We start from the raw sequence: 67,971 nt of genomic DNA on the forward strand, positions 1-67,971 counted from the left end.
TTAAAGAGAGAGGTTCCCATTCATCTCTTAGGAACAAAGAAAGTGGGTTGTGCCTAAAGACTGAGAGCTCTTCTAGTGTCACTAGTGTCACTTGACACACATCATTATTCCTATGCGGCTTTTGTCACCATAAATACAATTTAGGAGTTGGAATGCAGTAAGGCATGTGGGAAATAGGTCACTATGACAATTATCAGGCGCATTGTTGTGCTACATTGTTTAATGCTGATGTCATTGGGGACTATTGTTTGGAATCTAACCTTAAATGTTAAAAAGAAATATATCGTTATAATATGTAGATCGTAAGTACAGCCTAAATTGTGCGCATGATGATCGTATGATTGAAAGAAAAAGTAAGTGAACCCTTTGGAAGTACCTGGATTTCTGCCACAGTACAGGGATAAAAAAATAAGCCAACACTTTGGAATTAGCTTGATTTTGGCATTGATTGCTAATATAATATGGTCTAGGGTAGCTTTACACAGAACAACTATCTTGTTGCTCGAAATAATTGCTCAGGCTCCGTTCACACGGGGCAGTTCAGTTGCAATAAATGGAAATAAGGAAGATGGAACAATACCTTTGCAGCACCACCTATTGGATGACAGCATTCCTGCAAATCAATGTAGGACTCTTTAAACAAGTGTTTATAATAACGATTGGGAATAGGAAGCCAAGCCAGAATCCATACACAGACAGCTGTTTCGGGGTGTTTGATCCTCATCAGTGTGGAGTAGGTTTCTGGCTTAGCTGGTGAGAGGCCTGTGATATGATAAAAAAAATCACCAAAAAGTGCATTGTTGAAACCCCACCTCCCATTGCTGGCTGCGGACAAGGGGCGGGTGCTTAGCTCCGCCCCCATCCCACCCACTCCCATTGCAAACAGCAGGAGAGAGGGAGAGAGGAGGTGAGCCGGCGAGGGAGAGGGAAGGGGAGGCAATGGTATTGGGCCCATGCTGTCTGAACAGGCGCACAAAAGTTAGATTTATGTAAACATGTTTTTACAGCGCAGGTGGGCACACGTAAAAACGCCTACAGCCATGTGAGGGAGGCCTTAGAGTACAGTCACAGGTAGTTTCTTCTATTGTTGTGCGGTAACCAAACAACCTCTTTAACCTGAATTACTTTAAGGAATTGTTTCAAAAAGGTAACCCCAGTTCATATGCCCTATAAGGGCAATTGGACGTCATAAAGCGTGACCTGGACCTGAAATAACTGGCAGTTTTGAGCCATACTTGCATGATAAGGATGGATATCCATTTGATTGGCTATCATGTGACGCAGTAGCTGCTGCAGAGAAAATGCCTGCTCCCTGCTAAAGCTTCATGCACACGTGCATTCACGCGTTCTGTTGATTACTAAAGGGGTTGCGCGGCATTAGAAAAAAGTGCCCGCTTTTTTCAAAAACGCTACTGCAACTCTCTATGAGCCGTGGTTGGTATTGTAGTTCAGCTACAGTATATTCACTTGAATGGAAAAGAGCTGTAATACCAGACACAGGCAATAGGCAGATGTGGCATTCGCTCTCCAGCCCTTCGGTCAATAAATTGCCTTCTGTTACAGCCAAATATTTTACATTTTGACTCATCAGTCCAAAGCACTTGCTGCCATTTTTCTGCACCTCAGGTCCTATGTGCTTGTGCATATTTGAGACGTTTGGTCTTGTTTCTACATTGAAGGTGTGGCTTTTTGGCCACAATTCTACTATGAAGACCACTTCTGGCCAGACTTCTCCAAAGTACTTGAGTGTACCTGGGTCCCACTGGTTTCCGTCAGTTCTGAGCTGATGGCACTGCTAGACATCTTCCAACTTCAAAGGAAAGTAACCATGATGTGTCTTTCATTTGCTGTACTAGGTTTCTTTGGCCGACCACTGAGTATATAATCCTCAACGTTGACCTTTTTTGTGTTTCCTCAAAAGCTCTTGAACAACATATCTTGAAACCCCAGTCTGTTTTCAAATCTTTACCTGGGAGAGGCCTTGCTGATGCAGGATAAGTACCTTGTGTCTTGTTGCTGTGCTCAGTCTTGCCATGGTGTATGATTTGTGACATGATACTGTCTTCCAGAACCTCACCTTTCTAGCTGGGTTTGGCTGTTTCTCATCCAGTTATAATCCTCCACCACACCTGTTTCCGTTTAAGTCCATGACTGTGTTTCAACCTGAAAATGATGATCATTGTCACCTGTTTGGTAGAATTGGTTAATCATACACCTGCCTATAACCCTACAAAATCTCTGACATTTTATGCAGGAATTGATGCTGTTTGGAGGCAAAGAGTGGTCACACCAAATATTGATTTGGTTTAGATTTGTCTTTTGTTCATTTACTTCTGCTCAAATTTACGTGGCATATTTTCTAGGTGTATAGGCAAACCTTTAGTCTTGAGAATAATCAGCTTTAAGGTCAGCCACACCCGTCAATTTATTTGAACCTGAAGGCTAATGAGAATGGAGTTGTCCCAACTGTAACCCGACAGCAGACGTTGGGGAAAAGATGGATCAGGCATACTAATGTTGAAGTTAAAGGCTTTTTTTGGACAAATACTGTTGTGGACCTATTCTCAGGATAGGTCATCAATAGGTGTTTGCCGAGGATCTGCAGCTCGGGATTCCCATCAATCAGCTGATCAAAGTTGCCTATTTCACTTCTGGTAGCGCAGTAAGGTTGGAGCTGGAGGTGTAATAGCCGGCTTCGCTGCCATTGATTTCAATGGGAGTAAAGCTGCCTCTGAGACTTTCTGCTCTGCCCCTCATTATGATCCCAAGCAGCTGAACCTCGGCGATCAACTACTGATGACCTATATCCTCAGGATAGGTCCATGACAGTATTTCCTTGGAAAGGTCGTATAAGTAAATGCCAAATGGGTCTGGTACAATTTATTCCCCTTTCTTGGTTGAAAGCATATGAACACTCAGGAGAGTATATATATATATATATATATATATATATATATATATATATATGGAGGAGTCACAAGCGTTCAACCCACAGCTATTTCAATGTTTGGGCAACTTTATTGTGTAATGCTGCTTCTGCTTTCGTTGCATGAGACAGTTGGCACTAACCGTCAGTGTGAACTCAATACAAATGTCTGCATTCGCCTTTAGGACCAATGCCAATGGGTGTCAATAATTCTATGGAGTTCATCAATATACAGCATGTAGTCACCATGAAGCTCTGCATAGAGATACATCATTTATACGCAGGACTGACATCTGTCATTCTTCTGACATCACGGCGAGGATTAGGCTCAGATAAGACGTAAGCTATGTTTATTACCATCAACAGGATTATGCTTATGATAACAGGATGTTTATAACGTTTCAGTGCTTATGGGTCTTAGGTGATTTACAGGACGTAAATGCTTACTGAGAAGACCTACCCAGCACCTCCTGTACATAGTCTCAGGGGCATAGACATCACTATGACCTTCACAATGTGGTATGCCGACTACAGAATGATCTGTTGGTGGCTCCATTATAAAAGAAGTTTTATTGCCCAAGCAAACTTCCAACATGTGCAGCCTGGACCCATTTAAAATTGGTACATTAACCTCTTTGACAACCAGGGTGTTTCGGTCCTGAAGGACCAGACACTTTTTAGGGATTTTTACCCGTGTGGTGGTTTTACTGCCAGATTTTCTTTTTTTTTCAGCTACCAAAATTATTTTTGCTGCATCTTTTTTTTGATTTTTTTGTTTTATTAGGGGTAAAAAGCTAAAAAAAAATGTTAAAATAAAATTTATAGTTGTTTATTTTTAAAATTTGTATATTTACGCCAAGATAAATTAAAGAAATGGGTTCTTCATTTTGTTTTGATATATAATTTGTATAGTCAGGGCGCATCTGGCGACGGTTTTGGTTGGTGTCAGCGGTGGGTCATTTTGTATTTTATATGTATATTTTAATTTTATTCTGTCATTTTTTCAACTTATCTTCGTAACCATTTTTTTTATAACATAACCAGCGGTCATGTGATCGACGGGTCGAATAGCAGAATTAGCGCTACCGCTTTCTCTCTTCACGATATAGTGCTTATTGAGCGCTACGTATCCTTGGTTATGACTAATAGCCAAGGACCCGACCTGATTATGCTACATTACAGGAGCTTTAATACTGCGCCGTATTTTTATTATTAATTAAATTCCGGGATCAAGCGCCAAAAATTCCCTGTGCTTGGTCCATTAGGGGTTAAAAATAATTAACACAAATCCACAGTTCAGAATAGGGGTAGAGGGGTTACTTTCCCCTCACTAGCACCATTAGCCTTTCTCCAATATAGCATTGTATATAATGATATTTCAGAGATAGCTATTGCTTTCAGTACAATTTTCAGGGATATCAGAAATTAAAGCAATTGGGGTTTTTTTTCCCAAAAAAAGCCTTATACATTTGTATATGTGAACCTCGCGTCCCATGAACATAATGGGGTATATTTATTAAAGGGAACCCGTCACCAATTTTTCTGCTAAAAAACCCACCCTACAGCTGTAAAACAAAGAAGTACCGCACATTTCCAAGGATACTTTGTTATACATCCTGGTGAAAGCATACATGTATGCAAATCCCATCGAGCAGTCTGGTCGGCAGACCGCACCGTCTTCCTCTCCTAACTCCGCCCCTCTATGCTATAGTGACCTATCCTCCATGCCATCCATGCTCCATGTGTGGGCTTTTGGACCGGGGAAAATAAGATCTAACCCAAAATCACAGCAAAGTTTCGTGAGAAAATCTAAGTATTGCCGCGAGAAAACGCATAAGAAATGCGGGAACATACCGTGTTTCCCCAAAAATAAGACACTGTCTTACATTAATTTTTGCCCCAAAAGAGGCACAGAATCTTATTTTCAGGGGGGGGGGGGGTTATACTCACCTCGCCCGCGACGTCCCGATGCCTCGCGATGGTCTCTAGTGGTGCTGCGGCAAACTTCAGTGTGCTCCCTGTCTTCCATCTCAGCTTCTTTCTGGTGACGGGGCTTTGAATACCCCGCCCCCAGCAAAGCGAGCGCTGTGATTGGCTGATCGAGCCGCCGCTCGATGAGCCAATCACAGGCATTCAGTGACATCACCAGAAAGAAGCTGAGATGGCAGACGAGGAGGACACTACAGTTTGCCGCAGCGCCGCCAGAGATCATCGGGACGCCGTGGACCAGGTGAGTATTTTTTTTTAATGCAGGTTAGCTAGGTCTTATTTTCAGGGAAGGTCTTATATTTCAAGACTCCTCGAAAACCGGGGTAGGTCTTATTATCGGGTGGGTCCTATTTCTGAGGAAACAGGGTAGCAATGATATCACTGTGATTTTCTCATGGCAAAATCGCTGTCGGCTGTGTGAAATAGGAGTCTAAGGCCATCTGGAGATGACCCGTGCCGCTGCAGTGAGCAGTGCGGCCCACCTTTTTTCGCATCTTCTCCTCTCTGTGATGTGCCAGCTGCTGGCCAGCCGGTGCATGCGCAGAGCAGAGCCGGCACATGCGCAGAGCGGAGCCGGCGTGTCGGGAGTGACATTTCTGTGCGGGGCTCTGCGAGACCCGCACAGAAATAGAACATGCCGCGATTTGTTTTCTGCGTGTGTTTTCATGCGGACAAATCACGGCCGTCTGCATAGGATTGTGTTTTGCAATGCAATCCTATACAGGCGGGCACGAGCGGAAATTCTGCGGGGAATCCCGCCACGGAATTTCCGCCCGTATGCAGGGGGCCTTAAGCATGGCATTTAGAGAGTCTGGTGACTCTGCACAGGTTCGAAGCAAAGATCTATGGACAATAACACCTTCAGGCATTAGGGATAACAGAGGTGAATACTGAACATGCTGGTGTTTCACTACAAAATGATAGCCTAAAGCTACCTGCAATGACCTGAAGAGATGATGATCACCTTGTACAATCCTTTATATAGCTCTTCTAGGACAATGCATTGAGGCGAGAGCTCATGGAACATGCAGACATTTCACTTGCTAATAAGAGCTGTGCAAACGCCAAATTACTGGACACAGCTGTTAGAATGGCCATCAGAGGTCACAGGCCATATTAAACTGGGAAATCGTCAAACCAATTTTAATTTGGCTTTTTTTTGGCAGTGCTCACACCACTTTCATGCATTCCATATACGTATCTCATGATTTATGGAATATTATCTATTAATAAAATCACAAGGAAATGTTGGCAGGTCTATGCAATATAGCCATATACACTGAATAGCCACTTTATCAGAGACACCTGCTCTTTCATGATTGGAGCTTCCCTGTCTAGATATTGGCCACATGACCCAAGAATGCAACATAAAATCAAGGGAACATGTTTTTCACGGATAAGTTTCAGTGTGAATCCACATTAGATTGGGAAAATCAAGTGATGTGAGTGACTTCTAACAAGACATGGTCATCGGTGCTAGACTAGTCTGGACCAGTATTTCAAAAACTGCCAACCTGGTTGAGTTTTCTCGTGCATAGTGTCAAGAGTAAACCGAGATTGGTGTGAATAAGAAAAAACATCCAGCAAAGGGGGATTCTGTGGCTAGTGAAACAACTAGTGAAAAAAGGGGTCAAAAGAGGATGTCAAGAATCATTCTAATGAACAGGCACTGCACAGTCAAGCAAATTGTAGATGTCACACTGGTGATCTAACTAATATATCTGAATGCAGAACTTGTCACTCATTAGCACAGATGAACTATAACAGCTGATGATCAGTTCAAGTAACATTGCCCTCTATGTAAGTGAAGTAATGATGTGGGGAATGGTGGGTATGTTTTCTTGGCACACTTCGAGTGCTCTGATACTTGTAGATAGACAATGCAACAAATTGCTGCAGTTCTGAAGGGCAAAGGACGCCCAACACAATACTAGTTTGGTGTCGCTAATAAAGTGGGTATTTAGTGTATATACACCGATGCGCCAAACGTCATGAGATAGTACCCTTCTAGCAGCTCAACATGACATAAGTGTACAGAAGATATCTGAAGGGGTGTTAAGCCATGCCATCTGGATAGCCACCCACATCTCCGTGTCATTTGTAGATGCAGGATCTTGGGTATAAATGGACATCTCCACTACATCCCATAAATACTTGGGCTCATGTCAGGTGAATATGCAGGCCACGGTATTCGTAGGAATTCTTCAGAATGCTCCTCAGATCAATTCTGGACAACTTAGGCCCGATGGCATGGTGCATTATTCTGCTGCAATATCCCATCATTGTGGGGGTAAATACAGTCTATGAAGGGCTGCAAATGATCACCATGCAGTGAAACATAGCAGCCATCGGTCAATGACATGCTTAGGAAGACCAGTAGACCCAACCCATGCCATGAGAACACACCCCACACTAGTATGGAACCACCACCAGCCTGCACAGTACCTTGTTGACCTCTGGGGTCCATGGCTTCATGGAGTCTGCACCACACACAAACCCTACCATCAGCTCGTAACTCATCGGACCACTCCATATGTAGCCAGTCCTCTAGGGTCCAGTTAGCAACCTCACAAGCCCAGGTGAGGTGCTGTGTCCAGTGTCGTGGTGTTAAGAGAATCACTCTGATGCGTCTTCTACTCCCATAGAAGCTACAGAATGCTGCACTGACCTGTGACACATGCGTATGGGACCTCTTGCATTGAATATGGAAGTAAGTTGTTTGTCCATGCACGTGCACAATTCGAACCAGACACTGCCAGTTGCAATCATAAAGCACCCGTGGGTGGCCACAGTGCTGTCCACTATGGTTGGTCATGCCTTCTTATGACATGACTGTTGATCGAGAAATGTTAAATGTCCGCACAACTTCAGAAATGGAATGTCCAATCCTTCTGTCACTCCTTATCATATCTTGTTTGAATGCCGATAATTCACAACGCCTTGCCATGAGCCCTCTGGCCAGTGTTCAACCTCACTCACAAGATAACGGCTCACAACTTATACAGGTGTAGGCATTTTCAAGCCAAAACCTGAGATAGCGCCACTTTATAATCAATTTGCGTACTGCTATCCCTTTTGGCAAGTGTATATCTTTCCAGCAAAGTTCAGTGGAAACCATTTTGGTCATCATTATCTACTCAAATTTCACCAGACATCTGCATATTATTGCACTGATACTAGGGCTTGTTTAATAAAATAAGGGGACCTGGACAGCAAGCAAAAAGAGCCCTCCCTCCTCCTGCTTGCCATTTTCAGACAGCCTTTGTACTATCAGCTCAAGTTATACTATTCCAATAATACTGCTATATACAGCTCACATAATACCATTATATAGTGCCCTAATAATATGCAGCATTCATTTACTTCCTTATATAGACCACATAATGCTGGCATATACAGTAGTTTCCACATAATACTGCAATCTACTTCCCAAATAATTCCACCATATACTACTAAATACTGTTAAAATGTCAACGCCCTTCAAAATAGGTGGATAGTATGGAGAAAAGTAAATGGAGGAACCCGAATAAGAATAAAAAGACGTAAAACCATATCTTGTGCTAGGACGTGTAGATTGGGTCCTCAATAAGAGAGAGTTCTTTATATAGTAGGTGCAACCAACCCCAACTGACCGTCTCAACCTCCAGGCTGGATGTATAGACAATAGATGTCCAGTGTACACTGGTGTGTACAGTAATGACGCTGGAAACAGCACTGAAAGATGTGCGGCACCTGAGAGCGTTGTGTAGATTTACGGCACTTAAGAGCATGTTTTGTGTGCTCCCTGGTGAAGTGTGCCCCAGCAAATACTGAGGAACAGGCATAATGGCCTCGAAACGTGGATATATGCTGGTTATGTAATACAGAAGTTAAGCAATACGGTGAGGATCTCTAGGAGAGCTGTGTCAGTCGGTGGATCTCCTCCGATCAGTGTTCTTTTGGTAACACTGATTTGCGGAGTGCTGCTGACTGGCAGGGCTGCTCTTATGGCACACAGCACTGGAGTATAGGGGGTGCACAGTAGGTACTTTCTGCCCGCTATTTGAGACCTTTATGGGTATGTGTCTAGTGACAGTGGCCCAAACCACTTTGTCTCTTCCACATCTCAACTTTCAACTAGTGACCACAAACAAGCCAAACTCGGTGCACAGGCACATTGTTTTTCTTCTAGCATCAACATAAAGTTAGGAAACATACCAGAATGATTTATAGGCAGCGTTGGGTTCACACAAGTTCCAAATCTGACATGACATGTTTATATGTAAATGAAATGAATTTCAGCATTTACCCCTCAGATGATGATGACGAATGCAGTCCTCCTTCTGAGCAGCCTTTGGGACAGTAGGGAAATTCCCTGTGACATCTCAAACTGACTGGAAAACGACGTAAAAACCTGGAAAAATGTGCATTTATGGTCACCATTAACATATTGCTATACTTAATGTAAAATGAGGATGTATTTTGCATCAAAGGGGATTTTCCCAATAGAAATATTTAGAGCCGCCACCAATCCCAAAAAGCAAAAGAAAAGACCTTGCATGTGTGTATGTATTGTCTGATGTTCCTTCTGACTTTGCGAACAGCACATGGCACATATGTGTGAATTTGGACTACAAAAGAGTAAATGTGCATTTACACACACAGATGATCGTTAGAAACTGACAGTTTTGAGCAATCATTTTGCATTAGGTACTAATGGGTTAATTAGCTCTTTAGTAGCTAACTAGCTCCATTTGCATGAATTTAGAGAACAGCTGGTGGTCTGTTCTCTAAATACATCGCTATTGTTCTCCAGCAGGACAGTAGCTGTTAAAGAATGTTATCAGCGCTGCCCGTGGAGAACGCAGTGTGCGGTCCCTCTTATCAGGGACGACGGATTTCATGCTGACCTGAAGTCAGCGATGGACAAAAACTGCACAGTAAGTGCCCAATGGGCACACAGTTACACACAACGATTATAGCTCAAAAGCCATCTTTTGAGCGATAATCGTTGTGTGTATAAGGGCCTTAACTCCTACTCTGGTGGCCTGAGATGCTTGGTCTTTTATTTGAATGGATTCCATCTGTGGCCATGTGCAACTTCTCATGGCAATGTCAGCCAATCTGTGTGTCACTTGAAAAGCCAGATGCATGGTAATCAGTAGGCTACTGGTGTGGCTTCCTTTCAAAAAGGGGTGGCTGTATTGAGGCAAGCTCTTTATAGGTTTAGTGTCTACAGCTTCTAGATATACGCCCTGTTAGGGCATATGTATGCTGTAGAGGAGGGTCAGCCCCAGCAAAGACGGGCTCTGACTCAGAACCATTCAGTTCTATGGCTACCATGTCGTGCTTATATCAGGTGAAGGGTAGATGCAAACCTGCCAGCAGTTTCCCTGGAAAATACAGCTGACTGATGGGGAGTCAAGCAAAAAAAAGTGGAGGAATACTTTTTTTTCCTACTTCACTCTGACAGCATCTGCTACCACTTTGCCAAAAATTAACTTTTGTTAAGAGGTGATTCAGCAGGTCTATAGTGCGATCTTAGGCTGTGTAACATGTATAAATAGCCAGGGTCCGGCCAGGACAAAGCCATTTGCGCAGGCCTTGTATAGTGGCACTCGTAGTCCCTATAGGTACTCTGTGTGCCGCTGTATTGTGCCTCCTTGAGGTAACACATTCCCCTCTACAAGCAGTATTTCTATAGGAGAACACCTCACCTTAATGGGATATTGCGGCATTACCATTTGGACTAACGGTATGTTTAACATCAAAAATAGTGCTGCAATGCCCACGGCATCAAAAATGCTTTATTTAACTCTGCCCAGTTATTAAAGGTGTTATTCCACCAAAAACATTTATGACCCATCCATAGGATAGGTGACTCATGTTTGATCTCCAAGTGTCGGGACTACCTGATAGTCATGAGAAAGGCAGAAGACCCATAGAAGTGAACACTGGTCACACCTGTACACCATTACTCACCCCACGGAATTAAGGTGCGTCGTTCTCATAATTGCAAGGGATCCCAGTAGTCAGAACCCCAGCAATCAAACGTTTGTGAGAGAACCCTTTTAATGAAAACCATGCTGTGAACAGTGCCATTGCCTAAGGGCCCCTAATACATTCAGATAATCGTTGGATCGGGCGAAACTAAACGCTATTCATTCCGTGTAAACACGGCCAATGACTGAATGGCAAACGATAAATAGTTTGCTTATCGTTCAGTTTTTTGCAAGCATAATAATCTGTCATCGGCCCATGTGAACAGGCAGTTCTTCTATGAATGACTGCCTGTTTACTCGTGAGGCGGATGGCTGGAAGAGATCTTCGGCGCGCTCTGCCTCTATTCAGTGAGCGATTAGCACTCCAGTATGAAAGCATGGGGGCAATAATCTTTTGGAAACTGTCGGGTGCTTAACCACTCAACAATCGGCGTGTGCAAAAGGACCCATTCACACGAATGTATTTGCATGTGTATTTGCGCACGTGCGCAATATGCAAAAATTTGAACCCACTGATTTTAATAGATTCGTTCACGTGCGCAAATTTGAGGTCTGCGCAGGGAAAGAGAACATTTTGAACTCATGAAACAGGTCATTTCAAAGGCTGAGAGCAAAAGTGTGTTTTTGTGCATGCGCCATTGTGCATAACTTACAAAATGTACAGTAAAATACACAGAAGTGCGTGCAAATACACAACGCCTATTTTACAAAAACGTGTGCAAATACGCTTACGTTCATGTGAATCCGGCCTTAAAGTGACTTTACACAGACAACTATATTCCGAATAGTCCCTCGATAGAGCAAATGTAAGCAACAGATGTTCCGTAAAACATGGCCACCAAAAGGGTCACGAGCAAGAATTTGTTTACTAGCTGCTAGTCATTTCATGATCGCCGCTATTTCTCCCGGCGTGATTTTTCTACGCACTCAAAAATCGTTGATCTAAATGAATACATTAGAATCTAATGCTTCAGATGGTCACGATTTTTGGCCGCAGCTACAATAGCTGCGTAGATACGGTCGTGTGAATGAGGCCCCAGCAATAGTTATCTCATGAAAAGCCCCTCTTTTAAGGCAAGAATTGAAGCATGCTCTCGTTTTGCGCTACACATCTAGTAGCAGTTTATGGATTCGTATAGAGACAGCATAAATGGGACCTTAGAGTACATCCGCACAAGGCGAATTTGCCGCAAATTTTCCATGCGGACTCTCCACATGGAAAATCTGTGGCACAGAACCAGCAAAGTAGAGAGGATTTTCAAAATCACGTCCACATGCTGAGGAAAAAAGCTACTGTGAAAATTGACCGGCGCAGCGAATTTGGGATCCGCAGAATGTCAATTATAACACCAGATTTTCACTGTCGCTTCCAACTCTTCAAATGAGCTGGAGAAAACCAGGTGGTACAGATTTTGGCGCGGATTTTGCGCTACAGACATCTCTCAGCGAATTCTTTCCCGTGTGGACCTACCCTCAGCCTCAATGTCCACGGGCAAATTTGATTTGCGGAATGAACTCGGGACTTCCGCAAATGAAGCTGCCCATAGAGATGCATGGCGCCCGCATTGCGGATTTCATTTGCGGACCTTTTGGTCCGGTAAACAAATCGCAGCATGCTCCATTTCTATGCGGATCCCGCATGGACGGCTTCCATTGAAGTCAATGGAAGCTGTCCGATGCGCAGCACACCCGCAGCTGACACTGCAGACGTGCTGCAGATCGACAGGAAAGCAGGAGATTGAAAAAAAAAAAACGTATTGCGCAAGTCCGACGACGAGATGTGCGGATCATGGGCAGTACAGCAAATCTGAAAGTGGAAGGATCTATTCTACTGCCGGGGAATACAGGTAAGCAGGGCTCACTGCCCAGTGCTTAATTCCGTGCAGGATTCTCTGCACGGAATCCACGTGTCTCGTGGACATGAGGCTTAAGGGTACGTCCATACAGAATGGATTTGCTGCGGAATGTCCACATAAAAAATGCACTATTTCATGCAAGTTTCAAGCTGCTGTTTGACACACAATTTAGCGCAAAATTCACCCCCTCCTTTGCAAGTGCTAAAACGGACATGCTGCGCTTGTAAATTCTGCGTCACATGTCCATTTCTGTTGCAGATTTTTTTTGCAGCGTGTGAGATTTTTAACATTTCATCCACTTTGCTTCGGAAATTCGTGGCAAATCCACCCCTTGTGGACCTAGAGCAGCACAGTGATATTTAAGAAACCCCACAGACCTTGTTAACTGAACTAATCCTGCACGGTGCGCCTCTGCCATGGCATGTGACAAAGGGCTGTCGTATTAGCATTTGCACATGACCTGCACCCCTGACACATACGGAGATGTGAAATAACTGCCCTGGGGAAGAGTGTGACTATAGTGAACACTGGTGCAATTAGTCTGAAATCAGTGACTTGTTCCCAGCCCTCACCCCTCCTGCTTCTCCCTCTCCCAGAAGTCATGGCACAAGTTTGCACTAGCTCAGTGCTATTTCCCTGCCTTGTTGTGACTGGCACCTGGTTTGTCTGCTGCCAGCTAATCCCAACTTCCTACCTGTCTCCCTCACCTACAAGACAGACCCTTCCTATCTGTGGTGGTGGAGGAGGAGAGGGAGGTGCCGTGTGGAGGGGAGGAGGAGCAGGGTGCAGCCTCTGACCACCCAGCATCATGAATATTTAGCTGATCCTTCCTCCTGCTCCTCCTGCACTCTCTGCATAGATGAGCAGTCTCTCTCTCAGCCTGCACTCTGCTCCCAGCTCTCATTGTCTGTCTCATCCAACGCTTGCAGCTGATTTGCAAAAAGAGAAAAGGAGCAGAATCAATAATATTCCTAATAGAGGATCCAGTGATAAAGGGAGGCCATTCAGGACAATAGAGGAGAGTGTTGTCCTCCACTCGTGCATGAGCAAATCAGCCGCCTATATCAGAGCTGTGGAGCGGTCCCGGCTATCAGTGGCTTCAGGGCAGCACTTGCAGGAGAGGCAATGCTTTTACGGAGGAGACCCCTCTTATCTGACACCTCCTTCAGGCTCATCATTGCTGCACTATGCTTCCCATTGAAGGTATGGACCACCAGGCTGGAGGATCTGCTCAACATTGCTACTTTTTTCTGCATGCACCACTGAGTGCACTTATTGCACTTCTACTACTTTTTCTGCATGCACTTAAAGGGACACTACACCTACAGTGCACCATGCTTGATCCCAAAAAAATATGTTTCTGGATGTGATCAGAAGTGGAAATATGTGGGGGAGACAGTTTTCTGGACTTCGTGGAAAATTATTGCATGCTCATAAGACTTTTTTTTTTGCATTTTATTTTTTTTAGGTGTACTGTCCCTTTAAGATGCACCTTGATTGCCTATATTGATTGTGCATTTTTTCTTTTTTGCATTTTTTTTTTGTATAGTGTGCTATAACACTCATCATAGGTGTCTTCTTTTCTTCATTTTTTTTGTAACAGGTGTCTATAGCATCAGGGTACTTCGAATTGGAAATCTTATCTATGCAAAATCCCAATGGAGAATTGCAGAATGGCAATTGCTGCGATGGCACCAGGAACCCCGTTGATAGGAAGTGTACCAGGGATGAGTGTGATACTTATTTTAAAGTTTGCCTAAAGGAGTACCAGTCCAGGGTATCAAATGGGGGCCCTTGCAGTTTCGGTTCTGGATCTACCCCTGTCTTAGGAGGGAATTCCTTCAACATTAAATTCAGCAGGAATACCGAAAGGAACAGGATTGTGCTCCCTTTCAGTTTTGCATGGCCGGTGAGTCACTTGTGAAATGAACTTTTTTTTTCTGTTTCCCCAACATGCAATGTTCTTTTATTTTTGCAATTGCTGCCCTAATGGTCCTGCAAGGCAGTGCGTGCCAACAGTGTCCACAGCACTGTACATCAGGACTTCAGCAAGATGCTGTGGTTTCACAAGATTAAATGCATTGCAGATCCTTTCTGGTAGATGCTTTTTTTTTAAAGTAGGTAATAAAGGATCAAGACATCAGCTGTCAGTGTGCAATTGGTTAATTGAACTACTACAGCCTGAGAGATCCAGAAAACGGATACAATTGGAAGAGGAGGGAGGCTCATGAGTAGAGAAGTGGACTGTGATCTGCAGTATGTGACCCAGGAGAGAGGGAGGAGTGCCTGGGAATAGCATGAGCTGCTCCTAGAAACATGTGTATCCTCTAGTACCGTATATCGCTGCTGTATTGGAATGCTGTGTAAAGTTGCTCATAGACCTAACGATTTGCCTACAATATGACCCATTTTAGGGGCCCTCATTACATCTGATACCTCTAAGACAGATCTTGTCCCATTAGCCTCAGTTACGGTCTCGCAGTAGTGACTGTGATATGTATGGCATGTCAAGAACCATAGATACCTTTTCAGGCACCTAGAACATGCAGATTTCCACATATGTTTGTTTTGACACATTGTCTGTGAGACTTTTGGCTTTTCTTAAGTCTTCTGATGTCCAGAACTATCCCTACTATGGGCATCTTATTGTCCTGACTGTATTAGGAGGTCAGGAGTTCGGTCTGGTGTTCAAGTAGCATTGACGAGCTAGAAGTGGACTAATCTCCTCTAAACCTTTCTAGCAGTGTCCGGCTGGGCTGAGTTTTCCAATTCACCCCTCCCTTCTTGTGGTTTAATATGTTTGTGCATCTACAGCTGTAGAGAAACTCTATTGCCAAGTGTAGTGTAGGGTTCTGAGAGTTGGAAGGGCCACCAGGTGATGTAGCACCTAGAACATTGTATATGGACTACAGGAACTGTAGATACACCTATCGCTTACAGCCAGTGCTGATTCATTGGCACTACTTCATGTTGTGAATGACACATGGGCTTGCATGTGCTCGCTTCAGTACATTTTAGCTAGACAGGGTGGTAATTGCCCTTTTTGCTACCCTGGGGGGGAAAAGGCTTCTTGCTAGTATAAGCGATCCATTTCTAAAAGCGAGCAAAGAAGTTGCACAGGGCAATATACTGTATTGTCGTACCTACGGTATCTCCAAACGCCCTGCCTGTTCCAATGGTTGCCCTACCCTTCCCCTCCAGCTGTGTCCTTCGATCCCAGCCAGGTGTTTGCAGGGTGGGTGTGCGAGTTCCACTAAATCAAGGAGTGCCATTCGTATTAATCACTGTTCTCGTTCTACGGAGCCTTTTTTTTTTTTTTTTTTCTTAACAGCAAAGTTTCCAAAATAACTTTTTATTTAGTTTTTTAACAATTCACTTTCTCAGCAAGATTCTTTAACTTTTCAGACAAATCGATAGGCCAACTTTCAGCTTTCTCTCAATCCTGTCTGAGCTATCCATTTCCTATCCAAGGTTCTGGCTCAGGCCACATTATACAGGACATGATCAGGTGAAGAGTTGCTGAGCATCATGTGTGTTTACATAGAATTTGCAAACCACACTCGAAACTGAATATTTTCCTTTACCACTCAAAGTACCTTTTACTATGCCTATTTTATTTATCCTTTTAGTATTTATATATTTTTATTAAAGAGGAAGTATTATTAAATGCTTTCCAGGAAGTCGGGGGGAGGGGGGGGGGGTTGATTCTTGATCATAAATGCCACTATTTCAATTTTTTTTGTGTGTGACGGTACTAATAAGGTACATGGAATATATAGCAAATTTACTTTGGCACTTAGTACATTAAGAAAATGTTCCGTGCCTATTTCTTTTTTTTGTTAAAATAACAATAGCCATTCAATGCTAAAGATGATGACTTGTTGTGAAAACTTACCACAGTCAAGTTAAACTTTACTACATTAGTACCACTCTAATGATATTGTTTTTCTAATGCCAAGCCTTGGTTGGCTAAATTAGCTGGATATCGCTCTTCCTGGTGTGTGGGCATCCACAGCTTAACCTTGAGGGGGTTTAATTGGCTCAAAGGCCAGTTCTCTTTTGTCTACTGGTGGTTTTCACTCTCCGGCTTTCAACCTTGTTGTTGCCCAATGGGACCACAGATATTTTTTTTTGTAATGAGGCCACCCCTGTAGTAAGACTAGTATGCAATGGTTGGAACCAATCACATGCTCTGTGCTTGCTACAATGTCAAGTCTCCCTGGATGTTTGCATTCAGCAATCTGATTTACAAGTATATCGTATAACATCCATAAAGAATGCAGCAAGAATGTTTCTTTCCTTATTTCGCCCTCGTATAGAGTTCTCAGCCTCCTGGTCCTCTGCGCTAGGCTTCCCGAGCAGATCTGGAAGGAAAGTTTTTGGGCAGATACTGGCACAATACCCTGGTTCACACAAGTAGCCTCTGTTGGTGGAGAAAAAGAGCCAGGTTTTGCTAGCAGTGAGATAAAACTGTTATCAGAACCTACCATCAAAGGGATAAAAGGTTTTATAAAAATCTGTGGTATTTGAAGTACTGCCAACGTATGCAGTGCCTCCATTGTTGTGGCATTTGACTTTCTTTCCCATTCTTACTTTGAAGGACGGGCTCATTCGGATGTTTGCCTACTAACCAGAGGAAATAAATTTCAGGTGTTTGATCCTGAATGACTTACTGTGTTCAGTGCTATGGAGTCATGAAGAGCTACTGTTGTCTCTTATCTGTCGGGGGGGGAGGGACATGAAATGCCCCCCCTCCAAAAAAAAAGCTACGTGAACCATAAACTATGGAATTGATGTCGTGTTTTTTTTTTCCCGTTTTCGGCCAACTTTTTGTACTGAGAACAAGTATGCTGTCCGACAGATGTTTTTGCATTAATGTGCAATGTTTTTGTTTTGCATGTTGGCCACCAGGAGGCACTGTTTCATTGCAGCGTATGGCTGTTTCATATTCCTGGATGCCAGGACACTTTTTATGGCAGCTTCTATTGCTGCTGATTTGGTAATACTGAATATCTTTCTTTCTTATATATTTTTCTTGGGTCTCCTTCCAGAAAAGTATAAATTGCACTTCTCTTGCTACTTTACGTGGATCACATCGCGCTGTGCATGATACATTTTGCGCACCGCTGCTGCTTTACATGGAACGCTGTCGGGAATTGATGTCGGTTAGACTGGACTTTTTCCATTGTGCTTTCTTTGTATCTTAGATCTCTTAATTCATGGATTGTGTAGGCTTGAGTAATGGGCCTGGAGAATAGGGGGCTGTAAATTAAATGTAAAGTCATTGGTTTGACAAAGTTGCTAGGCTACAGACTAACTTGGGACAAAACAAGTTCACTAAACTTTCCTGCACCTGTGAACGGGAATGGCCTACCAGTGCACAGAGTAACCAGTGTATTCAGGCTGTCCCTACGTTGCCTTTTGCCATCCATCCTAATCACATTATGTCACTTTTGGGGGTTGTGGTATGTTTGTATTGCTTTTGTGCATAATTGAATTTATTTAGGCCTGTAATTAATGGCGGCCTCCTATAATCTAATGATGTGTCAGGCCTGCAGACTGTAGGGGGTAGTTTATCAGATGGCTTTGACAAGAAAACAGTAGATCTAGACAGATATTTATTAGGGGCTAGAAAAAGAATGTAACTGGAATTTCAGTCACGGTCATTCTTTCTGACCACCGTTGTGGTTATATTTCGGTTTCGCCATTTTTTTATTTTTATTTTTTCCGAAAAAAACTGCATTTGTGTAATGTGTGAACATAGCCTTGCCATTTTAGGCCTCCTTGCATGGGACAATTATCATCCAAGTGATCATCGCTCACTCAATGGAGGCTAAAGAGGCTGGAGATCGCTTCTGGACGCCCGTCTTCATTCGCCATAAACGGGCAGACCTACATAGATGAACTGATTCCTGAGCAAATTGTCGTTAGTTTTCTTTATGCCTGTGAGACATATGTTGTTAAGGTAGTGTTTATTCATGAACGATTATCGTTCATATTTGCGCGATTCAACAAAAAACTGTTCCGTTTAAAAAGCCACCTTAGGCCGGCTTTACACGGATGTAAGCGCAATTGCGCGCATCTTTGTGCAGTGTCTTTGTATTTATTAACCAGGATTTTTGCGCACGTATCGGTACATCTTGCTGTAATTTTTGGCCTGCAGGGCACGTTCATTCGCGTGCAGCGAACAAACGCACCACATTGAAATGGCTAATCGGCCAGATATGGTTTTCCAGTGGAATCGCGCAGTGTTTCTCTTTGCATATTACACTTGCATCTGCGCACCCACCATGGAGTTCTATGGGGACCTTTTGGTATGAAGATAAATTGAACTTGTGTTTTATTTATTTATTTATTTGTCTTTTGCGCAGCCGTAATGCACATGCAAAATTTGTGCATGTGAACGAACCCGTTAAAATCAATGGGTCCTATTCACTGCGTATTGCATGTGCAAATACGTCAGTGTGAAGCCGGTCTTGGGGGGGTCTCCAATAAAAATCATAGTGGAGATGGGGGGTGCTCGATCTTTTCACCACATATGTGTGCCGCACATAGTCTGGTACAAATCCTTTTCATGGTGATCTCTCAGGCTGCTGTAAAGAAGGCTGAAATATTTTGTACTAAAGGGGTTTTCCAGGCCTAAGACATCAGTGGTCTATTCTCAGGATAGGTAACCATTATCAGATTGGTGAGGGTCCACCACTCCAGACCTCTACCGATCACCTGTTGAAGGGGACGCGGCACTCACATGAGCGCCACGGTCTCTTCCCAGGCATGTGATGTCACCTTCATCGGTCATATGGCCTGAGAGCAAATCGTTGCTATTCAAGCACAGCCCATATGTAATGTACTTTTTATGCACCGAGGCAACTGTGGCGTTCATCTTAGAGCTGCTCCCACTTCAAACGGCTAATCGATTTGGGGTCCCTAGCTGTGGATTCTTATTCTTAGAATAGGTCATCCATCTATGAATCTCCAGGAAGCTTCTTTAGAGGGGAAACTCTGACTTCATCCGTGGATACTGTAATAAGTAACTATTTGGCTCTAAGGCCCAATGTCCACCGGCGGACTTAAATTGCAAAATCTTTGCGGGGCACCTGCGTGGACGATCCGCAGTTCAAGCCTCCCGTAGAGAAACATGGGCGTCCGCAGCTAAATTAAAGCATGCGGATTTGTTTTGCGAATGTTTTGGTCCAGAAAAGAAATTGCAGTGCGCTCTATTTCAGTGCTGTTTTCACACGAATGACTTCCATTGAAGTCAATGCAAGCCGTCAGATCCGCGGTTTTCTGCAATTGAACTGCGGACGGACTGCGAATTCCGCGGGAAAGCAGGAGTTTAAAACACAAAACTGCAGTATGCATGTGCGGCGGCGCTTCTGCACACATCTGCAGTGAAGAAAATAAAAGACCCGGACAGACCCGCAGTGTCCTCGGCTGCGGGCAGGGTCGGATTCTGCTGCGGGCTCCCGTATGCGGAATACAATCCACCCGTGGACATGAGACCTTAAGGCCCTCTTACACGGAACGATTATTGTTCAAACAAGCGTGAAAGTGGCCGACAAACTCTGTCTAAATGCAGCCAGTGACTAACAATACAATTGTCCACTTTTCATTTGTCGTTCGTTTTATGCAGGCGTAAAAATCATTGTTTGCTCGTCTAGTTTAAATGGTGATCGTTAAGCTGTTCTCGTTCACTTATACAGTGAATGAACGATTTCTCATTTTGACGCACCAATGATATATCTGCCCGTATAAACTGGCCGAATGAGCGACCTCTGACATCGCTCAAACGATAACGGTTTGGTATAAATGGACCCTGGGAGCGTTATACCACAATTACCACGGCGTTCAAAACGCTGCGGTAAAAAGCGCATGTGTGAGAGCGGCCTAAGCTTTGTAAGAAGAAGCTCTGTGTTTTGGGCTATTGCGTGGCAACAATAGCCATTTTTGTGGGTCGTACTTGCTGGTCTCCATGCGCTTGTAGAGATTTGTGAGGTACTCATGGTGGCTATTGATACAGAAACTGAAGGAAGCGGGTTTGTCAACAAGATGAGCTTGTTACTATGGGGAACTGCTGCACTCTTTCTTTGTACCAAGTCTGTCCTTCCTGGGGTTCTCGTGTTACTACGGGACAGGCCTGAAAACAAGTAGTAGGCCTTGTGCGTGAGAACCAATGCTGGCCCTGTTGCCCGTAGCAACCAGTCAGATCACTCAGTCCACTACCTGCTCTGTTCTGTAATGGGTTGCTGGGGGTAATTAATGACTTCACTGATTTTTTTTTTTTTTTTTGTCTCATTAAGGGGAAATAAGGTGTTTTCCTCCAGAATTTACCATAAAACCTCACCTTGGTTATGTGTTTGAATTGCTCTATGGGGGATGATAAAGTCGGCCTTTCCTTCCCTCCCCCTTTAGAAGCTACTTTATCATTTTACACCAGCCCTTTATCTAACAAGGAAGCAGCTTCTTTTAATGTTTTCCTGCAATCTTATCAGAAGGAGCATTTGCTTTCATGAGATAGTCGCTGCTTAATGGCTGAATCATCGGATTCTCGGTCCCTTGTTGTCTTTGTTAATCTAGATACATATAAACTATAACTCCAAATCTGCAGGATGCTGGCGGCTGGATTTCCCAGCAAAACTGCAGAATATGGACAAATAGATGATTTATGACGTGTTTTTATATCTGTGCGTTTCAGTAGTTTAGTCTTTTACGTTGCATGTAATAAGGTAAAGTCCTCTGGTGCAAGCACCAAGTCATGACTGACTCCTAGGGTGACATCGTTTTCTTAGCAATTTAAAATTTATTTATTTATTTATTTTTTTTGTGGGGGGGTTTACCATTGCCTGCCCCAGTCATCTTTACCCCCACCAAGCTGGGTACTTATTTTACTGAACTCGGAAGGCTGGAAGGCTGATTCAACCTTGAGCCAGCTACCTGTCCCAAGTGGGGATTGAACCCGCAACCTTCAGGTCATGAGCGAGAGCTTAGGTGCTGCTTTAGCAGTCTGCACATGCAGAGCTCTTAGACATTTTAAAGGAACTTGTAAAGACAAAAAACTGGGTGGGAACGGAACCTCTGATAGACAGAAGGTGAAACGTGATGTGGACATGGCCTGACTTATGTACAGATGACGTTCTAGCCTCAGTTTTGAGTTCCTGGATTACAATCCTCATTGTTTAGTGGCCAAAAAGATCGGATTGAGGTGCAATACTATGCCCAAGGACCAATGTCACTCTTCTCTTAAAAAGGAAGGGGGAGCCACTAATAATTTTTCAAAAAATGTTGCCGTACGTAGCCATTATAGTCGTCACCAGCCAGGGTGACCATTCGTCCATTAGTAGTGCATGCACCCAGCTTCCAACTAGGGATGCCACTAGAGATGAGCGAGCGTACTCGGTAAGGACAGATACTCGAGTGAGTATCCTCCTTTCAAGTGCCTGCCTGCTCGCCTGCAAAGATTCGGGGGGCGGTGGGGGAAAGGGGAGGGGGATCTCTCTCTCTCTCACACTCTGACTCTCACACACTCCTTCTCACACTCCTTCTCACACTCCTTCTTACACTCTTCTCACTCCCGCAACACAGCGCTCACCCCCGCCGGCACCCGAATCTTTGGGGGCGAGCAAGTAGGTACTCAGTAAGGACGATACTCGCTCGAGTATCTGTCCTTACCGAGTACACTCACTCATCTCTAGTTGCCACCATTTTAGTGTTAAAAAAAATCAAAACACAAAAATAAACAAAATCCCAGTCAATGTAAAAAGGGTGTGTGGTCAGGGCATTGCTTATCACAAAGTATTTTGCCTCCTTTATTAATGGTGCCCCCTCTTCGTGGACCCAGTAGTAATAGTGCAACCCGTTAGCGGTTCCAATAGTAATAGTGCCCACCAATGGTGTTGGTGTTCTTTCCTCACACTTGAGCAACTACCATGGCAGCAAGTAGTTTACTCACTGAAGTGGGTCCGGTTATTTCCTGGCCATTTTCACAAGGAGCAATCTCTTTGGTTGTGCAAGCAAACCAGTTCTCAAATTTACTTTAGTTAAGACTGGCAAGATACCAGAGTGGCACCCGCTTTGGTATTTACATTGGGCCCCATTGAGGTAAATGGAGTGCTGGAGCACCGGTCGGGCCCGTGCGGCCATTTGGAGCAGTGTCGCTGCAGGGGGAGAAGCGACCTCCGCAGTGACAGGGGAGCAGGACACTGGTGGCGTGTCTTCAAAATCCGTGGAAGTCTTAGCAATGAGATCCTCCCCAACTGATCAGCAAAATATCCTCAATCCTCAATTCTGGTACAACCCCTTTAATTGTCAGCTGGGCTAGTGGTTTACCGGTAGGGTGGCAACCCTACCTTCAGCAAATGGTTAAATGGGTTGTACTAGGATGCACAACCCTCCCGGAATGTAGGGCCTTGGGTGAACATTTTATTGCTCTTGGCTTCCCTTGTCAACCAGCTAATTTTTTTCCGGAGACCACTACGTGTTTCACTGTAGGGGAAATGGAGCTTTTCGGTAGGTGCCCATTCACCTAAATGGCTGTCCCCATAATATCAGGATGGTAGAAGGTCCACCAGGACAGCAATTGTTCTTTCTGAGTGGCTTGTCTTTCTGGATCATAGAGGGGGTTCTGATCAGGAAACCCCACTCAGACATGTATAGGCCTAGGAGGGGTTGTGGTTTTAGCAGAATCCCTTAGAATATTCCAAATCTCATGACTACATAGTTGTCTGCCAGATGGAGTCAATTGGGAACAAATGCATGAAATCTAATTGGAGGTAAATGATGGGTAAAGGTCGGTAGTCCCCAGAACTGACACTTGTACAGTCTGCACACTTTGCATCCACGGTGTGGGAAATGATAAAAAAATGGAGACTCTCTGCGTTTAAAGTCCTTCTACCAGCTCAACCCAGTTTGTGCACTTCAGGTAAATGAGTAGAAAGGGCTCTTGTTCCTGCCTGCTGTGTGTGAACCTGACTGTTGTGCTTGGCTGGCCAGCTGGTATTCTATCTATTAACCTTGCCACCCTTTTGTAACTAGTGCATTTAATTACCGGTGGGATTCTTTTTAAGATGGTGGGTTAATGTCAAATGGTGGCTAAGGAATTTCTGTCCATAATAAGCCTACTTTGATATCAATTTTAGTTTATTCTGCCCATGTATCATTGTGGGAGATTTTATTTTTTTTTTTTATTTTCTTACATTTTGATGGCCACTTTGGTCGGATCCACATAGGGCACATTGCCAAATTTGCGGTGTTGGGATGGCTTCACAGGAGCGCAAGTGCAATTGCGCACGCCTCTGCGCTGCATATTTGCGCACATATGAGTGTATCTTGCTGCACTCTTTTTGCCCACAAGGCAAGTTCATTTAAATAAAAAAATAAATAAAACCTATTACGTAGCGCTTTCAAGTAACTTATTTATCCCCCCCCCCCCCCCGCACGCGCGCAGTACTAATATCCCATAGACTGTGTCATTGCGCTGCTCACACGATGCTCCCAAAATACACGCGCAAAGAAAAGCGCTGCATGGCCTATCTTGACACGCAAAGATAGACTACGTGAATTGAGCGAATGCCGCAAGTACGTTACTGTGTACTTCCATGTGAAAACTACATTCATGTGCATGAGGCCTTAGGACCCCAGTGTGTTGTGTGGTTTATTCTTTTTTTTTTTTCGTTAGACTTTTTTTGCAAACTTTCCAGGAACTTTTTGACTACTTGTTTGTGTGTGTGTAAAATCTAATATGCCCTGCACAAAGTGCAAGAGAGGACAGAATAAAAGAAGCAGAAGCATGTACACAACCCATAACAAAAAGTGATGGCGGAAAGCCATCCACTATTTATTTTCAGTAACCCGACGTTCACTGCCATACAGATGACGGGTAATTGGTAAACGTTAACCGGATTATTATTAGCAATCTTTAACTTTTTTTCCCCCTTTTTTATACATGCTAGTTTTTGTGATTGGGATACATTGTAGTCTGGCCACCCAGACAGGCAATGACTGCTAATATTAACCAAGAACAATAGTGTGGCCATTCTGACTGCACCGAGGATTACAGAACATAATGGGGGCCCATCAAAAAATAATGCAAATACAGGACAAGCAACAGGAAGCAGCAGTAGACTCAGCAGAGCTCGGCTCCCAGACAAACCGTGGACTTAGTTCACACAATGGCAACTTTAGCACATTATGTATTCACAGGATACTCATTATTCCAGTAGGCTTGCCAGATCAGAGATCAGCCTCAGTGTTGCTGGATAAAACACATGCATAGTTTGGATAGTGGCATTTGTCTGCCCTCCATCACTTGGCAAGACGTTTGCAGTTGTATCGCACAAGTTCATGAATTCGGTTACTGGTTTGTGGCTTTGGCTACTCCTCCGCACACACAAGACTTGTTTTTGATGAATTTATTTATTTGCAGTTGTTGCTTGATGTGGTCGTACTGCTATTATTAGTGATGGCGTTGGACTTCTCACGGTGCCACTCCGATGGCTGCTATCACATATGGTCCTCGTTAGAGAAGCCATGTGTTTGATGTGCGGTCTGACGGTGGATGCTCATGTGTTGCGCGATGAGTAAGCAGCTTTATTTTGCTGCCCCATCAGTAAATATGGTATTGCTCATCACTTTTTGTTTTTTTTTCCGGTTCTCTAGGAATTATGTGAAAGCTGGCTTTTCCGTCCACTCAGCAATTTACTAACAAGGCCCGACTCAAGCTTTGTTACACTTTTCTTTTTTTTCGCAAGGCTTACAAGCCCGTCTCCGTTGCAGTGACATGATTAGGTGCTTTCTCATATCTGGTGAAAGCTCTGTTCTTGGCAACGTATGTGGAAATTGCAACTACATGATGCATATACAGACGACGTAGTGTTTAGTGTCTGTTTGTAGGCAAGGCAGCAGCCAGCGCCTGAAAGTGCACCCCTGTCGTTATTATACATGTGCAGGGAATATGGGGACGGGGAAAATGTGCGCACCCCCCAAAGTCATATGTTCAATTTGTGGCAATCTGGCTTCTTAATGTGCACTTCCATGAAGTCATTGAGTTGTTCTCTTCCGACACCTAGTTTAGAAGTCTTGTGTCTAGGAAAGCTCTATAATAACCCAACAAGGGCGTAGCTATAGGGGATATAGGTAGCAGTCACATCTGGATCCTCTTGTTTAGGGGACCCAAGGGCCTTTTTGCAACATAAGGCACCAGTATTCTCAATGGCACATAGTATAGCTTGAGATTTTGCATAGCGGCCCAGGAACTTGCACCTTGACAAACAATATGGCAGCATTGCAAAAGGGTTGCCACCCAGACTCCTGAAAAGCAATTCGATGCAGACCTGGAATTGCTATTCAGGAGTCTGGTAAAGCTGGGTGCCGATCCTTACGAGAACCGCAATGGTTGCTTTTACCATGCTGTTGTAGAGGACAGTTGTAGTACGCCTGGTTGTTGGCAGGGATTACCTGTAGTTTACCCAAAGCCGTTGCAAGGAAATGATAAAAAAACATGGCTACTTCCAAAAACATTGTCATATCTGTTCACTGGTTGCACGTGGTATTGCGGTTCATCCTCCTTCACTTCAATGGAGTTGAGCTGCCATACCAGATACAACCCATGGAAAAGTGTGGTGCGGTTTTTGGAAGAAAGCAGCCATGTTTTTTTTTTAAATTCTGGGCACCCACTGTTAAGTGACCCACCGGTTTTTGGACCTACTACCAATCTGGGACCAGGGTATATTTCCTGCACTTATTCTTTTTTGCCATCCCTCTGATCCGGCAGTTCCTGTTTTGGCCATTCAAGAGGCCCGACGCAATCTTCAAACTAACCCCCACAACACGTTGTTAGTCTTAGACTACCAATGCATAATACCTGCTCTCTGATTGGTCTGAGCTCACATGATCAGCTCTGGCCAATCACAGCAGCGCACAGTGTTTATCAGCTAATTAGAAAACTGTGGCGGCCATCTCCCATGGATGGGTGAAAACAGAACCCGGGATCCGCAGATCAGAGGGCCAACGGAGAAGATCTGCAGTTAATCTATCCCCTCTCCCGATCTGGGACAGAGGGTTGGGTTGCTTTCACACCTATCTCAGGGCTCCGTCCAGGGTTTCTGTCTCTCTGCTCTGTTTTTGGAGGAGAGAAACTGAAATAAAAAGGTTACATGCATTGTTAGATATTTTATGTTTAGTTATAAGATCCTTATTAATCCTCTCCGACACGAAATGTTTTCTTCGTTGACTGCTTGTAAGGCCTCTACGCACACATATTCCTGGAGGGGCATATTTTTTTGGCTCCGGGTCAGACCTCTAGTGGCTAATTAAGTGTGACATTATCGGTACACAGCTGATCTTTGACACTGTGCGGATCTCATTTGAATATGTTGACTGTGTGCACTTTTATTATTTGGGTTGGATGTATATTTATCAGAGGTCATCTATGGTCATGGGAACATTAAATCCTGCTGGTTGCCTTCATTCCAGAGATGTTCAGTAAACCTGAATGCAGCAGGGTGGATGTGAGTGTTCATTCACCCATTATTAAACCAACAGTTCCCATTATAATTGTGAATGAGCTTTTCTTTTTCCTCTGGCTTTCATTCGGTATTCGATCTCGTGATGCGTACAGGGCTCCAGGTACAAACTAAAAAAAAAAAAACAGGATCTGTGTTCTACTGGAGCAATATATACAATGAGAGTACTTCAAATATATCAGTTTTCTAATGACTGTTTTCTGTATGAAACTAATGTTCAGAATATTTTTAACACTGTATGAAATTTTTGGGAAGCTGTATGGAGTTTTGGCCGTGTAGCCAACAACCATAATCTGCGAACATCTGACGGTTTTCTGCACATTGGCCACACATTTATTTCCACAGTCTACGGCCAGTCGAGGTCACTTTGGAGACTCAAAGATTGAATTGGCTACTTTTTTGGCCTGTTTTGTTTCAAATTGGTTAAAGCAACCCTTCAATCATAGGCGCAATAGTTTTCCAGTAACTGGGTGGTAGAGGCATTCTATCACCTGGTACCGTCCTTTCTCCCAGCTCAGCTGCCGATTTTGCTTGTTCCTGGGACCCCTCTTCATTCTTCTCTCAGACCATGGTGGTAGTCACACACTGCATGCTGTCTTCTGATTGGCCAGTGTTGCACCTGTGATTAACCAATCAAAGCAGCATGTAGTGTTTTAGCCTACCAGTGTGCATTAGGTCGTTTTTAATGGCCCTTTTAACGCAGAACGGTTAAAGTAATTGGTAAATCATGTGAAAATGAGCAATAATTGTTCAACGATTGAATGAGGAACAATAATGTGTTTATTATTCATCGTTCATTTTATGCAGACATAAAAATCATTATTTGCCTTTTGCCAGTCGTTGTGTGTAAAAAGGCAGTCATTCGTAGAGCATTCCCAGACTCCTCCGACAGGCTAACGATGGACTGAATGAGCTATGTTGAAAAAAAAAAAGTAAACTATTAGGGTGCATTCACATAGGTGACAACGAGTCACGCCTGACATGCTCAGGCGCCACTCGCATTGCACATGGGACACTGTCCGTGTGCTGTGCAGAGGACCACACATCTACATATTCTAGCCTCATGTGAGACTTGCATGGGAGTGGAACATGCTCTGTTTTTTCCAAGAGAAAAGTCGCCCATGTAAATATGCCCATTTCAACGCTCAAAACTCGCACAATTTTCTCACCCATGTGAAGGCACCCTTATTATCTGCGCATGTAAATCGATGTCATCCAAAAGCAAGCTACTCATTTGTGCATTCCAACGATGAATTACTCAAGTGTAAAAGGACCCTGGGAAACGCCATGGTCATCTTTAAAAGAATGAAGACTGGCCCCAGACACAAGTAAAGTGTAGAATAGATGAGTCTAGGTAATCTTACTCCCACCCTCCCGTCAATGGACAAATTTTGTCCTGGGATCATAGGGTTGCTTTTAAATAAGTTTCCCTTTTCTGACCTGCAAGACTACCAATGGGGTTGGAAGGCCCATGTGATGAACCTCAACTTGAATGTCACCTTTTACAAAAATCATACAACTTAAAATCTGCCAAGAATGCTAAAGTTATTGAAAGTCAAAATGAACCATATAAATCAGTAGTGACTGTAGACTTGTAATTGGGTTTTTTGTTTTTGCTATGTTTATTATTTTTCCCCTGTGACTCGATGGTTGGCTTCGTCTTTTGTTGCCCTATGAAATAATCAGAGCTATCTCAAAGACCATACATACAAGTACTCAGCTTTTCACCCCCGAAAACTTCTGAAGTTGACCTAGAGATTCAGGCAACTAGGCTGGCAGATGTGAAGTGAATGTGGCGCCCGATTGCATCTTCAGTTAGTAATTAGTTATCCATTTTGGCACTAACATCAGTTTGGCATTCCAGTCTTGGCAGATATAAATCATTGGCCTGCTGCTTTAAGCATTGTTAAAAGACAAATGGGCAAAGTGAGGGGGTTGTATGAAATATTAAGAGAGTTGGTAATTATCAGCGGGTACACATTGACACAATGTGAAGCATTTATAAAAGCTGTCAAGTAAAACTGTGCTAAATCGGTTACAACTAGGCAATTGTATGTAGGTAGACGTAGACTGTTTTTGTCCCTACTTGTATTCGATTCATTTTTGGGACACCTAGAGTTTGGTTAAGACGATGGCGTTTTTGTTAAACCGATATCTGAAACAAAAGTTGGCTGTAAACTTTTTTGACTTTGACCTCTTCATGTTTTTGAAAATCTCTACTGCATCACACTTCACAGACCCGCGCCTTTCTCAATATCGGCAGGGTTCGTTATATGTAAAAACGTTTTCTTTACCGTGTAATACCCATTACCCACTGTAAATGAACTTCAGTTTTTTACAGTAACAATCCCATAATGGTTATGAGCCTTCTACTCAACGATGAAGGTGCGGTAATAATGCAGCAAGTAGAGTGTTGTCGTAAACTCTTTGTAGGTTCCGTTTCTCAAAAGCCCCTAAAAATGTGTATATATAATGCGTTGTAGTCGAATAATATATACCTTCATAACCTGGTATATGGCCCTGGCTGGTGGCCTTTGTATTGACGGCTACGTACATGTCCAGACTTGTCCAGATTTGCTTACTTGTCTCTGAATTTTCCCACAGTTATCTGCGAAGAAAATGGAATCCTGTTCTTTGACTATAAAACATATTTAGGCTGTATTCCAAGCGGAGCCTCACAAAGAAGGGCTTTCCTTCAAAGACGACATGCTCGGTCAAGTTATTAGAAGTAGCTTTATGCTGACTTTTGAAGTTATCTTAATGCCTACACCTTCAAGGTGTTTACCGTTCTCCATAAATGCTATCCTTGCTTCTGGTTTGTCTTCTGTGTAATTACCACATTCCATTTGTTTCCAAGTGGTTTGGGATCTACAGGTACTACCATGGCCGAGCCAAGAATTTTTTTTTTTTTTTTTTTTTTAGTTTTAGTTCCTGTCTTGCTGGGCACTAGCTCTAACTTGCTTGCATGCGAGCACAGCAGAGGATTTAGCCACTTCTTGTCTCCTTTAAAGACATGTTTTTAAAGTGGTCCCATTGTAGCTTACCCCCGTCAAAGCTCTAGCGGAGAGGGAGCGAGAGCTTCTGCCTCTTCGGTTTTCTTCTAGGGAGTAGAGATAAAAGGTGGCCATATACAATGGCTGGCAACCATCCAGAGCTAAGGAGTCAGTTTAAGCAGTAGATTCTTATGATTATTACAGGAATGTACGAGATCTCCTGGTCAGATTAGTGTGCCTATAAATGTGACACATAGCTGTGCCCTAAAGGTTTTGAATGCTTAGGTCCTGGGCTTTGTATTAAAGAACCTTTACTTTCTCCAACCTCGCTAAAATTCATCAGTTCTTTCTCTCGTTACCTGATACTTGTGGGAGCAGTGATGGTCTATTGCAGACAAAGCTTTCAAAGAGGTGCTGAAAAGCAAAAACTCCCAGGAGACTTCGCTTCAGATGCTCAGTGAATTAGTGTTTGCAGAAGACTACGAACATGCACATATTTCTCATCTCCCGGCATCCGATTTAACTGGTCCCTTCTTTTTCTTTTCTTCGTCGTCGTACATTTACATTCGAAATCAATATAAGGATGGTTTAACGCATTATTATAATTTTTTTTTGTAAAACATCTTTGCACTTTTCATGTAAATTTTTTTTTTTGAGTCCAGTCTTGGTTTTTGGCTTGAGAAAAAACTGTCTCTAAAAAACAAACCATGTGAAACCGACCACCCTAAAGAGTATTTATTTAAATGGTTGTCCCAGTCAAATACATGAAACTCATTAGTGTTGACAATGATGAGTATTTTAAGGTGAAAGGTCTCTGCTGAATCAGTCTGGATAAGTTTTAGCTTAGAACGTGAAAGAGGATCATGTTTGATTTACATGTAATCTGTTGCCTATTTAGGTTTCAATTGGCACAAACACATAGAGATCTGATTTCTTTGGGAATGTGTGTATGTTTGTCTATATATATTTTAGATCTATGTGTTTTTGGTTGCATATGATATAACCAACTTTTTTTTTTTACTATTTCAGAGATCATACACTCTGGTTGTTGAAGCGTGGGATCACAATAATGAGACCAATGGTAGGTATCGATAAGCTGCATTATTTCTAGCAGTCTGGTATAGCAAGCAAATGCCTTGCACCAGGAAAAAAAATGTAGGCTTTAATCTTGCATTTGACTCCCTATCAATGAATAGTCTAGCCTTCTGTGCAGAAGAGGAATACATCTGAGATATTAGCACTAAAGGGCCATTTAGACACAACGATTATCACTCAAAATTCGCTCAAGAGCCGTCTTTTGAGCGATAACCATTGAATCTAAACAGTTGCCCATCGTGCACTGTTCGTTCATCACTCATTTCTAGTTTTCTAGAAATAAGTGATGACTCTTATCAGCATCGCAGGCTGAGCAGAGCTGATAAGATTCTCTCAGCTGCTATCCTGCTGGCAGTTCTAAGCGGGACACCAGCTGAAAGCACAGAGAACAATGCAGCTGTTAGCATATGTTACATATGCTATCTCGCGGGTATCCCGCTCTGCCTGCTTTAACTCTTTAGTAGCTAATTAGCTACTTAGAGTTATGCAAAGCTCACCTGTTACCTAGAATAGAGACTTCCTGAAAAACTATTCCAAGATGCTAGAGGAAGTTTTTACTCCTTTTAATAAGTCCTTTCCTGTGGGGTCTGACACCTTATGGTCGAACAAAGAATTCTTGGATTGATCTTAAAATGTTTGACTAGGGCTTGGCAATTAATCAAATTAATTTGATGACTCGTCGTTTTGCTGAAGCATGATTGTAACTTTTGTCCAAATCGTAAAATTGAGATTGGCCCTGCCTCATGTGGGTGGGGCTTATATAAGGCTGGTGGGAAGTGGGTTGTTCAGGATACCAGGAAATGGGTCTGTGATGATTGGGGAGAGGACACTATATGGAGCCTGTAATGTGGTGTTTGCATAGTACATGGGATTGGGGAGGGGGAGGGTGGTGATGGTTGCAGGGTGTGGAACGCAATCTTTCATGTTTATAACCCATTCTTTTACATAACAAGAAATTGCAATTCCTTTGAATACTTCTTATCAGACTTGTCCCATTCAATTCTAAATAATGGTATATATTGGCATTCCTGCGTGTGCAGTTCCTTTCTATAGAAAGTGTCTCGGTATATTAGCGTCTTCATTAAAATCTTGGTTAAAATAGAAAATCGAGAGGAGAAAAAAAATATGAAAATTTTTACTTTTCAGCCAAATGTCCTAGCCTTACATAAGACCACCATATAGATAGAGCTACACAAGCAGACACTCCTTGTTCCGCCATATGCTTCAATGAGAGAACACTGACTCAATAAAGCTTTGGATGGAAAATCTGACCATTTATGGCGGTGGGCCTCCATATAGAATGCAGTATAGTCTTTGTAGACTTCTATAGGTGCCATATTTCACCTCTGTAGTAGACTGTTGTACAGCACCATAATAAGTTTGTGTACATGAGCCCCAACTTATTATTCCTGAATAAGCAGATAGTAAATATTTCAAGTGATTCTATAGCTTTCTTAAGGGGAAGATCCCTGATGACCGTTTTGAGGGTCAAATAAACTTTTAGCCACGTTTTACTAAATGGATAAGTCTACAGTGCCTGAAAGTCATCCCTTCGTGAAGTATGTATGGGTTAAACCACAGTTTTTGCTCAATTTCTTCCCTTGGCACATTTTTCACAGCACAAAAAAATAAACAAAGGAACAGCAACAGTTCATTCCCATCAAGAGACCACAGTGGGACTCATTTTTGACCTTCGAGTCAGACAGCTAAGGTTTAGTGATAGAAGTTTGTTTTTATTTCTCCTTTTCCTGCAAGCTAATGGTATTCCCATAGCTAGTTGCTTAAGTGCTGATAGGTTGATCTGAAGAATGACAGCCCCCTCTGTAGATGTACATGATTGGTTATAAAAATGTTTTGAAATATACGATAACGAGGGCAGGTGCAAGCCAAGGCTGCTCAAATCTGACATTGCTGTCCCCTCCAAGGATTATGAGGAACTTCTTGGGGGCCAGAGTTCACATTTTATTATATAAAACCTGAAAATGAAAGATTGATTATTGTGTTTGAGCAGCATTTTATGACTGCATAGAGTGTTTGTGTCTTCCCCCCCCCCCCCCCACACACACACACACCCTCTTAAAATGTTGGATGAAAGCTTATAGTCTTATAAGTGGTATGATATTCCACTGCTGAATTGTAAAAAATAATGTCCCTAAAAATGTTTACTTGTGCCCAGAACATTGTAGAAGAAACCTTTTGGATGAACTACACGTTATTTTAGTAGGTTCTTAAATTTCCTCCATGAATGTTTTTCCCCCTTTTTGTCTTATACAAGTTCCTTTAAAATGCCTAAGAACTCTTTGTATGCAGAGGGCTAAGGCAGCAGAAATGCAGTCCTAAGCTCTCGCTCACAACCTGAAGGTTGCAGGTTCAATCTCCGCCTGGTTCAGGCAGCCGTCTCAGGGTTGACTCAGCCTTCCATCCTTCCGAGGTCGGTAAAATGAGTACCCAGCTTGCTTTGGGAGGTAAAGTTGGCTGGGGAAGGCAGTGGCAAACCACCTCACAAAAACGGTCTGCCAAGAAAATGTCACAATGTGACGTAGCCCTAGGAGTCAGTCATGACTCTGTGCTTGCACCAGGGGACTTTACCTACCTTCTAAAATGTCTATAGTCTGCCCTTGTGCTTCTCTTTCCGCTTTATTTAGTTTGAAATGTTTTTAAGGATATAAGACCATGTCAGATCGTTTTTAAGTCATAAGGCCTAAGGTATGGGGCAAAATGCTTATAGCCAAGACTCCTGTGAAATTTATTTCAGGCTATAAGGTTTGGCATATGCATGTTTTGAAAGGACGTGTTGGTTGTCTTGGATTTGTTAACTTTTTAAATATTTTTTTTATTTTTAAAGAACGTGATGACATGATAGACAAGGCTACTTACTCCGGTATGATCAACCCTAGCCGCCAATGGCAAACCCTCAAACAGAACGCTGGAATGGCCCATTTCGAGTACCAGATCCGAGTAACGTGTGGTGAACATTATTACGGCTTTGGCTGCAATAAACTTTGTCGGCCCAGAGATGATTTCTTTGGACATTACACCTGTGATCAGAACGGTAACAAAACCTGCTTGGAAGGCTGGACTGGACCCGAATGCAGCAAAGGTACCTAGTTTTAGTGTGTTTGCTTTTATAAAGGCCTGTTCAAATCCCAAGTGCCAGATAGGCAGTGTGCCTTTTGAAGTTGTTTACTAGGTCCTGGCTATTTGGGCTGTTTTACATTGATATCTATGAATGTTCTTGCTGGTCCTTCAGCATATTGTGGTCCTTCTGGAAATGTTGTTGTCCATCTATTGAGAGTGTCATGGATACATAGATCTGTTACCATATGTTTGTGGGGTTAAAGGACTTTTACTCCTCCATTTATTTTATTTTTTTCTTTTCCTTTTTAGCTATATGCAGTCAAGGCTGTAGCCCAAAACATGGCACTTGCAAAGTTCCTGGAGAATGCAGGTAAAGTATAATACAACTGACTTTTTGAAACTTTGAGAAGGGTATGGTTCCAGGGAGAACATCTTGTGTTAGACTTATAAGGCCATGCATGCTCCTCTAGGACATTTATGAATTCCATTTGCACGCAACATTGAGACGAATTCTAGATATCCTGATCGAAATTCTTGTACACCGTTGTGACCCATATCCTTGTGTAGGAGCTGTAATGGGATCTTTGCCAGTGTACTTCCTTAGCTCGGTGTCATTACAGGGGTTAACACTTTGTACTATCCATCCCCCACATCAAGTCTATCAATAGGCAAAAAGTGAGGCATTCTTTAGAATGGGATTAGTAAAATCTCTGGGTCCCTCGGCTCTTGTGAGCCAGCATTTGAGTGCTGAGAGGTTAATGGCTGAGATGGAATCTTGTCAGTAGACACTGTTTGTTGCTAAGCTTTGAAGTTGTCTGTGTTTCTGGCTTTGATACAATGGAAAGCAGGTTTTATACATACCCAGACAATTTAATAATTAAAATATTGGGATGACTTGAAATTACAGATTATCTTTCATCTTCGTGACTTTGCTAAACTTTTGCTACATTGCAGGAAGATTAAACTTCAAATGTAAAATTTTTAGTTTTTTTTTTTTGTATATATGCATTTTTGTTTTTCAAAAACATGTTTTATGCACTTGGCAATCACATGGTGTACATATAAAATAAATGATCGGGGCATTGTACATGAGGCGAGGGATAACGAATTGTGCACTTGCCACTTAAATAAACATGGCTTGCTGTGTCACTACAAGAACAACAGGCTTTGTCTCCAGATTTTAGCCCTTTCGCTTTCTAGTCTGACCTCCCACTCGATGCTCAGACATGCACTACTGCTCATATGGTATTTGTTTAAGGTGCAACTTTCCCACACGTTATTTGCATACTTAGTCTTGTCAGAGAGAAGCCTGAACAATATATATAATGTGATTGGCTGGGATAGCACAGAAAAGCTAAATTACAGGCTCCTAATTGAGATGGATGGTCCTCCTCGAGACAAACCAAGGCATGGTGTTGCCGGCAAGCCCGCTTTTACAAGGTTGTGGTATATTTTTAGCGTCTACAACCATAATGCCCATTCCTCCTGTGGTTCTACTGAACTGACTTGGAAGTCACCGTAGGACCATAAAAGTTTTAAGAAGTTTTCCGACTTTGAAAAAAATTTTTTAGCCGCTCCCCATGTCTTTTAAATGACAAAAAGAGCAATACTTTCCTCCTACCTCCCTAAGGAAACATGGCAACGGGTCTTTCGGCACTCCCAGTTTGTACTGATTATAGTCACCTGATTTTGTGAAGAGACCACAATGTCACCATTCTGCACTCCTGGCATGATATGGCTCCCAGAATGTGAGCGCTGATGCCAAGAGAACGGGCAGGGATGCTGTTGCTTCTGATTTGGCCGCAGCAGTCGCCTGACTCCGGCTGTCAGTACAGACCGGAAGCTCCGTATTTCCCGTCGGCAATATTTTAAGACCTTTTTTCTTATTGTGTATACTATATAAAAAGAACTGTAGAGCTGAGGGTTAACTGGATTCCCTTTAACTTTTTCTCTTCCCCCCCCCCCCCCCCCCCCCCCCCCCCAGCTCCAGAATGCACTAGCTTTCCCATGATACGGATTTGCTCTTGCAGACTTGTTTTTGAAGTCTGAGTGACCTCTGTCTAATGGTTTATTTTTACAAATTTAAAGACCGCTTTGGGGGAAGTTTTGGTCATGGGCATTGAAGGAGTGTTTAGCTTTGGAATCCTTGATGTAATATTGAAGACCCCACTAGCCTTTTATAACTCCGCACGTCTGTTTCCTATCTTAACTGCTTCATGTGGTTATAATTTCCAAATGGCGGCTTCCCCCTTTAGTTTTAGCGGATATAATTAATTTTTCTAAACATGGATCACAGAAAATGAGAATGGCTGTTTATACAGCGTGTGTGCACTTGTAAAAAAATATATATATATAATACACAACTGTAGCTGGAAACGTCAGCCGGCAGGAAAGCTGCGATTCCATTGTTCTCGGGGGATCTTTTTTTATTCTTCTTTACACGCAATTGATTGTCCACTCTGACATTGCCTAGAGATTGATTTGTAGGGAGCACCCACCCTCCCTGTCTCATTTGAATGACCTGAGAATAGAGTATTATTGTGTTCAATGGCACCATGCAGGGTCTCCCAGAACAGTTATTCTTTTGTAGAAAGATTGGCTTACAGACCTTGGCAAAACTACTAGTAGGTTTGTTGACAAGAAAGCACCAAATACACCCTCTAGGAATGCAATACATTTTTATGCAAGCGGGCAGGATTCCTGCCCTCCGAAGGCAAATTGTATAAACCTTTGTGTTTTTTAAACTTTTTTTTTTTCTCCCCCCAACTTAGATGCCAGTATGGATGGCAGGGACAGTACTGTGACAAGTGCATTCCTCACCCAGGATGTGTCCATGGCACTTGCATTGAACCATGGCAGTGTCTGTGTGAAACGAATTGGGGTGGTCAGCTTTGTAACAAAGGTATGCTAATCATACGGCAAACTCCACATTCCCCAAGTGAAGCCTTTTTTTTTTTTGCTTTTTATGCAAGTTGTGTGTTTTTCTGTTTAATTGCGTTCCGACCTTGAAGGAACAGCTGCAGAGCCAGTAGACATTAATATTAGTCCTTCAAGGGCGTGAATACATCTTCGTCTGTCATCAGAATCCCTTATGATGGTGCTCTTGCAATGGTTATCCATGAACCATGTGTGTCATCTCTATCGGCAGATTTAAACTCCTGTGGGACGTACCAGCCTTGCCTCAATGGAGGGACTTGCAGCAATACTGGCCCAGACAAGTACGAATGCTCCTGTCCGGAGGGCTATTCGGGGCGAAATTGTGAAATCGGTAAAATTTCTTCTTTTTCTTTTTTTTTATGTATCTGTTTTATTTTCTAACAAATTTGACACAACATTAAACTTCTTATACAGAGTACGTAAATAAGCACCGTAAACGGGTGCGTTCGTGTGTAGTGGAATTTGGTGCAGATTGTTACACTGATCCACTGCAGATTTCACCCTTTCGATTGTGGGTCATTGCCAAAATCTGCACGAATTCTGCTACGTGTGAATGTACACTAAATGAGTTGTCTAGAATTGGCAGAACAGTTGGCTCCCCCCTCTTTTCAAGAAACGCCACCACTCTTGAGCGTGGGCTGTGTTTACTGTTGCAGCGGACCACCATTTAAAGGGTTTTTCCAAGTTATGTAAAGTGCATCTTAATGGGTCCCCGATGGTGTAGAATAACAAAACGGATGATCCTCCCTGATCTTTCCCCACTGGCGGCTTGGGTTTCTGCTGTGGTGTTTGTTTACAGGCTGCAGTCAGCATGTGACTTCCCGTAAAACTGCTGCTGCAGCCAATAACGGTGCTGAGCGATGATTGTTGAGCGCTATCATTGGTTGCAGCAGCATGTTTGGAGATGGCTGAGGCTGACTGCAACCTGTAAAGAGGATATCGGTTGCGAGACCTGGGACCACCGGCGGGGAGAAGTGAGTGTCAACTGTTCAGTTATTTTACACCATGGAGTACCCTTTAAGATGCACTTTACATACATCACTCGGACAACACCCCCCCCCCCCCCCCCTCCCTTTTTTTTCTTCTTTTTTTATGGACAAGTCTGGGGTGGAAAAAACAAATGCAGTTGTTTTTTTTTCCTGTCAGTGTGGCGATGCCTTCTCCTGAGGCCATGGGAATTTTGTGCTCAGTTCTGGCTCAGACTCAACTGATCTAAGCTATGGCACATTGATCAGGTCAGCTTAGCATGAAAGATTATTTCCTCCTTGTTTGAAGTTGTGCTAAACCAAGCACTGTTAATGAGAATAAGATATAGAGGCATTAGTGCTGGTCACATCTAGCAAGCAAGGTGGTCTGCGTGAAGGGTAGGATTGCAGAATTTTTAGAGGTGTGTTTTTGAAGGGGGGGGGGGGGGGGATGTAGTTTTTGCTCTTTTAAGTGTATGTTCTCACAACATGCATTGCAGCTGACTACAAATGCAAAAGGCATTGAGATCTAAATTTGCCTATCTATATGTTTTTGGAGTGTGGGAGAAAACACCCACAACACAGGGAGAATATACAAACTTCTTGCAGATGTTGTCCTTGGTCACTTTTGAACCTAAGGGCCCCAGCGCTGCAAGGCACCACTTCTGGCCAATGAGTCACCGTGCTATATATTTTGTATAAGAAAAGTTCATCTTTTTTAGTACAGAAGTGATTCTAAGTATATATCCTTATTACAGCTGAACATGCCTGCCTCTCTGATCCTTGCCACAATGGCGGAAATTGCTTGGAGACTGTAGGAGGATTTGAATGTAACTGCGCTCCAGGGTGGACTGGCCCCACATGCTCCATAAGTATGTATTACTCTATTATGATTTAGTTCTGAAGAGTTCATGACTGTTATTATATAACTTTATATGTTTTATTGTAGATATAGATGATTGTTCCCCAAATCCTTGTGGGCATGGTGGAACCTGCCAAGATCTAGTAGATGGGTTTAAATGTGTTTGCCCTTCCCAGTGGACTGGAAAAACCTGCCAAATAGGTAACCAAAACTATTAATTAAAAGTTTAATACTAAAAACCCTCACATGCAGTGTTAAGTGACTGTGTTTTGCATGTTTTATGTCTTTTTGTTAAATCTGGCAAGCGGATCCGTGTTTTAAATGGTGTTGCTGCTAAAGCCTAGAGGGGAGGGATGTCCCAAAGGCAGGGAGTGGGACAATTCTGCTCTTTCGTGGGATCAAGGGTCTTGAGAGGGAGCTGTATACAGGATTTTCTTTGATGCCTCTTGTAGGATGTCTGTGCAGGAGCTTGTGTTTTTTTTTATATAACTTGAGGCCATCTGCCACCTAAAAAGTCCATAGAGTGGCCTCTATAGGAAAGGGCCACATATAAATAATTGCCTTCTCCTACAGCAGTGGTCTCCAAGATCAATGCTCAGGTTCTCCAAATTACAGAAGGCCCTTTTATTTTTTTTAATTGTTCCGTTAGAAGTGTAGTAACGTCTGTTTGTCGGAAGGCTCCTTGTGTAGGAATTCTTCGTGTTCTAGTTAAGTGAGCACCATAAGGCTTGGTTACAGCATTAACCATAAATAAATGAGTATGCTTAAACTAAGTGGTTTACTTTAGGAAAGCATTTAACACAAGTCTATGTTCTCCCCTGCTCGGTCCTGTGGGAAAGTTGCTGTATCTTTTCAGCCGTGTCAACTCCCACAGACCCTGGACTTTACAGCTGGGTTCCAAAATGTGGATGATCTCATGAAGAAAGAGTTGTCTACATTCCCTTTATGAAACTCTCTAATCTGCCTGACAATAGTGAAGGAAGTCCCGTTGCCCCCCTCCTTCCCGAAATGGTCAATTGCTTCTTACTGTTCTTAATGAGCAATTGGGCAAATACCATTAAATTAAAGGAGATTTTTTTTTTCCCTTTGTCCACAAATCTCACCTTACAGGCAAATGTGCCGGACTGCTCTATCCGGGGTTCAGGGAAGGACGGTTAACAGTTTAAAGGTTTATACTTGTATATACTTATGGGAAATTAGGAGAGAGGAACTTAATAAGCCAGCAGGATTAGTAGAGTCTCCGTATGTATGTATGAGTCTGAGAAAATAAACCACCAAAGCTTTTTCCCTTCCTCAACGTTATGTATGTACTTTGTATACCCTAATAAAAAAAAATGTGGATCTTTTAATGTCTGTAATGTACTAGACTATTATCCTGTTTCAGTCTCATAGGGGTCAGTTCTGTAGTGATCCTATACTAATATATGAGGGAAGGGCATTTGAGTTTGAATGAGGCCGGTTTCAGTTGAGTGTATTGTAATACGGAGGTTTTATAGATGACGTTACACTTTTATGTAATCAGTATTTGCCTCTGGATTTGCTGCCATTGGTTTTATTTTCTACTGGACAAATGCTGATGCTCAATAGCTAAGAATACCAATACTGAAGCAAAAATGGAAAAAATGGGCTTTTTTTCACCCTTTTTGTTTTAAATGGCCTTGAAAAAATACAGCAATGTGACTAAATTTACGTGAGCTTCAATTATGCTCCACAAATGACTGCTGCCTAGAGTCCTGTGTGGCGCAGGATGTTAAGGCAGCAGAAATGCAGTCCTAAGCTCTTGCTCACAACCTGAAGGTTGCGGGTTCAATCCCAGCTTTGTTCAGGTAGATGGCTCAAGGTTGACTCGGCCATCTATCCTTCTGAGGTCGGTAAAATGAGTGCCCAGCTTGGTGGTAAAGGATGACTGGGGAAGGCAAAGGCAAACCACCCCATAAAAAATGGTCTGCCAAGAAAACCTCACGATGTTGCGTCAACCTAAGAGTTGGTCATGACTCAGTGCTTGCACCAGGGGACTTTACCTTTTACCAGACTAATCAATATTCTGTTACCTTTTTTAAGATGCAAACGAGTGTGAAGTAAAGCCCTGCGTGAATGCAAATTCCTGCAAAAACCTGATCGGTAGCTACTACTGCGACTGCATCCCTGGCTGGATGGGTCAGAACTGCGACATCAGTAAGTATATCATTCATATGGCCTCCACTTCCTGTCTCCTTGGAGACCAAGTAAACTCTACCTATTTTTGAACCTTAGATGAAAATATATATTGGCTATTCTAATTTAAGGAAAAAGGGAGTTGTCAGCCTGGAAAGAAAATATACAATTTTATCAAAATGCATTAGTCTGTAGTATGGGCATATTCTGATAACATGGCTAAAACAATGATGTGAAGTTTTAGAAAGCTTGCGGAAGAATTACTTCAAGGTCCCACCCTTAAGAATAACCTTATCTAAAGGAAAGGATGCAGGAAACTCGACAAAAGCTGTATCTAACTCCCGTAATTCTGAAGACAAAATGTAAATCTGTATATGTAGAGCAAGACTTGAGTTCGAGTACCATTGTGTAATGTAACCTTTTTTTTTGGTTTTTTTCCCCCTCCTATTTAGACATCAATGATTGCATTGACCAGTGTCAAAATGGAGGAACATGCAGGGTACGTCTGTGTCCGTTCATTAATTTGTATCATATGAACTAACTTATGATAAACTTTTTAATAGTTTATATCTGTATAAAACTATCTTCACTCAGCGGGGTTGGGGCACTTTATTTTTTATTATATCCCTGTGATATATTTTAAAAAAAGTGCCCGTTAAGGGTTATTCCACAACTGAGTTTCATTACCTATCCAAGTGATAGTCTGGTGGAGGTCCAGAGAACAGAGATCCCATGTCCCCTTCTAATCCTCACTGACCCACCCACCAACCCAACACAAGGGGCCTTCAATGGAGCTATGGCCATGCTTGTGTGCTGCTGCTCTACTCAACTCTCTGGGACCACCAGAGATAGCAGAGTGCTTGTACTCTCTCGGGAAGTTCCATCTAAATGAATGAAGTGGCAATGTGCATGCTTGGCTCTGTTCAAGCTCTTCCTCCTTGCGGCGGGAGCATTGCGGGGACATGGGAATCGTTCTTTTGTGATCAGTGTGGGTCCCAGCAGTCAGCCGGCGGTGATTACACTTTATCATCTATTCTGTGGATAGGTGATCAGTCAATTGTAGCATAATTCCTTCAAGGGTGGTTTTAGACGGGACAACTCGCTTCTGTGCTTTCACACCAGTGAATGGAGGCGAAGCACGCAGGAAATCTCCTCCAGCCATCTGCATCATTCTTTGCAAACAGGCAGTCGCTCATAGACGAATGACTACCTGTTTATGCTGAGCGAAAAGTCGCTCACTAGTCCGTTTTGGTGAGCAATCTCTCACTTACTACCCTGTTGAGTGCCATGTTTGAGCAATTATTCAAGCGACTATCGGCCTGTGTACAATAAGTTGTACTTTCTAAAACCTCCAAATCTGGTTTTGTAAGGTGGAAAAAAAAAAAGAAAAAATATGAATTAAAATAAATGATAAAAAAAATGGGTGTAACTCAAAGGTGCGAGGCCTTCCATATCCTGATCAGTCTTCTCGGCTCTACACGGTTAAGGCTCATGGACATCTATGATAAAATGACCAAAGTCTATATAATTTGTGGCTGTTATTCTCCGTTTATACACCTAATCATTACCATGCGATCTAAATGAGACCCGTTCGAGTAGGAGAAACGTCTGCGCATGTAAGCGCTCATTGTGCGTATATGCCCGTGTTATTTTTTTTGAGGGACGCTGGAGAGCTTTTTGAATGAAAACCTGATGCACTACATTCATTTTAGGGCTTTTTGCGTCAGGATTTTCTTTTTGAAGAAGTTTATTGTTGGATCGAAGTAAACGGTAAAACTCCTTTTGTTTGAACCTCTTGTCATTTGCAGGACTTGGTTAATGGATTTCGCTGTATCTGTCCGCCCGGCTATGCAGGGGAGCGCTGTGAGAAAGACATCAATGAATGTACCAGCAACCCTTGCTTGAATGGGGGTCACTGCCAGGATGAAATCAATGGATTTCAATGTCTGTGTCCTGCTGGTTTCTCTGGAAACCTCTGTCAGGTGAGCGCTGGTGAAATGCAAACCTTAAGGAATTGTTGTAGGCCAACTTTTTTTTTTTCTTCTTCCCTCCTTCCCTCTTTTCTAATGATTTGTACACTAAATACCTTCTGTTCAGCCAGGCTTGCTATATAGTCATACTCCTTACAGCTGTCTGCCAATAAAGTGTTGTGGGGGGAGGAATGAGTAAGAGAAATCGGATCCATTTAGTTAAACAGATCGCAAATGTTTGCATGTTTTAAAAGTTTTGTTGTATGTTCGCTGCTGGCCTTCGGTGACTGTTTTATATCCCGAATCTGTCTGTTCGGCAAACCAGGGCTGTACGTTCTGCTTTAAGTAAAATTAATGGAGGCAGCTAGATGAAAAGGTCAGATTCCAGTGTGTCTGCTCTCTTTAGCATTGAATAGGGTAATAATAAAACCTTTGTTTTTGCTTCTGCTTCCCCTTCAACATTTACAGTTGGACATAGATTACTGCGAGCCCAACCCATGCCAGAACGGAGCCCAGTGCTTTAATCTGGCCACAGATTACTTCTGTAACTGCTCGGAGGACTACGAGGGAAAGAATTGTTCACAGTTAAAGGATCACTGCCGTACTACTCCCTGCGAAGGTATGCGTGCCAGTCATTGTATCATGGGTTCCCACCAACAGCTCCATCACTTATGTGTGCAACAACCGCGTAAATGGTCACGACCCTCAGTGTGATGACAAAATCCAGCTGTGGCTAGGGGTTAAATCCATACTGTGTTAGAAGTATTGCTCTGTGGGTCAAATAAGTGTTCTATTTCGGGTTTTCTAGCAACTCCCCACCCCCCACCCCCCTCCTTTTTTTTTTTTTTTTTTTTCTTCTTTTTTTTTAAACTTCAAGAGTTCTGGAACACAAAATATTAAAACCTTTTTAATAGTACTAAGGCTGTAATGTCAATAGCTTGGACATCTTATCCTATCAAAACTCAATCATGGAAATATTGGGCAAAAATATAGCCATGTAGTGGTAGAATTTTGGACTGATCTGATCACCAATGCTTTATACTGCGTTGGCTTAAGCGTAGACCAAATGGGCAGATGTTTTTTGTTTTTTTTTTTACATTTATTTAATCCCTTCTACCCAATACTCCATTCTAGACTTTCATTTGGTCTCCCCTTCTATCTGGCAGTGATTGACAGCTGCACAGTCGCAGTAGCTTCCAACAGCACCCCCGAAGGAGTGAGGTACATTTCTTCTAATGTCTGTGGACCACATGGCAAATGCAAGAGCCAGGCTGGTGGCAAATTCACCTGTGAATGCAACAAGGGCTTTACTGGCACCTATTGTCATGAAAGTAAGTGCACACTGACTGTGCAGAGAATACGCTTTATGGGCATATCGGGATTGTTGGTAATATGCTATATATAACTGTATATGGTTTTTATTGCAGATATCAATGATTGCGAAAGCAACCCTTGTAAAAACAGTGGGACCTGCATCGATGGGGTGAACTCCTACAAGTGCATTTGTAGTGAAGGATGGGAAGGAACGTACTGTGAAATAAGTGAGTATTGCTAGAGGACTTTATTGACCTAGAATAACTCTGAACTTAGTAGAACCTAGGAAAATCTTTTGTTAAATCTCCCCCCCCCCCCCCCCCCCCTCTTCCTCCAAGCAAGTAGAAGACCTATTAATGTTGAGTATTAAAGGTGTTATCCCACTTCTAGCTGCAGGAAACAGACAGCTCTGTACATTGTGCAGTGGCTGGGGTTGGTAGTGCAGGCTAAGCCCCATTAATGTCAATAGGACTCAGCAGTACCAAACCAGCCCACTAGGTAATGTATGGAGCTTTTTGCTTCCTGCAAGAAAACTGCTAAAAGTAGTACAATCCCTCTAACCACCGGTTTTGTAGGTACAGTTTAGTGGGAGGATTTATGAGGGATTAGAAATTGAGATATATATATATGTTTTTCAAAATGCATGTGAGACTATTGATTGCTATAGCTGAGACTGGTGACCCTTGATTTTCTGTGATCTAGATTGCTGTTGTACAGTCCTTGCACCCATGAGCATTTGTTTTTTCAGCATATGCTATATCTGTTGCTCTCGTTTTTAGACATTAATAACTGCAGTAAAAATTCTTGCCACAATGGAGGTACTTGTCGAGACTTGGTTAATGATTTCTACTGTGAATGCAAGAATGGGTGGAAAGGAAAGACGTGCCACTCCCGTAAGTGTGTTTCTAAATGAGGAGAAATATTCACATTTGTGTGCTGAATCTAAAACTGTCCCCCTTTTTTCCCACTTGTGCAGAAGACAGCCAGTGTGATGAGTCCACCTGCAACAATGGTGGGACGTGCTATGACGAGGGGGATACATTTAAATGTATATGTTCACCTGGATGGGAGGGAACCACATGCAACGTTGGTAAGTTCATCAGGCTGTTCATCTACAAATATAATGAAGTAGAATACGCCTTCAAAAGTCCTAGGGTTTGTCAAAGCAGACCATGAGTTGCCCCAAAATACCCACATTGATTAATGGCTTTGCAGTCTAAGGGTGACTACCCACTAGCGGGTTTTTTTTCCGCTGCGAATTCGCTGCGGTTTTTTTTTTTCCAGATGCCTATGAGACTTCCTAATGTTAAAAACGCAACACAACTTTGCGTTTTTAACATTAAAAAAGTCCCATTGAGAACTGGAATTTACAGCGGAAGAAAAACGCTAGTGGGTAGTCACTCTTAAGGCTGATTTAGACACAACGATTTTCCCTCAAAGCCGTCTTTTGAGTGATAATCGTTGTGTCTAACTGCACTGACATTGTGCAGTTTTCATTGAGGAATCGCTAATCTTTCAGCATGCCGAAAGATCAGTGATCCGTTATCAGGAATTCACAGTGGGATACAGCTGATACTATTGTTTCAGCTGTATCCCACTCCCTGAAGACAGGCTGGGTATGAAGAACAGAGCTGTCCAGCTGTGTTCTTCATCCCCCGCCCAGAGCGCTCGGCTGTATGACAGCTGAGCGCTCCGAGCAAAACAGCTGGATGCAGAAGACAAGTGGGGCCACCCCACTTGTCTTCTGTATCCTCCGCTCGGAGTGCTTGGCTGTATAACCGCCGGGCTCTCTGTGCAGAGAACAGCTGGATGCAGAAGACAAGCGGCCCTGCTTGTCTTCTGCATCCCTGCTTAAAGCACAAGATGATTGCTCAACATTTGAGTGATTACCTTGCGCTGTAGCACACAGATTATCGCTCAAAACAGTTTTTTTGAGCAATAATCGTCGTCTAAACCAAGCTTCAGGTGGTGTAGGTACAATACTACTCATTCAAAGATGAGGGTAGCAAAATTGTTGGTCTAATTTTAAGCCTGTAATGGTCATTTTTTGTTTTTTGGATCTTGGCAATAGGAAGTAAATGCAGAGTACTGACGACCTGGCTCAGAAATAAAGTAATCATTAAACTATTAGTAGATCTTAGGCTTGTAATCGTCACGGTTGGGTTTTGCAGTGTTACGAGCTCAGCAGATGGTGGGCATTTGTAGTTTGCTATGTGCGGAGAATAGCTAAAAGGGAAACATCTTGTTTGCTCTTAGGACCTCTCTGCTCCATGCTTGGTTTCATGCTTACTTTGCACTGTTTTTTTCCTCGTAGCAAGAAACAGCAGCTGTTTGCCAAATCCTTGCTTCAATGGTGGAACTTGCATAGTCCGCGGGGACTCCTTCACTTGTGTTTGCAAAGAAGGCTGGGAAGGTCCAACATGCTCTCAAAGTAAGTTTGTTTTCAGTGCTGCACTAGAAGGGGGGGCGTCCATGAGGAAAGCTTTAGCTCATCCTGTCACCCCCGAGTACCCGAAATTGAAACCAGAAGTGGAAATCATTTGATGTGGACTTCAGCATCACCTGAATCATGTTGTGCTGTGCCTTTAAGTAACAGAGGCTCGACCTGGGCATGAGAAAGTTGTGCTTGAGATAACCAGAGACAGATGTTGCCCTACGTAACTTGTCTGCTTCCCCTCACTCGCTTTTATCCGCGGCCTTTTCTTCCTTTCTACATATAAGGGTCTCTTCCTGTGTTTGCATGATTTTATTGTAATACATATAATTATGCTAGGATTGATTTTTGTTTATAGAGAATTACAGTTTGCAGACTTTGTTTAATTTGTGCTTTTTGCTTTGCATTTTAGATACCAACGACTGCAACCCACATCCATGGTAAGTGCAACTGCAAACAAATACATATTGCAGCCAGGACTGTAATGGTCTACAGCCAACCATCGGAATCGCCTGTAGAAGCTTTGCTTCCAATCGTTCATAGCCGTAAAGGCCCATTCACACAGGTGGATTCAGTCTGTGGTTTTTACTGTCTGACTATGGACAGCCCATGGACCCATTGAATTCAATTGGTGTGTTCAGACTTTTTTTATATATTTGTTTTTTTAATGCATATCAGTGTTGCACATAAACAAAAATTGGGGCAAGTCCAATTTTGGACCAAAATTGACCATTAAAGTCTATGGGTACTTAAAAGATAGATAAAAAGAAAACCTGCATTGCCATCCGTAATTGCAGCATTTTTTTTTTTGTTTTGCGTTTTTTATCTTTTTTTTTTTTTTGCATGTGTGTGTGAAAACACGAATGCAACATTAAAAATGCACATACAAAGGAAAAACGCATATGATCAGTGAAAGCAGTGATTTTTTTTTTTTTTTTTCTTTTCCCCAGACCAAAATTGCATACACCCGAGTGAATGAGGCCTAAGTAGTATTTTTCATGTTAATGCCTAATATACAAGACCCCTCCATTGTAAAAATGCCTTGGCCATTCGCTGTACTGGAAGGGGTTCCCTATGTGCGCGCCAGCTTCCCCTTTCGAACTAGGACACTCGTGAAAGAGGGAAGCGATGTATTCTTAATGGGTCATATGCAGAAGTGATTTCATGTTGTAAATGGCAGCCATGCCCCTTTCAGCATTGATCTGTACTATTACCATTGGCTATGTGAGCTCCCACAACCCCACATGGTAACTGTATACCACTGCCTTATTATTGGCTGATTACATGGCACTCCTGCAGCTACATAAGGAATTGGGCTTATCGAAAAAAGGCCAAACGTAAACAGAATGCGTTCTCCCCCGTCTGGTCGCCGCCTGCGTCTTTACTAGGAAGTGTAGATGATAATGATTGCGTAAAGGGAACAAGCCAGTGTCATAAAGAATATTTTATGGACCTATTAAACTCCTTAGATGTACAAAAAGGCTAAAGTGTCGTTCTAGATTCTGCTGAAACTGGGGAATTTCTATAAAAATTCTCCTCTGCTGTGATGCACATAAAACTTGATGCTTTTTTTTTTTTTGTAGCAAAGAATTTAAAGTCTTTTGTGTCTTTTTCAGTTACAACAGCGGAACTTGCGTAGATGGAGACAACTGGTACCGCTGTGAATGCGCTCCTGGATTTGCTGGTCCGGACTGCAGAATTAGTAAGTGTCCCGATTTTGTGTTTGGGTGCACACAACAGAGATGGGCATTTTATTTGTACTGGTCTGAGTATAATCCGTAAATGTTCAGCAATTTATTTTTTTATGTTTTGGAAAAGGGAGGGTTAAACTGTATTTTTTTTTTTTTTGATTCCATGTAATTATACCTTGGGATGGCACGGACTGTAATTTCCATTCAGCCTGGCATTCTCCAGCCTTTATTTTAAAGGCATTCTGTCACAAATGTTAGCCCTGTAGATTTCACACCAGATTCCATGTAGAAAGCCATACCAGTGATAATACAGCTGGGAACCTTTCACACACCCATTTATGAATAGGCTTGCTCAGATTTGGGTGGCAGCCAAGCGGGGTCTAGTTGGCATACGGATAACTACATCCCTCCCTCGCTGCCTGCTTGTTAGAAGCTCAGGCCAGCGTGCTGAGTGCAGGTCTTTGCAGGCAGGGAAGTTCTTTTGTGTTTATGCATCAGAGGAAGAGATTGGACTTCTAAGGGATTGATGATGATGATGGGGAGGAGGTAGACGGCTCTTCCAACATCTTTGTAATGCTTTCTTACAGTGGAAACTAAAAAGTCAACCTTTTTGGCTTAGGAGTGAAAAATTGCTGTATTTTCTATACCCAAAGCTGGCAATGATGCGTGTGTATGTGTATATAATATATTTATCTGTAGACTGTGGCTGGTATTGCAGCTGCTGTAATTTTTAAAGAGTTATTCCAGAAACCCAAATTTATTTTATTTTTTTAAATTTTTTTTAAATTTAATTTAATTTTTTCTTCAATTTTTCAAACCTCCTCTCTTAGATTAGTTGGAATTCGATTGCTGGAACCCCCACTGACCCTGTGAACATAGATCCAGTTGGTCTCCAAGGGAACGGAGCAAAGGTCATGCTGGCACACTGCTGCTGTATGCATTTGAGAGCCTCGGAGATTGCCGAGTGCAAAGCAAGAAGCAGAGCGCACTGCAATCTCCAGCACTCTCAATGAAGTTAATTGAGCGATGATGCACCTGCACAACCCCCGTTCTCAAGATCAGTGGGGATCCCAGGGGTCGGAGCTCCCGGATTATCGGTTCTCACAGGTCTGTTGGTTTGCAGAATACCCCTTTAACCCTTTCCAATCCAATTTGTATCCTGGTTTTCCCAGGGGGCTTACTCTTTTTCTGCTGTTATACAACGGCGCTATATGCTGGCTAAAGCCAGTACTGCATGAGGTAACACATTGGATAGGCTCCGACAGCAGAGAGGCTGGCAATATATAGTATGAGAACCCTGATGGACGTCTTCCAACATCGGAGCTGTTCAGCCTTAAATCATCATGTCTTCAGACGTCAGACAGTGGATTGGAAAGGATTAAGTGAAAGGCGGAGCTGCAATACCAGACACAGTATATAAACAAGAGTGGCGCTGTTTAGAGAGGAAAAAAAAATTCTCTGTCCCTGTGAACGCTGATATTACACCTATAACGGGTTGTTGCTAGTGCCCGCCTTGGGTTAGCTGGCACCCTCTGCCAAAGGAAGATGATCATCTGGCTGAGCGGACCTAAGGGGGGGCAGTTGCCCCAAGGCTACCTTCTTCTGGTGCCCCTTTCCACCTCCCCCACCCCTCTTCTTTTTTTTTTTTTTTTTTTACCAGTAGGAGGCTGGTGGTCTATGTGACCGCACTGATTGCACATAACTACAGCCGGCAATGGTTGTTGCCCTACTTTTCTGAATCCTGAAATCTGCCTACTTATTTTGTGATATGTCACCTGCTTTCCTTTGCTCCTGTGTAGCCGTATAGTCCAATTTTATTTTTTTTTTATCCATTCACGATCCTAGGGAAGCTGGGTAACAACTCCCGTACAGCCATCTTGGTTGTTACCCAACATTTTTTATCCCCTCAATACAAGAAATAATTTGTTTTCCACAATGAAACCTCTGTAACGAAGCTACCCAATTTATAGTACTAGTCTCCTAAGGCAGGGGGACACTGGGTCGTCTAAAGCTCCATAGCCTTGTGTAATTGCACCTGCTTTACCCCTATAGTTGCCCCTTCTACATTGGGCCAATATAGCTAAGCCATTATTACCCAGTCTGGTAAGAGAACTCTTTTTGGGATCATTGCTCCCGAAGGATTGCTGTTTGTCACCAACTGCTAGTTCTCCTCTCAGTTCATACAGCCCTTCATTACTGGACTTTTGTACATCCATGCTGCAGTAATGGGCAGATTGCCTGTAAGATCTGTTTTGTGCAGTTTTCGTCACAACGCTATTAGACGTCTTTAATTTGCTTTATTATTGCAAATCACTGATTTAGTAAATCATGTAATTCCTGAAAGCCGTGGACAGACAGCATTACATTTGCCCTTAAACTCTTGACTATATCTTGAATTTCATCATTTTTTGTTTTCGTGCTTCTGCAGCCAACGCTCCTAAGTGTTGTATATGTTCTACTTTATCGCTGTTACAAAGGTTACTTAATGATATTAGCTGTAAAACCACCAAGTAACTCCGGAAGGCAAGATCATTTTATTGCACAACTCCCTTCAGTGAATGGAAAGCTGAAAAAGAAAAATGTTGTCTTTTAGATATTAACGAGTGTCAGTCGTCTCCTTGTGCCTTCGGAGCGACGTGCATAGATGAAATCAACAGCTACCGTTGCATCTGTCCACCTGGCCGCAGTGGTCCGAAGTGTCAAGAAGGTATGTGCCACATCCTTCCCTCTTGTGTGGTATACTAAATGGATAACTTCACATAATGCGAGCTGGCCATGCCATCACATGTCTATTCACATTCAGTCTTGCTCGGTTTTGGCCAATGTACATAGAAAGGTTTTCAAGGTTCTATTTTAAAAAAGGTTATCTGAGATCTGAAAAAAAAAAAATGTGATAAAACGTATAAGAAGAAATCCTATTCACTTGTTCTTTGCCCGGTTGATCTAACTTTAACACTCACTCCGGTGGTCCTTCTGGTGTTGTTGTACAAGCGGGCAATGTGACTGCTGCAGCCAAACTTTGATGTGTTGTGTCATATGCCGAAATACTGACCACAGTGATGGGAGCCATGATGCTGGTAGTATGGCATATTATTAGAGATGAGCGAGCATACTCGCTAAGGACAATTACTCGAGCGAGCATTGCCCTTAGCGAGTATCTCCCCGCTCAGAAGAAAAGGTTTGGCTGCCGGCGCGGGTGACAGGTGAGTTGCGGCGGTGAGCGGGGGGGGAGAGAGATCTCCCCGCTCTTCCCCCACAGCTCCCCGCCCGCAAACTGCAGCAGAATCTTTTCTTCCGAGCGGGCAGGTACTCGCTAAGGTACTCGATCGACTAATTGCCCTTAGCAAGTATGCTTGCTAATCTCTACATGTTTATCACCTGAGGCTTCTGATTGGGTGCAGCAGTCAAAAGCAATTAAAAAAAAGGGAAATAAATCGGGGAAGACTTACAATTCAAAATACGACATTTTTGCGGCACAAATTGCGTCAAGTTGTCTTGCATGCTTTGTGGAACATTTACAATGTATTTTTAGACCTTTTCAGATCATACCCCCCTCTTTTTTTTAAGACTTGTCTGAAAATGGTTGTGACTTCATGGAAAGGTTGGATGACCTAAATTGTGCCAAAATTTTGGCACAATTTTTGGCATAAGCCAACTGATATATAAGCTTAAAGTAGACAGTCTTAAAATTTGACAGCTTTACCATCCACAATGGGTTACTCTGATGAATCTAGTGCATTTTTAAGACTAACATTTTTACCGCATTAGTAAATGTGCCCCACTGTTTATTGCTTGTAAACAGACTGGTGATGGACCACCAGTGCATCAACGTTGGATCACCGGGGCACAGAACCAATGAGTACTTGTTCTTCTTAACCTATATTATATTTGCAGGGGGATTTTAGACATGGTTCACAATTTGAATAACCCCTTTAGCTTCTGATCGGCCATACTTGGACTTTCTACGTGCTATGGATGACCATTATTAGCCACAAATGGCAGATTATATTTTCGAACTTGAACAAAAAATGCCAGACTATCAACAGAGGAGTCATTATTTAGTGAATATCTGACTAGCTTTAAATGAATTCGGTCACTAGGATTGACCCCCTTCCACTTCTGACATCTAACAGATGACGTGCATAATGTACAAACCCAGTAGTTGCATCCAGATTGCCTTGCATGCAGCCACTTGGCCAATCGGGTGAACAGGACAGTTAGCAGGTCCTCTTTCGAGCAGTTTGGGTTGTGTGGTTGGGCGGTGGTAGTGCTTGTTGGGTATACCCCACTCACTTGTTTGACTTGGGGCATTTGTCCTGGTGAAACTCTTCAAATTGCTTTCTGTTATGATGGAAGCTATAACTGTAGAGTAGTAATGTGGCTACTCGCGTACCACATTGTCTAAACCAACCATTTCATTTCTGCAGTTACGGGCCGGCCTTGTATAATCAATGACCATGTTATGTCAGACGGAGCCAAGTGGAATGATGACTGTAACACATGTCATTGTGTGAACGGAAGGGTTTCTTGTTCGAAGGTAAGATGACCAGCTGCTTACTTTTCCCACAGATTTCCATAGACTGAAATCACAAAGTGTTTGGCATTAATCATAAGACTCTGCACAACGAATAACCATTCTGTCATCGCCATGTAATGGCAAGATACGCCCCTGATAAGGCAGCCAGTTCACGCTGTACTTGCCGCTGGCTTTTCTTTCTTTCTTCTTGAAGATACGCTGCGCTCTTTTTATTTTCAAGCACTTGATTATTCATACTTGGAAATGATGCATTTAATCTGTTCAAATGTGTCTTTGCTTGACAGAACACACATTTCACAACTTGTGAAATCTATGCTGTTCAGCTTCTCTAGAGTAGCAAGATTAAAGGGGTTGTACACTATTAATGGCCTATTCACAGAAAATATCATTAGTAGTAGATGAGTGGGAGGTTCAACGCCTAAGAACCCCTGCCAATTGGTGGTTCGCCAAGCTGGTACGCTCATGCACTAACTAATTTTTATAGGAATTTGGACAGCTCCATTCCCAATATAGTGGCCAGAATGGTATTACAGGTAGAGTTCCTATTCAATTCAATGCCTGCAATACCAATTCTGGCCACTGCAGTGGGAGTGGAGCTATCTGCTTTTCGGCAACAATTTGCTCAGTGCATGAACGTACAAGCTTGGTGAGCAAAGACATCTAGTCTCCTCTTAAACTCCTTTATTGATTTATCCATCACCACGTCCTCGGGCAGAGAGTTCCACAGTCTCACTGCTCTTACAGTAAAGAACCCCCTTCTGTGTTGGTGATGAAGCCTACTTCTAGATGTAGAGCATGCCCTCTTGTTACCGTCGCAGTCCTGGGTATAAACAGATCATGGGAGAGATCCTTGTATCGTCTCCTCATGTATTTATAGATAGTTATTTGATCGTCCCTTAGCTGTCTTTTTTCGAGGGTAAATAGTCCCAATTTGGTAGCCTCTCTGGGTATTCCAGTCCCGTCATTCCATGTATTAATTTCGTTGCCCTTCTTTGAACCCCCTCCAGTACTGTAATATCTTTCCTGAGCACCGGTGACCAGAACTGTACGCAGTATTCCATGTGGGGCCTGACAAGTGCCTTATATAGTGAAATAATAATAATGATCTCATCCTTCTCCGGGGTCCCAAGCAGCAGACCACTTAACTCCTTTAAGACCCTGACCCTCACTGATAATTACAAATCTATAATTCTATCACATATGGTGCTGAGGAGACCTCACAGTTGCTGGATTATTAGATGTTCTGGATTTTTATATATCACAGAAACCTACAAACAAGTCGCTTTTTAAAAAGTAGAGCATCTCTAGCCTCATAGATCTGGTGAAATTCCAAATTCTATCGCAGTTCTATGTTGGAATCTTGGATTGTTTATGGTTTTAGATTAAAGGAATTTCAGTTTACTTGCAAATATGATCTATTTTTCTAACTGTATGTTCTTTAATGTGTAGGTATGGTGTGGCCCCCAACGTTGTGATTTACACAGTAAGGGTCATAGCGAGTGTCCCGCCGGCCAATCTTGCATCCCAATTAAGGACAACCACTGCTTCATTCCTCCCTGCACTGGAGCCGGAGAGTGCTGGCCCTCCAGTCAGCCGCCGGTGAAGACCAAATGTAATGCCAATGCAAGCTATCAGGACAACAACTGCGTGAACATTACGTTTTCCTTCAACAAGGAGCTGATGTCCCCGGTGAGTGATGCCGTGCCATATACTGGATTGGTAGCAGACTGTTACTAAGAGGAATACAATGTAACACTACAGGAGTTATCTGGGTACACACAAAAACATTGCAAAGCCGTACAAACCTAAAAAGCCATATTCCCCTCATCCAATCGCCAGCCATTCCCATTTTGCTGTTGCCTGGTACCCCGCTGCTCTCTACTTCCTGATGATGGCCCAACACCGTAAGCACTAATTGAAGTGTGACGATGATTGGCTGCAGCGGTCACATGTTCCTGGTGGTTTGGGATCAGGGGAGGCAAGTATGGCTTCTTTTATGTTTGTGCTGCCTGGTGAGCAGCTTTGCATAAAGCCTTTTAAAAAGACTCTCTGACCACCTCCACTTCTGCTCACCACATTAGGGCAGAACTAGACTATACAAAGTTTTTGCTTAGTTTGTACATATTGGTCTTTGGACTACTTGATGTAAACTTTCTCGCTTTCTTCTAAGGTGTTGTGTTTGTATTATCAGGGCCTCACTACAGAGAGCATTTGCAATGAACTGAGGAATCTTAACATCTTGAAGAATGCGTCAGCGAAATATTCAATCTACGTTACATGTGAGCCATCTCCTTTGGCAAACAATGAGATCCACGTTGCCATAGTAAGTAGGCTATGTGGCATTTTACACAAGCCGATATTTATGGTAATGCACTGTAGAATTACGCTAAGTGTTGTCTACATAGGAGGAACCTATAGGGGTTTTCAATGCAAATACTATGGGTGACTTATCCTTAATAATTGGCTGATCGGGTTCTGCTGTGAATGCCGCAATACACAAGGGTTGGAGTGGAAGCAGTTGGCTCTGACCCCTGTGTAGTGGCCAGCACTTGTAATTGAACGCTGGGGGTCCCATTAAAATAAGTGACAGCTGTGCCTGCAATTACCAGCGTTGGCCACTACGCAGCAGTTGGCGCCATCTGCTTCTGCTCCAGTCCATGTGACAGTGGGCGCCTTATCAGCTGATCTACTGGGATGCCAACGGCGGACCGCAGCTGATCAACTATTGATAACCTACCCTGACAATAGGCATTTGCATGAAAAACCCCTTTAACCATGCAATAACACATATACATTGTATAGGCTTAAAATGGTGCACGGCCTTGTGTGATCACATTTTCTAACGAGATATTGTGTTTACTTTCAGTCTGCTGATGAAACAAGAGATGGAAGGAGCACGATTCAAGATATCACTGAAAAGATCATCGACCTTATAAACAAAAGGGATGGAAACAACACCTTCATCGCATCCGTGGCAGAAGTCCGAGTACAAACCCACACCAAGAACAGGACCGGTAAGTGATGCACAAGTAGCAGGCCATTACAGTAAATATGGTGCCAAGAGGTTAATGGGTATATTAATTGGCTTGTAGACTGCTATACTCAGACTTAACCTCTTTGGGTGGTTTGTGAAGTGACAGCCAACCTACCATTGTTCCTAGAGGCTGCTGTCAGACAGCATTGTCAGAAATGTGGTCCACTTGGTGGACAACAAAGGCAAATAACTTGCTGTGACGTGTTGCCATCAGTCACCAACAAGTTCTGGTGATGCTAGAATTTCACCACAACTTGCTGGTAACTTAAGTGTTTTTAGGAGGAGTAGAAAATCCATATTTTTGGAATTTGGAGTCTCTTGCATGACTTATGGGTAATGTCAAGATTTTACTATGAATCACGATTCTCTGTGCTGATAGAGTGGTGGGGGTATGCCACTCAGGACCCTGCCGATAAGCTGTGTGCCGGGCTGGTGCACTCGTAGAAACCAGCTCTGTGCACAAGAAGCAGATAGCGCTGTTCCTACTGCGGTGGCCAGGCTTGGTATTGCAGACAAAGTTCCCATTGAAATAAATGGGAACTTTGCTTGTAATACCATGTCTAGCCACTGCAGTAAAAACAGAGCTGTCGTCTTCCTGCACACATCAGCGCTGTGCACAAATGTACCATCCTGGCGCACAGCTGATTGGCACACCATCTTGAGGATAGGCCATCAATAGTTTTAAAGCTAGACACGTCCTTTTGAGTGTTTTAAAAAGGCTACTATGATGCCATATAAGACCATTTAAAAGGGTTTGCATTAGTGACAGGTAAACGATTCTCTGCCCATTTAACGAGCGACAATATAGCGCGTTGATGGGCGCTTGTTAACACAGTTTGCATGCGTCACATGATCACTAGTATGGGGACAGACTATCATTAATATGATTGTTTGTTCCCATACAGATTGCATTCGTCAACAGTACAGTACCCGACTTGCATGGGAAGCTCACTAGTTAGCATTTGTATGCCCGCATAAATGTTGCAAACAGCCAGTGTACAAGTGTTCGTTCATTGGCTGATTGCAAGCATATTCACACGCGCCGATCGGACAAGCGTTCATGCCTGTGTATAAGGGCCTTTGCAATCTACTGTACTGACTCCTGTTCATCTTCCCGCTAGACTTCCTTGTGCCCTTGCTGAGCTCCATCCTCACAGTGGCCTGGATTTGTTGCCTGATAACCGCCTTTTACTGGTGCATCTGGAAACGTAGAAAGCCAAGCAGCCAGAGTCACACGGCCTCCGACGACAACACCACCAACAACGTCCGGGAGCAACTGAACCAGATCAAGAACCCCATCGAAAAGCACGCGGCGAACAGCGTCCCCATCAAAGACTACGAAAACAAAAAAATTAATGCAAAAATAAGGACACACAACTCTGAAGTGGAAGAAGACGACATGGATAAACACCAGCAAAAGAGCCGATACGTGAAGCAACCAGCGTACACGCTGGTAGATAGAGATGAAAAGCCGTCGAACGGCACTCCCACAAAACAGCCAAACTGGACAAATAAACAGGACAACAGAGACTTAGAAACAGCACAAAGTTTAAATCGGATGGAGTACATCGTATAGCGGATGGAGGGGCTGCCATGCAGAGCTGGTGTCTGCTGTCAAGGGCTCGCGAGTCTCTAGTTCTTAAACTGTTGTGTAATATTTGAGTCTAGGGCTATTATTTACTTAGAATCCCTATGTTAATTTAAGTTTTGACAAGCTGGCTTACACTGGCAAAGATAGTTGCTGTGGTTGGCTGGAATACCAAGTGCTGCATTTCACATCTATGCAAAACTAGTGAAAAGTGCCCTAATGTCAATTCAGCCGCAGCTGAAACATCCCAGAAGATCGAGCATTGCCTTTACAGTTAGCTTTTTTTTTTGTTTTTGTTTTTTCCTTTCTCCTCTTTTGCTTTTTTTAATCCCTCCTTTTTCACGTTTTCGACTGGTGTCCATAATACAGTCTTTAGAATAATACCTTTTTTTATTTATATTTATTATATTTTTTATTTTGTATATTGGATTTTATAGTAATGTACAACTAGTTCTGTATTTGAAAGTGCCTTTGTAGCTCCGAACCACAGCAACTATCGAAATTTAAGTTTATTATTTATTTTTTTTTATTGTATTTTGTGTTTGGGACTTTTGGGGAGGGGGTGGGGCAGGGGGGGCGAGACTGTCAGCTGTTGCTGGTAAAATGAAGAATTGTCAAGTTTAGAAAAAATTTTTGTATAGACCTGTAAATATTTTTTTTTTATTTTTATTTTTTTTTATTAATCACTGTGTATATTTGATTTATTAACTTAATAATCAAGAGCCTTAAATATCATTCCTTTTTATTTATATGTACTTGTTTAGAGTTGAAGGTTTTTGATAGCTTTGTAAGCTTGTGGCTTCAAGTTTTTTTTTGTTTTTGTTTTTTTAATTTTTTATTTTTTTTTGGAATTCATTTTCTTGTTACACGTTTAACTATATGCCAAAATTTAAGGTGTTCTAAAAATAGTTTTATTTTTTATGAATAGGACAGGCGCACGTGCCTCAATGCTGTTTTTTGTACATTTGTCAGATGTTAAAATACCTTTATAAAGCCTCACTTAAAAAAATAAATAAAGAAAAATGTCAAAAAAAACAAAACTTTTTGTAAGTTAAGAATGAAAAAAAAAATGTTTTCGGAGGTAGAGTTTAGAAGAAAAAAAAATCTTTTTGCTGCTTTGGCTTTGATATTAAAAAGTTACAAAAAAAAAAAACTAAGGAAAAAAGTGTGACTGGCAGATATTCTGCTACAAGGCAGTTTAAGGAACCGTGTAGAGCTATCTATGTACAAGGAATGTCAGCGTTCATGTTTAAGAAAAATTAAAAAAATCAAATTGTGTGAACTTCGAAGCTCCGCAATCTTGTATTTTGTAAATTCAGATTTTTTTTCTTTCACCTTGAAAATGTAATTAAAGAACCACTTTGTAGATATTTTTTTATTTTTTTTGTAATCTACTGATATTCAAGAGTATTCTAATAAGCTAGTTTTTGAATACTTGAACAGTAGAAACCCAGTGATCACTGTTGCTTTGCCACCTAACACACTTGTCTTCCATTCCAATAAGGCACATGGGTGTTTTAGTTTAAGGAGAACCACTTGATGTAAGGACGCACTACAGGCATGCTGAAGATGGCAGTTGGTACTCATGCCACAAAAGAAAGCAAAATTCGAGTCCCGCGTTGAATGTCGAGATCTTTTATTTTGTTAGGCATTCTTCTTTCTTGAGTTTTTTTTTTAAAGTCTGTATTCTGCCATTACCCGAACTAAAAACTTCTTATCCTAATGCCCTTTTGATGCCAAGAAACAAAAAGTTGCCTGTGTGTCCTAATGAAAGCATTCCATATGTGGACCCATGTATTACTAAAGGGATGTAGAATTCACTCTTCCTGCAAATCCCACGGCTACAAACTCTGTATACATTCATAAAAGGTTAAACTCTGTTACCCGATCATTGGCTACGGAGATCCTGAAGATTCCCTGTATTGTGATATTAGTGTTATATAAACCCTGCCTCTTTTGATGTGTTGTTCAAGGCTACAAATTTTGGAAAGTAATATTTATTAAATTTTTTTTGTATGAAAACCTGTGACATTGGATTTCATGTTTTTTCAGCACACTGCTTGTTACCAGCTGTCTATTATGTATTAAACGCACCAGCACCTATCACCTGCACACAACTCTGGCATCCGTTTTGTGAGCTACATAAAGTTTTTTACTATAAAATTAGAATTCTTGAATATACTTGAGGTTTTTTTAAATGGTAAGGTTTTTTATTTATTTAGTTTGTTTTTTGTCTACTTTTTTTCCTACTTTTTTTCCACACAAAATGGCTGCCTTCGCGTTTTTTTTTTTTTTTTTTTTATAAAGGGGTAGGGGGGTTACAAACTTGAGAGTACAGTACAATAGGGTTCACCATTGGTGACCAATAACAGGCCTGGCTCCTGCAAGGGGTTGCATGTAGTCATGCTGCCTGCATCTAATAGAACTTAGCCACCCGAGGCTCAGTGGGCCCTATAGCTTTTTTTGATTGGCTGGAAGCATTAATGCCAATGAGAGGCCTGCTATTAGTGGCAGTATGCCAGTGCAAGATAATTATGGCTTCCTCTATCCTGCCGTGCTATGTATTTTTGCTTGCCACTTCATTAGTGGAGTTTCACGACAGTTGGCTTAAAGGGGTAGTACCAAGATCACAAATTATTCCCTATCCTCTGGACAGAGAATGACTTGCTGATCATTGTGGCTTTCACTGCTGAGACCCCACCAATCTCAAACAGGGGTCTTGCGTTCCCCCTTCCGCCTCACTGCAGGATTACTGCACCCTCCTCCATGCAGCAGAGACTGAATGGCGCACTGGTTGTGCAAGCACGCAGACTGTCCATTCACTTGCAACAGGATTGCAGAGAAACCTGAGCGACAAGCGCTCGAGTAGTTCTGCCAGCCCCACTGAAATGAATGGAGCTCCTACCGGACATGCTCAGCCAGCTCTCCAATCTCATCCCCTGATGTCAATCCGGGGGATGAAGTGACCCCTGCAGTGACATGCAGAGGGGGAGTCTGGACCTCATTCGTGGGATCAGCGGTGAGACCAGTCGCCGATCTGCAAATCCTGTGGATGGGATTTGTAATCTTCGTACAACCCCTTTTAATCTACATTGACTACCTTCAATGTTTAAAAAAAAAATTTCAGCCAAGGATCCTTTTACGAACCTGAATTAACAAACGCTGATTGACAAGGCGCATCGATTGGCACTCATTTTAGATCTCTCTGCACATGCTGAGAATCGTGATCGCTGTCCCTTTTTACATGGTCCGATTTGAGCATGAACGTTTGTTTGCCCAATCAGGTCTGTATATGGGGGAACAGCAGCTGGTGCCTCCAAGTGGGAGGGACAAAGTATCTAGTAATGTAGGATTCCATACTGAGTCGTATACACAAATGGTAGGAATGTAGGTGTTGATATTCCGTGGTTGATTATGCATGAAGTCCTCATAGAAGAAACTAACCGTGGACTGGCTTTAGTTGAACCTTTTTTTTGAGAACTCTGCCAACTTTTCAATAAGCTGGAGAGATCTGCCCAAATACTAGCTATACAGTCAGTACCTAGTAATATGGCTGCCGCTTTGTGGGGTGACCAAAACAGAATTGCCTCTGAACTAGAGAACGCACTGACACTTGGGATATTGATGGAAGTGAACATATTTCGGGAAAAATACATTTGCACCATGTTAATTTGGTATCTCTGGTACCAGTTCTCATGAACTGTAGAACAGTTGATGCCTCCTGGACCGTTCTAGGAGTATCAATAAGTTTTAGACAAAGGCCACTTCCCCACGGGTGATTTTCGTGGAGTGCGACAAATCTCATGTATGTAGAGCCCATGCTTTTCCTATGGGTTCTTCCACAGGAGTGATGTTTTGTAGCCTGCAACATTGCAAGACTACAAAATCGTCGCATACTCAAAATTGCATTATCGCCGCAAGAAAAGGCTGCGATATCGCACGGACCACCAAGGCGGTTTTCTCGCGGCAATATCGCGACGGCCGTGTGGCCTAAGGCCTCTTGCACACGGGCGGAAATTCCCGCAGAATTTCCACCCGTGCACGCTGCTATAGGATTGCATTAGATAATGCAATCCTAGGCAGACAGCCACGATTTGACCGTGGGAAAATGCGCGTGGTAAACATCACGGCATGTCCTATTTCTGTGCGAGCCTCGCAGAGGCCGGAACAGAAACGTCACTGGTGGAAGAGACGGCAGAGCAGGTGAGCCACGGTGGTAACTGCAGGGGCATGGCACACATCTCTCAGAGGGATCCGACCCTGCCGTCTGCGGAAACCTAAGGCCGCCTGCAAACGGCCGGGTCGGATCCCGCTATGAAAATTCTCGCAGCGGGACCCGACCCGAACCCCTTGCAGGGACTAGCGTGGCACTCACCTCTCCCGCGGCTCCGGCTCTTTGTTGTGCCCGCCAGCCGACGCATGCGCAGAGCCGGTGAGTGACATTTCTGTGTGGACAAATTGCAGCCGTCTGCCTAGGATTGCGTTTTTTAACGCAATCGGGCGGAAAATCTGCGGGAAATCCCGCTGCGGAATTTCCGCCCGTGTGCAGGGGGCCTAAAACAAACTTTTTATGCGCATGTATAAAAGAATCAAGGGAGGTTGTTTTTATTTTTGTTTGGTTACATTTAGGTTACATTTAGGCCGCCTGCAGACGGCCGGGTCGGATCCCGCTGCGAGAATTCTCACAGCGGGACTGGACCCCGCGCCCCTGCAGGGACCAGCGCAGCACTCACCTGCTCCCGCGGCTCTGTCTCTGTGATGTGCCGGCTGCTGAACAGCCGGCGCATGCGCAAAGCGGAGCCAGCGGCCGGGAAGTGACATTTCTGTGCGGGGCTCTGTGAACCCCACACAGAGCATGCCGCGATTTGTTTCCCGCGTGGACAAATCGCGGCTGTCTGCCTAGGATTGCGATTTCTAATGCAATCCTATGGCGGCTTCCACGGGCGGAAATTCTGTGGGAAATCCCGCATTTTTTTTTTTAAACACACACTCCTCTCCTTGTATTAAAAAAAACATATTGGGTACCATTGTATCCGGAATTACCAGGGCAATAAATTGAACATACTATTTATCCTGCATGGCAAAAATGGTTTAAAGAAACAAAACCTGCTTTTTAACTATATACAATGTATATGTGTGTGTATATTATATATAATTTCTTGTTCAAGTCCCCTTCAGGGACATATTAAAAAAAACAGCTACGATCGCCATAACGCATGACAGTACTTATGCACTGCAATGTATTCTTGCTTGCAAGGGCGATCACAGGCTATAGTAGGCCCAGATGCCATTGTCTGGCATCCAGTTGCCATGGCGTGCTTCCTATTTGAACCATTTACATACCGCGATCTACATTGATTGCAGCATGCAATGGGTTTTAACCGCGAGGGGGCGGCTGTCGGTCACAGCCGTCTCCCACTGCAGGATGGTGTGGACTCCATGCGGTGCTATCCACAAGACATAAATTTATGACCTGTTGCGTTAAGCACCATACATTCAGAGTTAAAGGACAGCGTAAAAAATATATATATCTTCAGTTTTTAATGTTGGGTAATATGAATAAGTTAAATAGTTGTTCCCTATCCACAGGATGGGGGATATCTTGCAGATGGAAAGGGTCTCCTGATCTAGGAGCCCTGCGGATCTAGGAAAATCACCTGCGGCAGATACCAAAATTTGGACAGCAGTGGTTGTGAATGCTTCACATACCCTTCAATGGGAGTGCTATAGACAGCAGAGATCAAGTACTTGACAATCTCCAGCAGTCCCCATTGAAGTGAATGGCACAGTGGTATGCATGCAGATCCACTGCTATCACAACCTAAGGACCTGCTAGGGGAAATTTCTCTGGATCAGTGGGGGGGTCCCAGTGGTTGGACCCCAACCATTCAGAAAGTTATCCCTTGTGATCGGAATAACCTTTCAAGTTGGGTTCTGTTTGGTAAAGGCTGAAAAACCTAGGAGAGTTCCTCAAATTACATTTGTACAAAAATAGCTGAGCCTTCTTATTCCTTGAACTTTGCTCTCTCCTTCTTAACACTTCCCTATATTAGACACCTACACATGCATAGTTATTTGAGTGTGGCAGGAAACTGAGGCAAACGGAACATACAAACCTCATGCAAAGGATCCCCTGAATGAAGAAGAACCTTCCACTTGGCGCACACATGACTTCATGGAAGCTATTTTATTTTGGACACGCTATGAGAAATTGCAACTTGCTGGACGAAGAGTAAGAAGAAAACCAACAAAAAAGGAACTGATACTACAGTATTACAAGAGTGACAGATATCACAGTGAGCTGTGTGAAGATCCAAAGGAAGAAAGAATATGATGTGTCAGGAGTCTTAGCCATTGTTAATGGCACGATAGTCCTGATTTATTTTTCTTGTATGGACTATCTTTGTACTTGGCTATCTCCATCAGCCCCAAGGACCTTGGATGGAGTGTCATCGCGCATATGTCACCACTATTCAGACTATTCACGTTTCTGAGGAGGAACAAGAGGTGTGGGGCCCCAAAGCGATCAGTCATTCATCACCGATCCTGCAGACAGATGATAAATGTTGCTCGTGGGAAAATTCCTTCAACTTATTTTTATGATCTGAATAACGATTTATGCATAAAAATGTAATGTGGGACAGCTGGACTGCTCACCTCTGGACATGATTAAAAACAATATATAGTTCCTTATGCTTTGGGGCAAAATATAATTTTGAAGTATGTCAAGGTGCATTCCTGAAATCAAGTCACTTGAAGTTTTGATGTTGCACAATGGCATAAACCTACCTGGTAGTAAATATATCATCGTGCATGTTCTTCATATGTTTACAATAATCCATGTGGGGTTTTCTTTTAATTTGCCATTTCATATTGATGGTTTAAAATTCAATGCCCCCCCTTCACCCCCCATGACACCATAGATACCATCGATACCATCACCATCACACCTATGGTCCTGGATAGCCTTGAATTAACAATCGGGCTCCAGAAGAAGTGTTAAGGCAGCAGAAATGTAGTCCTAAGCTCTCACGACCTCAAGGTTGCGGGTTCAATCGACGCTTGGGACAGGTAGCCGGCTCAAGGTTGACTCAGCCTCCCATCCTTCCGAGGTCAGTAAAATGGGTCCCCAGCTTGCTGGGGAAGTCAATGGCAAACCAAAAAAATATTACAATAGGAGTTAGTCACCAGGGGACTTTACCTTTACCCTCCGGACTGGACAACTTCCAGTCTTCGGGGAGTTCTCCTAAAAGGCCTCGGTCTTTGGTAGTGCAGAAAAAACAACAAATATCTAAATGCTCAAAGGAATAATATAAATGACACTGAAGTAATTAAAATTCAAACTTATCACACAACCCCTCCTACATCCGGGATGGCTCATCAGATATCAATATGCATTCCCTCCAAGCAGAAACTGTAGGCGGCAGTCAGAAAAAACAAAATTTATTCCACAAGACAGGTACTGAAACAGGTGCAATGCATTGTGTTTTGGTGCAGGACTTGCACCTTCTTCAGGTCTGTTATGCAGGGCCATCTCGGATGTAGGGGTGAGTTCCAACCCCTTTCCCTGTGGAGTAAGTTTCAATTTTGATTGTCTCATTCACTTTAGTTTCGTGTTTACGTCTCCTACATCTTTGAGTGCTTGAATATATACGTTTTTTCTGTACTACCGTTGTTTGGCAGCTGATGGAGTATGCTTTTATTGAGTAATGTAGAGTCCATATGGAAATATAGCAATTATTACATGCCAAAATGTCAGTTGCCTCATTGACTCACATTCCTTACATAAGCCGAAAAAAAATAAAATACAAGCAAATAAAAATTTCTATTATAAACTTGTGGCTTCAAGCAATGTTTCAGCTCAATATTAAGCCTTTACTAAGCTCTTACGGGCATTGAGCACCCAGAACAGCAGCTTTGCATCTATACTGTTTGCACAACATAGTAAGGTCCCTTTGATGAATTATTATAAATATTAGGTACTCACCTATTACGTTAATGACCTTGATGATAATTGACCTCTTAGTGACTGTGTCTACAAAATGGCTGTCTCTAGGTTACACATCTTCTGTATACTAACCAAGAAATGGTGTCTATGGTTTATTTTGTTTCTCCTTGCCTTACTTCATGAGAATTGGAGAGTTCAAAGTGTCATGTAGACTTGGAAGGAAATCAGTCAAGTAATGGAAGAAAACGCAATAAGTCTCCTCCTGCTGCGTTGTGTTTTTTTTCTTTACTTCCAAGCATGATTCACCAGACTTCGGCAGAAATAGACTTGCTTACCATTAAACGAAGAAGGATCAGTGTTTCACTTAATAATAGCTGCAATAAAAGCATTTATTAAAATATATATTTATATAGCTTTATAGTGGTAAAGGGATAGTCTGGGAATGTTGTTTGAAAGTCTAATAAAGGCAATTACATGATGTGGGAACATGTCATAAAAAGTTAGGTCTCAAGGCACAATAATAGCAATTGGCCAGCTACTGGAAGTAGACTTGTGTCCTATGCTGTGGGCATACTCTATGTAACATATTAGCATGTTTGGTGACTATTAGTAGTGTGTTCTTATAGTCGCAACTCATTTTTGCACTTGATTGCCCCACTTGAGTCTTTGATAGCAATCTGCTAGGGAAGCTTGTCGAGATGCTCTTTACCAAAGGAGAATGGTAAATATGGTAGAATCTCACAGTATGTCAATAATCCTCTGTCAATTTTATTTAGCTATTGTGATTATCAATGGCTTAGGGTACTTTTACCTGGGACAAGAGCCATCCCAACAATTATCGCTTCTGTGCATCCCCTGAATAGAGGCAGAATGCAACGATCTCTTCCAGCTGCCCGCCTCCATTAAGAGTAAACAGGCAGTCGTTCATAGATGAGCTAAAAACCAAGCGACTCCAACAAGTGAGCAGCTCTTGCTCCCTTGACCTGTTGGGTCTCGTGTTTACATGGGATAACAGTCGCCTATAATCGCTCTTTTGAACTATTACTTGGGCAACTGTTGGCCCATATAAAAGTACCCTGACACAATCCAAAGTGATTGTGCGGCTAAATTATATGCAAATCTAGGCGCTAGTGACCAGGTAGAATATTCAGACCTTAAACATGGGTTGAAGGAAATAGTTCAAGATATCAACACTGATTAGTTGCTTAGGCTAACTTTAACATCTCCTCCAATGTTCTACTAGGAGTCGGGAGGGTTTGGTAATGTTTCTTCCTGTTTTGCTCTCCACAAGGTTAAAGAAACATTCCCCACCCACATTTTACCTAGTCAACTAGAATCCTACTGTACACTGTTGAGGGAGCAGGAACCCTACTACTTAGTCATCTTGCAAGACCTGTTAAAAGGTCAGATATTGACTCAAAGTAGCTACTGCTTCAATAGTTGGTGCTGTGAAGGATTCTTCCATCCCTCAATTGCATTGTTATAAAGTGATATTTACTGTATTTGTAAGAAACCGTCCATAACACAACCAAAAGGCCTTGTCCTCCAGCAGTAATCTAAATGAGTGTTCATTAACTCTAGTCCTCACGTTCCCCCAACAGGTCATGATTTGAGGATATCCTATAGAGAAAACATCTGTGTCAATTTCTGTGTTGATGACAATCATTAATTCAACTGTAGAATACAGGAAATCCTGGTAACATGACCTGTTGGGAGTACTTGAGGACTGGAGCTGAGAAACACTGATCTAAAGAACCTTAAGGCAATCTACATGTAGGTTCAGATTATATATACTGTTTGTGGTTGGGGTATTGGCCGCCTGTGACAAATGTTCCTGTGCCAATCACGTGACTGTCTCTGTTGACCATCAAAAAGGCAAGAAGAGGACAAATGGTCAATCCTCTGATCATAAACGAGCAATGCACTCAATGCCACCGTTATCAGCTGCATTGTCTTCGCGAGGTAGACTGTAGTAGAATTATGGGGGAGCCCCATTCTTGTGGCCATAATACAAACAGAAAAATATGGCCTTATTATAGGTGATTGAATTTACTTTAAAGAGTGGTTTCGGCTTTCCACCATCCCTTTTCTGTTAAAAGC

At 42.7% G+C, this 67,971-nt stretch overlaps 1 protein-coding gene across 1 annotated transcript; it reads left to right on the top strand.

Moving 5' to 3' along the window:
- Nucleotides 1-13,594: 13,594 nt before the first annotated feature.
- Nucleotides 13,595-59,950, top strand: JAG1 (jagged canonical Notch ligand 1). The gene is made up of 26 exons (XM_066595643.1): nucleotides 13,595-13,955; nucleotides 14,356-14,661; nucleotides 31,294-31,345; nucleotides 34,205-34,459; nucleotides 34,747-34,807; nucleotides 37,209-37,339; nucleotides 37,586-37,705; nucleotides 39,098-39,211; nucleotides 39,289-39,402; nucleotides 41,263-41,376; nucleotides 41,808-41,854; nucleotides 43,164-43,337; nucleotides 43,794-43,944; nucleotides 44,492-44,656; nucleotides 44,753-44,866; nucleotides 45,419-45,532; nucleotides 45,616-45,729; nucleotides 46,954-47,070; nucleotides 47,486-47,513; nucleotides 48,690-48,775; nucleotides 51,358-51,471; nucleotides 53,192-53,301; nucleotides 54,751-54,990; nucleotides 55,493-55,624; nucleotides 56,168-56,315; nucleotides 57,457-59,950. Exons 1-26 carry the CDS (start codon nucleotides 13,878-13,880, stop codon nucleotides 57,909-57,911), a joined length of 3,654 nt encoding a protein of 1,217 aa, XP_066451740.1. The 5' UTR covers nucleotides 13,595-13,877; the 3' UTR covers nucleotides 57,912-59,950.
- The last annotated feature ends 8,021 nt before the right edge of the window (nucleotides 59,951-67,971 follow it).

The sequence above is a fragment of the Eleutherodactylus coqui genome, chromosome 3, assembly GCF_035609145.1.
Source record: "Eleutherodactylus coqui strain aEleCoq1 chromosome 3, aEleCoq1.hap1, whole genome shotgun sequence".
NCBI classification, from domain to species: Eukaryota; Metazoa; Chordata; class Amphibia; order Anura; family Eleutherodactylidae; genus Eleutherodactylus; species Eleutherodactylus coqui.

Bases quoted from the DNA above. Each gene is read 5' to 3' on its own strand.
- JAG1 (XM_066595643.1), top strand. From the start codon at position 13,878: ATGCTTTTACGGAGGAGACCCCTCTTATCTGACACCTCCTTCAGGCTC. The intron at 41,855-43,163 runs GTACGTCTGTGT...TGTCATTTGCAG, and splicing joins AAAATGGAGGAACATGCAGG to GACTTGGTTAATGGATTTCG. The intron at 51,472-53,191 runs GTATGTGCCACA...TCATTTCTGCAG, and splicing joins TGGTCCGAAGTGTCAAGAAG to TTACGGGCCGGCCTTGTATA.